Source organism: Myotis myotis, unplaced genomic scaffold (assembly GCF_014108235.1).
Source record: "Myotis myotis isolate mMyoMyo1 unplaced genomic scaffold, mMyoMyo1.p scaffold_m19_p_7, whole genome shotgun sequence".
NCBI lineage: Eukaryota > Metazoa > Chordata > Mammalia > Chiroptera > Vespertilionidae > Myotis > Myotis myotis.
The window spans coordinates 76,963,209-77,035,297 of NW_023416379.1; the positions used below are offsets into that span (position 1 = coordinate 76,963,209).

General features: G+C 41.2%; 2 protein-coding genes across 2 annotated transcripts; both read left to right on the plus strand.

The window, feature by feature from the left end:
* Positions 1 to 11,490: 11,490 nt before the first annotated feature.
* KLHL31 (kelch like family member 31) lies at positions 11,491 to 30,757 on the plus strand. Its single transcript, XM_036318136.1, has 3 exons — positions 11,491 to 11,595; positions 23,217 to 24,421; positions 26,106 to 30,757. Exons 2-3 carry the CDS (start codon positions 23,250 to 23,252, stop codon positions 26,836 to 26,838), a joined length of 1,905 nt encoding a protein of 634 aa, XP_036174029.1. The 5' UTR covers positions 11,491 to 11,595; positions 23,217 to 23,249; the 3' UTR covers positions 26,839 to 30,757.
* A 25,962-nt stretch (positions 30,758 to 56,719) lies between these two features.
* On the plus strand, positions 56,720 to 58,634 carry LOC118660704 (mini-chromosome maintenance complex-binding protein-like). Its single transcript, XM_036318396.1, is given in 3 exon segments — positions 56,720 to 57,011; positions 57,014 to 58,372; positions 58,375 to 58,634. Coding segments are annotated over 3 exon segments (1,911 nt in total).
* The last annotated feature ends 13,455 nt before the right edge of the window (positions 58,635 to 72,089 follow it).

Below are 72,089 nucleotides of genomic sequence, written 5' to 3' on the forward strand. Positions count from 1 at the left end.
TGCTATCTTCCATGAACACAGTTGAGATTATCCTTGAAACATCTGTCAGAACTAGTCTGGATAGATTGGTAAGGGAGCCAGGCTGATGGTCGTATTAGTGTAGAGATTGACTTTGAATGTCCATATTCACTCAAATTATGTTATCATGTCTGTTAAAACTTGGTCTGGCAGACATCAAAAAGACATAAGAATGGAGTAATCTTAATGTTTCTTACTGCTCTATCTTTAGAAAAATTGTTTAAGAAGTGTCCGGCCAAATATTTACTAATCTGTGTCATGCAATAGCTCTGAACTCCATCAGAGGAGCATGGCCCTTAAACCACCTAGGATGTGGCAAGAGCCATTTTTAATCTTATAAATCCTGTCTGTTCTCTTGCGTAAGTCACCTCATTGCTGATTGGAATCTGTGTCTCCCTCTTCAGGTGATCCTATATCATATTTAAAAAATGCTTTTGATGAGAAATAAAACAAATAGTAACTTCTTCATTCAGAGTAGGGAAAATAAAAGATGACATATCACCTGCTCAACTATTATTTTTGAAAATCCCACACTGGAGAAAATTTTGGTGCTATTGTTCTGCTGTAGGTTTTGGGGAGTGACTAGTTAATTTCCTTTGAAGTTTCATACTGATTCTTGATTTAACATATAAATAGATAAAATTATCAGCACCATTAAATTTTTTTAAAAAAATGAGTTTTTCTCTTCCCCTTAAATGACTTAGTCACACAATGCACTTAGCTGCAATAGAAGCTGGGAAATAGATACTTTATTCTAGGTGGCAGTGGGCCTAGCTAAAAATTGCTTAATGCTACCTATTAAGGGAAAGCAGGAAAGCACGTTAAGGGAGGTAAGTATATGCCTTTGCTACAATCCCGGTTCTTTCTCTTTAGTCCTCTCTTCATCCAAACTCCCAGATTTTCCAAATCAAAAGGGTTTTATCACACATGAAGGCATCATTCCTACAAACTGGCAGAGAAAACGAGAAATTCCAAAGTCTCCATTACCATCATTGCTTTGGTCTTGGTCATATGACGACATGCTGCACCTCCTTGCTGGAGCCATGAGGAGGTTGCTCTCCAGGTCCATGCTCCCAGGCTCAGCAACATTTCCCAAGGCTGACACCGCACCAGCATGGCTGGGTCCTGGTGGGTGTCAGCCCAATTCCACGCTTCTCCAGAGCCAGGCTCCCCCTGTATGATCTCTGGCCGGTGGCCAGACCACCTCTTCTTCCTGTTGAGTTCCCCTTGGTCCCTTGTTGTCCTGTTCGGTCAGCTTTTTATATTAGGGTTAGCACTGCAAGAAGCAAATTTCCTTCAAGCCTTTCCAACTGCAGTGAATCTGTGTGGCCATTAAATAGATAGCAAAGCTTTCCTTAATGGCCTGGAGGTCCTAAGATACTAGAGAGTAGGAATTGCAAATTCTTCTGTTTAGAAATAACTTGTGCAACTGAAAACTATTTAAGACAACACATAATTGACCTCAACTTGCTACTATGTTTTGTGATTTGCAGGTCTTCTTTATATATATAAAAAAGGAATAAAAAATGATTGCTAAAACTTTTTTTTAAAAGGTTCACATCTTTCCTTTGAGCTTCTATACATTTTTTATAATAATAATAGCTTTTGATTATGGTGACAAGGGAGAAATATTTTAATGCAGTTGAAGCTCAGACAAATAGCTGGGTGAGTGAAAAGGGAAAGTTGGCAGGCAACATAGAATGGCACCATCACTTGTCTGGAGCAATGAGGGAAAGCAAATTTTTATTCTTTCAATGAACTTTTTAAGGTAACAGGACAATGCAACTAAGGAGAAAGATGAAAATCTAATCTTTAGGATCTTGTTTAGTCTTGTTTCAATCTTGTTAAATTCCAGAGTTAGTCATTAATGCAAACAAACGGGTCATTCCTAGAGTGACAAGCTTTCTTGAGCACTGCCATATACCAGGCACCATTTTTTAAATGGACATTACAAGAACCTTATTTTCCAGGATCTCACAGCAAGGGAGGAGAAAGGCACATTATCATGTGTTATGTGTCATGAGAGACAGCTATACCCATGGCATTATAGGAACATGAGCACCTAACACAGTCTGGGAGGTGGGTCAGAAAGGGGAGGAGGGAGGTTAGGAAAGTCTACAAGAAGCAGATAATTGCCGAAACCGGTTTGGCTCAGTGGATAGAGCGTCGGCCTGCGGACTGAAAGGTCCCGGGTTCGATTCCGGTCAAGGGCATGTATCTGGGTTGCGGGCACATCTCCAGTGGGAGTTGTGCAGGAGGCAGCTGATCGATGTTTCTCTCTCATCGATGTTTCTAACTTTCTATCTCTTTCCCTTCCTCTCTGTGAAAAATCAATAAAATATATTTAAAAAAAAAAAAAAAGAAGCAGATAATTGATGGAAAAGATGCACCATTCAAAACCTGTCAGTAAAGAAAGTTATATTACTTTAACTCAGTATGGTCACAGGAGCCAGTCGCTAACATTTATTAAACCAACTACTTTGCAGGAAAGCAAGTTCTCCACATAACAGGCTTCTGCATTTTAGGAGCGTTGACTCTTCAATGGTGCCTCAGCAAATGAGAGTGAGTCCTCAGTTTCACTTGTGGATTGTTCTTATTTGATACCTAACAGCAGCCCTCAGTGACTATACACTTACAATCCATCGGAGAACTGTGCTGTTTTTTGAAAATTACGTCATACTTTTAGAAGTGATTGCAATGAGCCCAGCTGGTGTGGCTCAGTGGTTGAGTGTTGACCTATGAACCAGGAGGTCTTGGTTTGATTTCCGATCAGGGCACATGCCCAGGCTGTGGGCTTGATCCCCAGTAAGAGGCTGTGCCAGTCAGTGATTTTCTTTCATCATTGATGTTTCTCTTTCTCACTCTCCATTCCTCTCTAAAATCAATATAGAGAAGCAAAAATATAGAGAAGCTTAAAAAAAAAAAAAAACAACCCACAAGGCTTCTCAAGTTCCTCTGTTTAAAAAAAGAAGAAATGTCGAAACCGGTTTGGCTCAGTGGATAGAGCATTGGCCTGCGGACTGAAGGGTCCCAGGTTTGATTCCGGTCAAGGGCATGTACCTGAGTTGCGGGCACATCCCCAGTGGGAGATGTGCAGGAGGCAGCTGATCGGTGTTTCTCTCTCATTGATGTTTCTAACTCTCTCTCCCTTCCTCTCTGTAAAAAATCAATAAAAAATATATATTAAAAAAAAGATGAAGAATTTTATAAAAAATAAAAATAAAAAAAGAAGAAAAAAGAGAAATGCTTGCAATGAACATGTTTTCTTCTTTACAAGTGTCTTATCTAACAATACTGCTACCTTTAAAATGTCACAACAGAGCATGTGGCTTGCAACTATCCTCTTACGTCAAGAACCTCTTAACTATATTGAGCACAGCCCAAGCACAACTGGCATTTCTAGATGCTATTGGCATAGGCTGTCTAAATTCAGTGAATTAACTGCAGTTTCCATAAAGGATTTACTTCATTGATTGACCTCATTGTTTATTTTCCAAAAGTAAGAGTTGAGTGGGACCTTTGAACATATCTGTGCTTTTGGGTTGGTCTTATTGTAATCAATACTTCCTGCTTAAAATCTATGTTTGAATAACAAAACATATCCCCTTGTGTCTCCTTGAAAAGGCAATGCTTCCAGCCTATGATCTAAACGTTCTTGGCATGAGCTCTCCTAGCTCTGCCTGTCCCATTCGTTTTGTGGAGTCACTAAGAGCTCCTCTTGCAGGCAAAGACTACTACTCCCCCAGGAAAGATGGAAACAGCATGTGTTGTTCCCTGTGACCGATCCCTGAGCCAGTCCTTCTGAGTGAAGACAAATAGATTAATATTGGTATGACCCAGTAGTCAGCTGAGGTCTCGAAGCCTTTTTGATATTTAAAGAAAATTGGCTTGACCTTTCTAAGTCATAGTCATTGGGAAGTTCCATGCCCTCACCAGGATTTCAGGAAATTGCCCAGGGTAATTCCTTGGGCAATTACCTGTGACTCCAAGTTACTGCTCTGTTGAACTCTCCCTCGTAGCCCATCTCCACAGCTCTCCTGTCATCTCTATTCTGTGCCAACCTGGGTGACTTCATTGATTTCCATTCAAAATACCTATGGAGGGCACTTAAGTATGACAGACTCGACTGAAACTTTTGTGCCATGGGGTGGATTTACAGTGCAGAAATGCAAGCGGGTGAATATGGATCATTAGGCACCTTTGTCGTTACAGGTCCTTCAGCCACCCTGCCATCAGAAATTCCTCACTTTCCAGACTACAGCTTTGTTTCATGTAACGTAGCCCCCATCTTTCTCAGGAATCCCACCATCTCTATCCTTCCCTGTCTTCCAGGCTGCCTCCTCACAGCATCTCTCCCTTAGTTCCCCTCCTTTTATTATGCAGAAGAGCTGAGCTCCTGAGCTAGTCTACTGAGTAACTAAAGAAGAAAGGAACCTTTGAAAGGATACTGGCAGCTCACAGAACTAATGCTGGAGGGGAGTGAATGAAAAGCACCTGTAATTTTCAGTGGACTAGCATGCCTGGAGAACCCATACCACAAAATGAAAAGAAGCCTGTGAGACCAAAGAGGCACAGTCGTACTGAGAATACTTTATAAAATTCGCTTACATAAACAACAGAAATGCTATTCATCATTCATTGAGCAATTTTCTAAAATTTAGAATCTAAATGAAGTAATCAATTAATTAATCAATCAGATATTGAGCCTTACTATGTGCCAAACACTGTTGATTGGGACTACAGCTATGAACTCAGACAAAGTCACTGCCATCATGCAATTGAGTAATTTAGAGCACAGGCTCTGGAACCTGACAATGTGGGTGCAAATTTTGGCTCCATCTCTGATCAGCATGTGTTCTAGAATAAGTGAAAGCTGCTCCAGTTTTCTTGTAAAACAGGAATCCTGTCTGTTAAAGATGTTATGAGGATTACATTAGTTGATACATGAAAAGCTCATAGAAGGGTACTGTATTAGTTACCAACTGCTGCAAAACATGTATTGCTGCTACATAACATGTTTTAAGCTGTTATAGCTTAAAACAACATCCATTTATTATATCACTAGAGGCCTGGTGCACAAAAATTTGTGCACTCGCAGGGGGAGGGGTCCCTCAGCCTGGCCTGTGCCCTTTAGCAGTATGGGACCCCTCGGGGAATGTCCACCTGCTGGCTTAGGCCCGATCCCCTGGGGAGCTGGCAGTCAGACATCCCTCTGGCAGCCCAGGAGCCCTTGGGGGATGTCCACTTGCCAGAGGGGAGCAGGCCTAAGCTGCAGTTGGACATCCTTAGTGCTGCTGAAGAGGCGGGAGAGGCTCCTGCCACCACCACTCTGCTGGAAGCTGTCAGCCTGGCTTGGCTGAGCAGATCTACTCCTGTGGGAGCGCACTGACCACCAGGGGGCAGCTCTTGCATTGAGCGTCTGCCCCCTAGTGGTCAGTGTGTGTCATAGTGACCAGTCATTCCCAGTCATTCTGCTGTTAGGGTCAATTTGCATATTACCCTTTTATTATATAGGATAGTTTCTATGGGCCAGGGATCCAGGCAGAGCTTGACTAAGTCTCTGCTTTAGGGCCTTTCACAAGGCTGCAACCAAGATGCTGGCCACTAACGTCTCATCTGAAGGCTCATCTGAGGAACGATCCACTTGCAAGTTAATACAGTGGTAGTTGGCAGGATTCAGATCTTTGGGGGATTTGAGACTAAGGGCTTCATTTTTATTTATTTATTTTTTTAGCTGGCTATTTCTGGCCTGGTCATCTCCAGCATGGCACTAGGCTTCATCAAAGCCAGCAAGAGAGGAAGACTGCTATTAAGATGGAAGTCAGGATCTTTTGGAGTCTAACCCAGAAGTCACATCCCCTCAACTTTGAGGTATTTTATTATGGAGAAAAAAGTTACTGAATGTGAGGAGATCACATAAGGCTATGAATCCCAAGAGGCAAAGATCACTTGGGGTCATCTTAGAAGCTACCTACCACAGAGACCTCGTACAGAATAAGTACCAATACATGCTAGCTTTTGTTATTTATGTCACTTATTGTCCATTGAGGAGTTGTTGAATTGTGACATGGAAGAGGAAATAGAAGGCATTGTGGAAGCATAGAATGTGGGGTAAAAATTCAAGCAAGGACTTCTTGAGTAAGTGATATGTAAGCTAAGATGCAAACGATGAGTTAGGAGACCTTAAACAGATTGAGGAGAAAGACCTCTCAGGTAGTTGGGAAAGCAAGTATGAAGACCTTAGGCAGGACAGTGAGTGTATATTTGAAGCACTTGGAGGGGACTGGTTTTGCTAGAGCATGAAGAGATTGCAGATGCAGAAGGATCAGGTGGCTGAAAGTCACTGCAAGCCAGAGAAGGATTTGGGATCTTATCCTGAGGAAATGCAAAGCTGTTGAATTTTCTGCAGGGGAATTACATGATCACATTTGAAAATATCACTTCAGTTACAGTGTGTGGAAAATGGATGGCAGGGAAGCAAGAGTGGACACAGAAAGGCCATTTAGGGGGATTTTGCACTGTTCCAGGTGAGAGGTGGTGATGTCTTAGACCACAACGATAGCATGGGGGCGGGGATTACAGATGTAATAACAGGATGTGGTGATTAAGCAGATGTGGCTATGCAAGTGCAGGGTGGTGAGGAAGAGGTAAATGATAACACAGATTTACCCTTTAAGGAACTGGGTTGTTTACTATCAAAGCGACTTATAGGAGGAACATATTTGAGGGGAAAGGATGACTTTCATCTTGGAAATAATGAGTTTAAGGAGCCTGTGAGACATTTAAGAGTGTATGAGCTCATCTGCCGGATGCAGTTTTGAGGATCAAAGAGAGTCTAGGATAGCTCCCAAGTATTTTAATCTTCAAGAGTTGGGTAGAAGACCTTCCACTAGGAAAGGAGACTGAGAAGAAATAACCAGAGCATTTGAAGAAAACAAAAACCAATGGGAAAAGAGCATTTTTAGTAGGAATGATTAGTTAACTGTGTGGAATACTTCTGAAAGGTCAAGTATTGGCAAATGTCCAAAAAAACTTAGTGACTCCATGTTATTTATGACTTTGGCCAACCCACTTTGGTAGAGGGTAAACAGGGAAGCCTGCTTGGATTGAGTTGAGGGGGAAACGGGAAGCAACATGATAGGGGCAGCAGGTGTAGATACATATAATATAGCTGAGAATTTTGCCTATGAAGAAGTAGAGAGGAATATGGCATTACCTGGAGGGGAAGGAATGTAGACTAAATTAAAAATTGTGTTTATTGTATTTGTTTTAAATAGGAAAGTTTGAGTACCACTAGTGGTAGAAATTGGCTGGCAGATATGGAGGGTTGAGTACAGGTGAGTGGGGAGAACTGAACAGGTTGTATCTGTAATCAAAAGCAATAGTAGAGGGGCTGGGTTTAGAAAGAGGGCTGTTCCATTTTAACAAATTAAAGGAGGAAAGATTGTGGACTTCTTCCAGGTAGATGTGAAGATTTGGTGTCGGAATGGTGAGTGCATTCTGACGGAATGGCTTCTATTGCCTGTTTGACAAACTCTTTCCCTTCAAATATTTAGTAGCCAACTACTCTAAATCCTTGTTACTCTAAGTTTGGTCTTTAGACCAGCAATATCAACATTACCTGTGAGTTTATTAGAAAAGCAGATATTGGGCCCCCTCCAGACATACCTTATCAGAATTGATATTTAACAAGGTCCACAAGTAATTCCTGAGTACATTAAAGTTTGAGAAGCAGCATACAAATTGACTTCCTATTAGTAGTATAAGTTGAGAAATTATCAGAGCTATAATCTACAGCAGACAGGTATATTTTGATGACCACGGGTTATTGTCCCACTGTTCTTTCTTTTCTTTTTGAAAAAAACATTTGTGAATTGTTTTCCCTGTGAATTGCTATAAGAAGCAACTAGAATAAGTACAAAGCAAAATATCACAATACTTTTCGTCTTTGTATTTTACTCTGTTGTCAGTATTATTTTTTTATTCAACAAATATTTATCGAGGACCTACTATATGCTAAGCATTCTCTTGGTTCTGGGGTTATAGTCGTTAACAAGAAGAAGTCCTTGCCTTTGGGACTTCATTTTCCTCATTTAGCTCACTTTTATACCTGCCATTATAATAGTTCCTGGTTTACATCCTCAACTCTCTTGTCCTCTCACTTCATCTTATTCATCTTATTCAATATTCATTAATTCATTCATCCTTTTATCCAGTAATAAACAATTATTTATCATCTACTATGTGACAGGCACTGTTTTAGGCATTTGAGATTCATCAGTTTTATCAAAATAGATAAAGATCTCTGCCCTCATGGAGCTTATATTTAAGTTTATCTGTGGCAGAGAGTAGCAGGAAGTTGCTGAAGGAGAGATAGGCACTAACAATGAAAACAAATAAATTGCCCACCTTGAAAAATTCCTTTTCCAGTTAAATTCAACTGTCCTGTTTGTCTGCAGCTGAATTTGGCTTAAGAAAAACATACAGGCAAGCTGGCAGGTCTCAGACCAACAGTCATGGCTGTTACCCTCAAGTTGGTCTCCTATCCTGCCTGGTTATTCTGGCCCATGTTCTCCCTCACTCTTCTAGATAATTTGATACCTTCTCCTCCTCAAACCACTGATACCACCTACTCTATCCCAGTAACTTACCTAATATTTTAATACTAGAGGCCCAGTGTGCAAAATTGCACGAGACCCAGTGTCCCACCACGCTGCAAGACCCATCAGTGCACCTCCCGGTGACCGGTCATTTGGTCATTATGGTGTTACGGCGTTACGGTCACTGGCCTTTTATAATATAGATTTTCATAAAACTAAATTCTGCTGAGGTTATACTCCCCAAATGCCACAACATTCTTTCTAATGTTGTGGGGAGAACTATGGCATTATGGCACACTTTTCAAAAACATAAACATTAATAAGTAGGCCCCCGTTGCTTTAAGGATAAAAATCAAATTTCAAATACATTGTAGTTGTCCAGGCTCCTTATCTACCCATCTTTCATGTCCCCAATATTTCCAGCATATCAACTACAGCAGTAATTGAATGCTTGCATGTGGTAGCTACTCTGTAAATGTGTTTTTGATTGAAATATTTTTTTAGACTTTCCATTTTTGCCATTTACTCTTCCAATTGTGTTCATAACACTGCCTCAAATAATATTCTATTAAAACGAGTATCTCAGTGTTGTTCCAGTAAAACTGAAAGTAATCATCTTGAACCCTTGAAGGCAATAGTGTTGGTTCCAGCACCTACTTCTTTGAAGGCCTTTTCCATCACTATTCAGCATTATTATAAATACCGATATAAGGCTGATTTTTATCATAGTCAGAGTATAGTTGAATGCTCTGGGCCTTTACTGGAGTTGAAGAGGTGGAAACAAGAAGGATCACTTGAAAATCATTCTTTATTAGCTTGATATAAACCATGAATTAAGTACTCCTGATTTACTTCTGATTCATTCTGAGCTAGAGATCTATGGGTGGAAGCAAAGAACGAAAAACACATCCAAAATAATTATCCCTACTAAAGAGCTGGCTGTAATTCAAATAGAACTGGTAACTAAGATACTATCCAATGAGTTGAGAGGTGTCAGGAGAACTGGAACCCAACACATAGAGTCTTAGAGTTTTGGAAAATATCAGCAATGATCCAGTGCAAGTGCCCAGCCAGAGCGAGAGTCCCCTCTATATCACCCCAGTCCCATAGCTTCTTTTACTTCCATCCTTTTAGTCACTGGAAACGGGCTCCTTTTCTTCATTAGAACCCAGTTGTCATCAGAGTTTTCTTTCCTTACTTTTAAATCAGTTCCCTGGAATTTCTACCATTGGGCCTAATTTTTTAATTTTAATTTTCTTTTTTCTTTTTTTTCAATCTTTAATTTCTTTATTGATTAAGGTATTACATATGTGACCTCATGCCCCTATAAATCCCCCCTTGGGCCTAATTTTTGACACCTTAAGCTACAAAAATTGTAAATGAATGTCCTTGCTGTACAACACCCCCTGAAACACTAGCACTCAGAAGTCTCATGTTCCTAGTCCTCTCTTAGTCCTACCTTTTTGCAGATGGTCCCAGTATGCACATCTCTGAAGTTCTCTTCATTCCAGCTATCTCCTTCAGGGTGCAGAATAATTTCTCAGTGTGCCAAGGCATTAAGGCAATACTTAACACATGATCTGACTAGTGAAGAATAAACAGAACATTTATTTTTTTGTGACTTTTATTAATTTTTTTAAAATTTATTTTTTAGAGGGAGAAGGTAGGGAGAGGAAAAGAGAGAAACATCCATGTGAGAGGGAAGCAAGGTCGGCTGCCTCCTACACCCCCCCTACCAGGGGTGGAGCCTGCAACACAGGCATGTGCCCTGATGGCGAATCAAACCAGCAACCCTTTGGTGCACAGGGTGACACCCAACCAACTGAGCCACATGGGCCTGGGCCTGAACATTTATTTTCCATGACCTATTTTTCTATTGTTGCAGCCTAATATCAGGCTAACTTTTTTAGCATCCACTTCACACTCTTGGTGCCTATTAAAAGCTTGTGGTCAATTATAATCCTCTGAATTTTCTTTTTCACATGAAGTGTTGCCAAAGTAGATATTTTTTCCATCCTGCGTGGGTACCAGAGTATGCGTTAATCCTAGACCTCCCCATGAATCACTGGATAATCAAGGACTGGTCGTGAACTTCACTCTATGAACTAGACATCGACTCTAATAATGCAAGTGCCATGTGTCAGGTACCAGAGACAGCACCTGGCCCTCCTAAACATGTGCTCTTCTTCTAACGAGCAGTCCATTTATAAATGCAGTCTTTTCCAAGGACCTGAGGTCACCAGGTGATTTACCTTTCTAGAAGCTAATTTTTATCCACAACCTTCCCTTTCTCTTATAAAGTACATACTCTAATCCCTGCTCCCACCAATTAAATACACACCTGATTAATTTTCTTTCCTCACACCAAGATTGATTGAGCTCCTGATTTTAAAAAAAAAAAAACACATACACACACAAAATCAAACCTCCCCCTGCCTTCCACTGCCCCTGGCTGGTGTGGCTTAATGTTTGAGCATCGACCTACCAACAGGAGGTAACAGTTCGATTATGTCAAAGCACATGCCCGGTTGCAGGCTCAATCCCCAGTGGGGGGTGTGCAGGAGGCAGCGAATCAATGATTCTCTCTCATCATTGAGGTTTCTATCTCTCTCTCTCTCTCTCTTTTCCTCTCTGAAATCAATTAAAACACACACCAACGAAACAAAAAACAACTGGGGAGGTCAAGAAACCCAACTCCCCTCCTCCAACCAGAGCTCCGCCCCCTGCCCGGGGTAGCCTGAAGTTGAAGGCCAAAGAGGGAGAGGAGGACTCACACTGCTGCTGGGGCGACAGTGCAGGCTCAGCTGCTTCAGCCAGTGGGACTGCAAAGGGTCACTCTAAAAATTGCTGCTGGGACTTGTCAGGTGGCTGCTGGTGGATCCCCTTCTCCCTTCTCTCCCCACAGATTGCTTCCCAAGAGGAGTCTGCTGCTGACACTTCATCATCACAAGTCGGGGACGCCACTCAACACAGGAGGGTAAGGAGCTGGGGCCACACTCTCCAATTCCTGTCTTCCCGATTCTGGGGGTGTGTGGCCCTGTGGGTGGGAGAGGGTGGCATGTCTGTTTGCAGAGCGATTTCACTGAAGGCGCCTGCAGCTGGGTCAAATTGCCCAGGTCCCTGATTTGAATTGGGGAACCAGAAGCCATTTTCTTGAAATAGAAGGAATGTGATACATTAGGCAAAGGTCCTACATAGTCATAGAAATTCATGAGAGGATGCTTTAGAATAGCAACATTACTTGTAATTTCTAACAATCATTTTAAGTCTCTGAAGTCCGATGTATGTTTTTCTTCCTCTATTTTATAGAAAAAAAAAAAGATGGGGAAATTAAATTTTTTAGTTTTGTTCACAGAGCTTAACATTTCTTCTCCATTTTTTTAAAATCAGAAACCAGGTACACATTTGGTACCCAATAATTGTAGGTAAAATTAATTCATTGTAATGATATTGGTAGCAAAAAAAAAAAAAAAATTAGGAAACTTTTCAAATTCCCAGAAATATAACCTATTGACAAAATAGAAACCCCCCCTGCAAAAACGAACAAATTTGTAATTTAACTGTAAAACAAGTTTTTGTTCTAAATGTGCACATACGGTTATACGGACATAGGTTTTAGATGAGAAATCATGTTGGCAATGAAACGGTAAAGTGGAAACCCCCACCCCCCTTTATGCTGGACTTAACTTAAAATGGCAAACAGCAGGGCCTGAGCCCAGCGTTTCTATTCCGGGAGTCGGTGCTGATGAGCCGGGACAGATGCAGCGCTTGGAATGTGGCTGGGACCGGGAGCTGGGGCAGCTGATTCGCCCCTTTGGCTGGGAGACATGCTGGGATCCCAGCTCGCTCTGGCATGGGAGTGACAGTGACACTTTAGCACACATGGCTTTTCCGCCTGCCCTGGGTAGTCGCTCCCTGGAGGCCAGGGTGGAGGGCAGCAGGGAAAAAGAATGTTCTTAAATATAAAGTGACAATTCTTTTCTATAATCAGTCTAGGAGCTTTTCATCTGAGATCTCTTTCAGGCCAGGAGGAACTTGATTTCAAGGGTGATACGTTCACATGGACTTGCCCACTCGTAGAAGAGGGTAGAATTATGTTACCTGTTTCAAGGCAGCATCGTGGTTCTGGGTCTGTTTGGGGTTGTGGGCCTTTTTGAGAACCTCGTGAAAGCTTTGGGCCCACGCTACAGAAAAATGCATATAAACACACACGCACAACCTGTTTCATAGTATTCCCGAAGATGTCACGGAATGCACGGACTCACCAACCCAGATAAGGTTGCTAGATAAAATACAGGACACCCAGGTACATTTGAATTTCAGATAAATTATAAACCAGTTGTTAGTATAAGTATGTCCCAAATATTGTGTGGGACATACATATACTAAAATGTGATTTGTGGTTTATCTGAAATTCAGGTTTAACTGGAAATCAAGTATTTTTATTCGCTAAATCTGGCTACCCAGATGCGTATGTGTGACTTCCAGGTGAAGAATCCCTTGTCTAGGTTGGATTACCTATGTGTGAGTCTATTCCTACATTCTAGAAGGCCATATCGGGGGAGGGAGGAGAGGTCATACAGGACCAGACTTTGGCAATTCTGACAGCAAAAGCCAGCGTTTATTCTTAACTCCGTGTAAAATTTTAGAACTGGGAGGTACCCATCTCCGCATTAGGCAGGTGGCTAGCCTGAAATCCTAAAAGGTTGGGTGTTTTGCTGTAGGTCCATCGGCTGGTTAGAGCAAAGTGAACACTAAAACCCAATTTTCAGTTCTATGAGAACCAAAGAGATATTAGTCTTAGAAACTATATTTCCAATTCTCCCTCCCACCCAACAATCTCCTCTCCCCAACCTTAGACACACACAGCAGACTAGGAAAGAGAAAGAGCTATTTTAGTAAATTTTCAATTAAACCAAAACCAAAACCTTTAGCACTGGCTCCTTGCATCGTGTATCCATGGTTGGAAAATAGAAGTTCACTTGATGTGTAAAGTCTGTATATTTTATCAGTAAAAGTTAGGCACAGGCCTCTACCTAAGTTGAACCATAAAAAATTGACACTATTTGTCTTTAAACAAAAATTGATAATTTTATATTCAACCTAACACAAGGAAGTATTTATTCTCTGGTCAACAAATTTATAGAACCTGTTTCTATTTTTGGCTTATCCACCTACTGGAGGTCCATATCTTTTTTTTTTTTAATATATTTTTATTAATTTTTTTAGAGAGAGGAAGGGAGAGGGTTAGAGAGTTAGAAACATCGATGAGAGAGAAACATTGATCAGCTGCCTCCTGCACACTCCCTTCTGAGGATGTGCCTGCAACCAAGGTACATGCCCTTGACCGGAATCGAACCTGGGACCCTATAGTCCGCAGGCCGATGCTCTATCCACTGAGCCAAACCGGTTAGGGCGGTTCATATCTTTTTAAAAAATTATTATTAATTTCAGAGAGGAAGGAAGAGGGAGAGATAGAAACATCAATGATGAAAGAGAATCATTGATCAGCTGCCTCCTGCATGCCTCCCACTGGGAATTGAGCCTGACCAGAATCAAATCCGGGACCCTTCAGTCCGCAGGCCAACGTTCTATCCACTGAGCCAAACCAGCCAGAGCTGCAGTTTCATATCTTTACCACCCCTAATAGTGGAACTAAATCCACAGACTCTCTTTGTCCGAAAATAAATGTATCTTACATTTAAAAGGGCAATGCATCCCTAACCGGTTTGGCTCAGTGGATAGAGCATCAGCCTGCAGACATAAGGGTCCCAGGTTCGATTCCGGTCAAGGGCATGTACCTTGGTTGCGGGCACATCCCCAGTAGGGAGTGTGCAGGAGGCAGCTGATCGATGTTTCTCTCTCATCGATGTTTCTAACTCTCTATTCCTTTCTCTTCCTCTCTGTAAAAAATCAATAAAATGTATTTTAAAAAAAATAAAAGGGCAATGCATTTATTTCAATGTTTGGAGCTACAAAGAACCATTTCATGTTCTCTGTATTCAAATTTTGAATTGATAAATCTCAGTCCTACCTCACCCAGTCTCTATCTTCTCCTATTGGAAAGAGCTAACTTTTTAAACTGCTACAGATTTTAACCTGCCCTGGATTTAAAGGAGGCAATAGAGGGGGTCAGGGTTCAATCTGGGGTTGATTGTCACCTTGTGTGACCTTGAGTACATTTTTAAAACTCTCTCTGAACCTTAATTTCTTCATTTGTAAAATGAATTTAATATAACCTACATTTTTAGAATTTTAGTGAGACTTAAATTAAAAAAAACAACAACACTCAGGGCTCAGCACACAGTAAGCCCTCAATTAATAAATGCTAGCTATATAATTATTATTCTAGGTAGAAATGGAGGTAACAATTTACATTTGATTCATCATACAGATTCATGCTTGGTAATTTATATATAGGAATTATTTATTAACATACTTAAAGTTGAAAAATACATAAGATGTTGAAAATTATGATGGCTCACATAACTGCCCAGCTGTTTATTGGGTGTTGAATATATGACATGTTCGTCATAGAAATGACACAAGAGCCAAGATCTGCAGTGGGCAGTGGCAGGAGAGCATAGAGTTGCATCTCTGTTACCCTTCTGCCCAGTTTCTAATGGAGGAGACCCAAGAAGCTGCTCTGGGTGATAGTGGATGGAGCAGAGAGGGGAGGAGGCTGTGGTGTCCATGACCAGAGAAAGAGAATTCTCTGGGTGCCCTCCACAGAATGAAGGGATGGCCCTGTAGCATGGGGAGCCTTCTACAGCCCTCTGCACCCTGTGTAAGGCTCTTCTTTCACTCAAAAAAAGAGAAGGGACAGGAAGGGACTGTTAATGCCTCCAAATGGATGCTTGTCCCATTTCACAACCTCAGCGGCTGTGGCCAGACCAATTCTTTCCACCATGACAGGGGCCATGTGAAAAGTGCAAGCCACTAGTAGTCCGGGGAGGGGTGGAAGGTGGAGGAGGGCTCTGTATTGATCTTCCTCTCTTTGACTCCAAAGGGCAGCTCATTACAGTCCGCTGTGTTGGGAAGAATCAAACCCTTTGTGCTTTGGAGAAAACAGAGAACCAGTCTTAAAACTCTCCCAGCCACGGGCAACTCAGCAAGGCTTTCCTCCTCACCATCCAGATCATAACCCCAGTCAAATCCATCCCTTGGGTATGGTAACCATGGTGATTGCCCTGGCTACCAAGCCTGGAGATTCCCTGAGCAGATGGCCACAAAGCAGTCACTTGTTAAAAAAAAGAAAATAAATAAAAAAACAACAATGATAATAAAAACCCCTTCTAATTCTTAGTTAATATATAATTGAATCAGTAAGAATGAAATGCTTTCAGAATTTATTACTCAATATCTAGGCTATGCTCTAGTCTAGGTTATATATGAATATAGACATCATTTTTGTAACCTTTTCTTTGCAGCCACATCTTTACTATCATTGTGACCATCATTGGTGACCAATAATAATATGACCCAAGGGTGCAGAGTTAACATTTATATAATTGTAGGAAAAACAGTGAGAGTTACTGTACAAATTGCTTTTTGACTACATGCTCACATATGACCTAGTGACTGAATAAAACTTTTTTGTAAATATTCAGGTATTTTTCTATTCAGCCTCTATTAGCCCATAATATCAGCCTCAAAGCCCAGCACCATCACCAAATGAGTAAATAGAAGTGAATTAAATTATTCCACTTGACTTTCACACATCTCCTCCTAGGCTGTCTTTCATAATTTCTTCTTTTTAAGCTTGGCCTTGCTCTTCATTTAAATGCTGGTTGATCAAGTGGCATGGTGAATATGTGTGTGTGTGTGTGTGTGTGTGTGTGTGTGTGTGTGTGTACCCAGTGTGACACACCTTGTGTCTGTACTTTCCAGAAAGGCCCCCATATGAGGGGCCTACAGAATCTTGAAGGCTTCTCTGTCTGCTAGTGAGAACAGAGCCTCTTGGGTTTGGTCCCCCATAATGAGGAAGCCAGTCTTCTCTGCTGTAGGGCCCGGAGCACACAGTGCAGCTGCCCTTACCATTCTTACTGGCTTGCAATCCTCCTTCAATTGAGAAAAGCGGTGGCCGGAGCCCAAGCAGGCTGGGGGAAATGGAAGAGCAGGGCCGGTGGAAGAGCATTTATCAGGCTATCGCAGCCAGTGAACATCTCTGCAGCCTGGAGGACATCAGAGCTTTGTCCAGCTTCAAAGAAGTGGCCCTGATCCTCAGACTCCTCTGAGGGGTCTGCAGTGACCTTACTGGAGGGACCTGGCACAGACTGAGAACACCTGGGCAGGTAGATGGACAGCTTCACCCTCAAGGTGCGAACGTAGGACTAGAATGTCATGGTAGCCTAACCGGTGTGGCTCCGTGGTTGAGCATCGACCTATGAACCATGAGATCATGGTTCAATTCCCAGTCAGGGCACATGCCTAGGTTGCAGGCTCAGTCCCCAGTGTGGGGCTTGTAGGACGCAGCCAATCAATTCTCTTTCATCATTGATGCTTCTATCTCTCTCTCCCTCTCCCTTCCTCTCTGAAATCAATAAAAATGTTTTTTTAAATAAATAATGTCATGACAGGTCTAGTAAAGACAGATAATTTATTAGCATATCTGGGAAAATACTTCCACCAGGAAAGGAAGTTGTCCACTGGCTGTGATTTTAATACTCTTTTTTTCATATTTACAAAAATTTTATTTTACTAAGTATATGAGATTATAGGTCACCTCTACTTAATGTGATTAATTAAAAATTCGTCAAAAATCTGAAGATAGTTAGGTTAGAACCTCACATCCTACTCACTACTATTTTCTTAAATTTGTATGATAATAGAGTTTTTCATTAAATTTATTGGGGTTACATTAGTTGATAAAGTTATATAGGTTTCAAGTGTACAATTCTATAATATATCATATTGTACTGTGTGTTCACCATCCAAGGTCTAGTCTTCCATCACATTTGTCTCCTGCCAGCTTCTCTCTCTACCACCCCTAGAGAGAGCTAAAGAAGCCAGTTATTTGTACAGAGTGATTTTGAGGACTCTAAAAGCCCTTTCTTATTTTAAAAAAATAGATAATAAAAATACTATTAAAATATTAATTAATAATATTATTAAAATTAAGTATCATTTAAAGCAGAAAATATATATACAGGGGTGGGCAAAAGTAGGTTTACAATTTTGAGTATGCAAAATTATTATTCTTGTATTATTTATTAATTATTGTATTATTTACCATACAAACAACTGTAAACCTACTTTTGCCAGTGTGTGTGTGTGTGTGTGTGTGTGTGTGTGTGTATGTGTATTCCACAGTGGAAACTCTTGGAAATTTGTATGTGAGTCATGGAAGGACACTGATAAAATATAAATTAATTTAAAAATCCACCAAAAAGCATGCATACCTGGGAGGAAGTGTATATGTGCTCATTAATTGATTGGCTTGAATCACTTGCCAGACTAGTTAATGTATTACTGAGTAGGGCCCTGGAGAAATGGGACACAGGCAAGAACATTCAGATAGAGAAGGGCATGAGGGTTTCATGGCAATGCCAAGGTCAGCGTGAAGGCCAGACAATGGGAGGAAGAGAGGTGGCAACAGGAAATAAGAGAAGGAAGGCCATGGAAGAACTTTCACTGATTTCATCAGGTTGACCTCTTCCTTCATGGAGATTTCTGAATCCTTCTCCATTACATACTAACATCACGTTCCAGCCCTTCCTGGCATACAAGAGCCTGTATGTCTTGGCCTAATATTATCTGCCCAACCATCTCCCTCATGACTTCAGGCATCTTCGTCTGCGCATCCTATGCTGAGTCATGCCTTCCTGCTTCAGGTATCTCCTCCATTCTAACGGCCTTCTGCCTCCTGTACCCATTCCTCTTAAAAACACTTTGGTATCAGGATTGGCAAGATTCTTATCTGCAAACCTAACCATCCTAACACCACCCCATCAAAATAGTTCCTTTAATTTGAATCTTTAAATCCATAGATTCAGTCTATTCCATGTAATTTGTTGTTTTGCTTATACAACCTATAACCAAATGTCACAGGTTTTCCAAACTTCCAGGATTATCCTTATCATTTATATAAAATAAAAATAATCTGTTCCCCAGCCTATATAATTGCACAAATTCCATTTCTCCCGCTGGTATTTTCAAAAATCCCTTGGAAATGTTTACATATTCCAGACATTCCCCTGGTTGCCATTTGCCCGTTCTCAAGCTGGGTCACTCTGGACACTTGTCCCATGTCGCCTACTGCTCCTCACGATTGCTTCTCCATGATGCGGCAGCTTTCTCTGATTTGCTTCACCCCAAAGCTTAAACTTGCTTTACTCCCAAAGAAACAACAAACAAGGGCTGTTGATGTTAATGAAAATGATTCAAATTTTTTTGAACACTCACTTTTTGCCAGATTCTCTTCCAAATGCTGTATGCATATTTGTTCACTGAGTTTTCACTGACAGCCCTATAGGCAGACACTATTATTATCTTCACTTTAAAGATAGGTCAATGGAGACTCTAAGAGGTTAATTTATCTATGGCAACTCACACTTCAGGTAAGTAGTGGGGCTGGTATTTATATTATATTGTATTTTCATTTTTATTCACTTTGAAATATTTAATTTCCTTTGTGATTTCTTCTTTGATTCATGGATTATTTAGAAGTATATTATTTAATTTGCAAATAGTGGTAGCTTTTCTAGATAGTTCATTGTTATTAATTTCTAATTTAATTACAGTATGATCAGAGAACATACTCTCTATGACGTCAATGCTTTTAAATTTACTAAGACATGTTTTGAGACCCAACACAGAATCTGCATTGGTGAATGTACTATATACACGTGAGAAGAATTGTTAGGTAAGGTTATTCTAGAAACATCAATTAAATCTGGGTGATTATAATGTTCAGATAATCTATACCTTTACTGATATTTTTTTCTAGTTATTCTATCAGTTGCTGAGAGAGTTAATTAACATTTTAAAATATGACTGAGGCCGAAACCGGTTTGGCTCAGTGGATAGAGCGTCGGCCTGCAGACTGAAAGGTCCCAGGTTCGATTCCGGTCAAGGGCATGTACCTGGGTTGTGGGCACATCCCCAGGGGGTGTGCAGGAGGCAGCTGATCGATGTTTCTCTCTCATTGATGTTTCTAACTCTCTATCTCTCTCCCTTCCTCTCTGTAAGAAATCAATAAAATATATTTTAAAAAATAAAAAAATAAAATATGACTGAGGAAATGCCCATTTCTCCCTTCACAAATATTGAAACTCTATTATTTGCATATATACATTATGATGGCTTTATCTTCATGATGATATATTATTGTAAAGTTCCCTTTTTATCACCTCTAATTGTTTTTTTTCCTTGAAGTGTATTTTATCTGATATTAATATAGCCACTCCAGTCTTCTTATGCCTACTATTTCTGTGGTAAATCTTTTTTCTAGCCATTTTTTTTCCTACCTGTGTCTCTGTGTTTATAGTAAGTCTCTTGTAGATAGCATGTATTTTTGGGTCTTGCTTTTTCCTTTTAATTAAAATGCTTCATCTATTAACATTTAAAATAATTATTAATATAATTGGATTTGGATTACATTAAGTTATTTTTCTGTTTGTCCCCTCTAATTTTTATTCCTCTGTTTCAACTTTCCTGCCCTCTTTTGAATTTCATCTAAACTTACCTATTGGTTTTTCAGATGTACTTTGCATTCTTTAGAAGGTTGTTCTAGGGCTCTGCTGTCCAATACATGGTTGTCAGTCCCCTGTGGCTATTAAACACTTGAAGTGTGGCTAGTCCCAAATGAGCTGTGTTGTAAGTATAACACACACTCTGGATTTTGAAGAGTTAGTAGGAAAACAAGTAAAATATCACATTAATAATTGTCTGGCAATTACATTTTGAAATGGTATTTTGTGTATAGTAAGTTGAATAAAATGGTTCTAGGTTGTTTCACTGTGAGTATCTTTGCCACAAACATTTTGCCACATAACTAATTGACCATAAGGCAATTTTACAGTAAAAGATAAAAGAATGAAATATAAAAGAGGCACAGTTAAAAAGACATGAATAAAAAGTTGGCCAAAGGGATTCTTCCAGCAGATCAGACAGGGCTTCCTCAAAGATACGTTTCGGCTTCTACTCTAGATGGTGGAAACTGCTGTTTGGAGAAAAGAATCACTGTGCTTTGCTTACCTAGTTTTTTGTTGTCATTTTGTACTTGTCATTTTTGTCTCTCGAACATAAATTACTCCATCAGCCCCAGCACAGTGCTGCCCACACACAGGAGGTGTTGATGATAACCGCTTGCTGACCCTCACCACATAAGTCACATACATTTGAAGGCTAAAATGTCAGTGGGTTAAAAATCTGTTTCACAAGGTAAGGATGCATTTGGTGTTACCTGCAAGAAAGAATGAGTAAGGACAAACGTGCTCCAGTCTTATAAACAAACTAGAGGCCCGGTGCAGAAGATTTGTGCACTGGGGGTGGGGGAGCGGGGCTTAGCTTGGTCTGCACCCTCTCGCAGTCAGGGAGCCCTTAGGGGATGTCTGCCTGCCAGCTTAGGCCCGTTCCCTGCCCTTCAGTCGGACATACTTAGTTCTACCACGGAGGTGGGAGAGGCTCACGCCACTGCCACTGTGCTCGCCAGCCGTGAGCCCAGCTTCTGGCTGAGCTGCGCTTTCCCTGTGGGAGTGCACTGACCACTACGGGGCAACTCCTGCATTGAGTATCTGCCCCCTGGTGGTTAGTGCACATCATAGCGACCGGTCATTCTGCCGTTCAGTTGATTTGCATGTTACCCTTTTATTATATAGGATATAAGTGTGAATTTGACAATTTGAGGTTAATGAGAAAGATAAAAGCCCTTATATCTCTAAAAGGTGCATTCCTAGATTTAGAATTTTGGTGTCAAAGTATAAATATAGTTTTTATTTATAATAGACTGCCAAATTATCATTCAAAAGACTGTATGAATTATATTCCCATCAACTGTGTATAGAGAGCACCACATCAATATTTGATGTTATGGATATTTTAAAATATTTTAACCATCAAACAAAATTTGATCACAAAAAATAAAAGGGTTTCAGTTGACAATTTCCTAATAATTATTAGTTCACTTTTAAAAAATATTTATTAACTATTTGTGTTTTATTTTCTTTAAATGACCTAGTTACCTAATCATAGTTTTTGTCTGTTTTTTAATTGATTTGTAGGAACTCTTTAAATATTGTGTCTATGGCCTTTTTTCTGGTAGAAATGTTACCAACGTTTGTTTTCACAGTCTGTTGCTTGTCTTTTAAACAGTTGGTGTTGTTTTGTAGAAGTTTTCATTGTTTTTCTATATTCAGATATTTCAGTCTTTTCTTTTATGGCTTCTGAATTTTGTGTTATACTTAATAGGGCCTTTCTCACTCTAAGATTAAGGGGGGGAAACTACTTTGCCCTAGTTCATGTGTAAATTTTGTGTGTGAGAGAAAGAGAGATTTAGATATCTAACTTATTTGGAAATTATCTCAGTGAATATGTAGAGTAGAAATAACTGAACTAATGCTATCATTACAAGTCCTTCATCATTGATTTTTAAGTGCTACATTTATTTATTTACATATATATTCTACATTTTATATGGGTTCCTGAATTTTAGTATTTATTGAGGAAAACTTCAAAATAACTCACTATTTCATGAGAGTAAACCAAGACCTTCAAATGATGTTTAACTACTATTCCATAATTATTGTACAGCTAGATAAGAGAATATTTGGTCCTTTCTGTTATATAAAATTACTTGGCAATATGGCTATGGAGTGGTCTTATTTAATAAGATAAATATTGTCTTGATGCTGAAGTAAATTGTCAATAAAATATGCATCTAGTATAATGTAAGTTCTTAAATCTATTTTTTAGAATTAAAAAAATTTAATTTATTAAAAAACACATGCTTCATAATGTAGCAATTCAAAATTCAAAGAACAATTAAAATAAACTAACAAAGTGGAGACAGATTTGAGGAGACAGAGAACAGAGTGGCAGGTGTCAGAGGGGAGAGGGTGGGGGACGGGTGAGAAGGGTGAAGGTGTTAAGCAAAGAAAAAGAAAAGAATGACTCATGGAACTGTATGGTGATTACTAGAGGGAAGAGGGTGTGGGGGAGGTAGAAGAAGCGAAAGGGGGTATAAATAGTGATGGAGGGAGACTTGATTGGAGGTGGTAAACACACAATACAATATACAGATGATGTATTGTAGAATTGTATACCTGAAATCTGTATAGTTTTATTAACCAACTAGAGGCCTGATGCATGAAAATTTGTGCAAGAGTAGGCCTTCCTTCCCCCGGCAGCTGGCACCGGCTTCCCTCTGGCACCCAGGACCCGGGCTGCTTCCCTCCTCTGGCCACCCACAGGCACCCGGGGCCTGGCTGGCTTCCCTCCACCCCAGCTTCGTCAGGAAGGGACGTCCGGTCCAGAATGACGTCAGGAAGACATCCGCTCTAATTAGCATATTACCCTTTTATTATTATAGACATCATCTCAATAAATTAAATAAAAAATAAATGAAATAAAATACTATTCCTTTTTTTCTTTTTCTAGCAAGCTCTTGACTGTGATCGTGTGCTTGCCAACATGGCCCCCAAAAAGAAGACTGTCAGAAAGAACAAAGGAGAAATCAATGAGATGACCATAATTGTGGAAGACAGCCCCCTAAGCAAACTAAATGCTTTGAATGGGATCCTAGAGGGAGGCAATGGCCTTAGCTGCATTTCTTCTGAATTAACAGATGCTTCTTATGGCCCCAACCTCCTGGAAGGTTTAAGCAAAATGCGCCAAGAGAGCTTCCTTTGCGACTTAGTCATTGGCACCAAAACCAAATCCTTTGATGTTCACAAGTCAGTGATGGCTTCATGCAGTGAGTACTTTTACAACATCCTAAAAAAAGACCCATCTACTCAAAGGGTAGATCTCAACGATATCTCACCGCTGGGCCTGGCCACTGTCATTGCATATGCCTACACCGGAAAGCTGACTCTCTCCTTGTACACAATAGGAAGCATTGTTTCTGCTGCTGTTTATCTTCAGATCCACACCCTTGTAAAGATGTGCAGTGATTTTCTGATACGAGAGATGAATGTTGAGAATTGTATGTACATTGCTAACATTGCTGAGACGTACTCTCTGAAAACTGCAAAAGCAGCAGCCCAAAAATTTATCCGGGATAACTTCCTTGAATTTGCAGAGTCAGATCAGTTTATGAAACTTACATTTGAGCAAATTAACGAACTTCTTATAGATGACGACTTACAGTTGCCTTCTGAAATAGTAGCATTCCAGACTGCTATAAAATGGTTAGAATTTGACCAAAAGAGAATGAAATATGCTGCAGATCTTTTGAGCAATATTCGCTTTGGTACCATCTCTGCACAAGACCTGGTCAATTATGTTCAGTCTGTACCAAGAATGATGCAAGATGCTGATTGTCACAAACTTCTTGTGGATGCTATGAATTACCACTTACTTCCGTATCATCAAAACACATTGCAGTCTAGGCGCACGAGGATCCGCGGGGGCTGTCGCGTCCTCATCACTGTTGGGGGACGCCCAAGCCTTACTGAGAAGTCCCTTAGTAGAGACGTCTTGTATAGAGACCCTGAAAATGGATGGAGCAAGCTCACAGAGATGCCCGCCAAGAGTTTTAATCAGTGCGTGGCTGTGATGGATGGATTTCTCTATGTGGCTGGTGGTGAAGACCAGAATGATGCAAGAAATCAAGCCAAACATGCAGTCAGCAATTTCTGCAGGTACTTGATCCTTTGCTAGGAACTGAAATGGTCCAATATGATGAGGAAATTGCCCTGACATAGAAGTAAATTAGTCATGTCTGTTAGCTTCATTCATTAGCTCAGTAAATTAATATTAATCAGGTGACATTTTATATATAACACTTCACATTATGTTAAGTGCATTCATGTACTGTAGATTTCTGAATAAGCCTGTGAAGTGAGCCGAGAAGAGAGGATTATTCTGATTTTCCTTGTGAGAAATCTGATGCCCAGAGAGGTTATACCCCTAGTAAGTGGCAATTCACATTTTCCCATTGCTAGTCTGGGGCTCTTCACAATATCCTGCTTTTCTGAAAGACACTGGGTACAAATTTAGTTTTTAACACTAATGTGGTAAGAAAGATTAAAATAATACATTTATTTTAAGTGACTTATTGATGACTGTCAGATTTATAATTGGCAAATAGAATGAGCTCATTAAAAAAGTGGCAGCTAATTAATTTAAAATACTTATTTGAAGACTAATCCCAGAGAAAATGTATTTGTGAAGCATGAAGAGTAAAAAACATAGTAAATCCTTCAGAAAAGCCTCAAGTGCCATATTACTTTTGTATACGTATGATAAAAAATTAAACTTCCACATGTATGAAATGTTCAGGAAGTCATGCTTACAAAGTCGAATATAACTAATGAGCAAGATCTGAAAATGTGTACAGTATATGATGAAACAATTCTTCATTTCATTGTGTTACTTTAATGAATTCAAACAATCAATGGATTTTTAGCCTTTAATTTACAACTTTAGTTAAGTTTCGATTTAGGGGTTAAAAGGGACAGAGATGAAAGAACATCAAACTGATGGAGTGAATTCTGTGTTTACAATACTTAAGGAAAGCATATTTTACTATAACTACTTATTTCCCTCCCCTGATAATTCAACTATTGGTACTTAAATCACTGTTTTTGCAATATTGATTTTAATGCTTATGGTATATGTACTGTAACACTGAACACTGAAAAAAATATATCCCTCAACTAAAATAATATTACCTACTAAAAAGTGGTAGAAAATAGACAAGTATCAAAAGTTAAGGCTTTGTTGATGCTTTTGGACACGAGTCCCATTGATCTCATTCTAAACAGATGATAGAAGACTTGGTTGAGTAATTCAGTTTACTGCTGCAGTGGCCAGGACAGATGTATGAGGGGGACTGTGAGACAGGGAGAAATCCAATTCGTCAACTCCTATCTTAAGCAATGAGAATGCGCTAGGGATGTTGGTGTCTGAAGATATGTGGAGTTGACTTCAATGTGGCAGTGTTCCCTTTTCTGATTGCCACAAATACCCAGTTTCCACCCCCTAACCCCACCCATAGATCCTACCGGATGAGAGATATTCGAATATAGTGGAAAGGGGAGTGGCAGACCTGTCTCTGTAGGGTCTTCTCCAAGGGGCCCAATAAAGGAAGTAAATTTATCAACAGGAGGAGGGGGGTCACCAATGCCTGCCTTGCTTTCCCCCAAGTGTCACACTTTATACCCTTGGTTGAAAGAGAAACACCGGCCTCTGGGCGAGGTGCTGCGCATAGTCAGTAGCCTCCTCGCATGAATGGTGTCACAGTTCCCCCGTGGTGGTTCGTGGAGTAACAGGGGTTCCCCGGCTGCCACCACAAGGCCGTCACATTCCCTCTGCCCTTCCCAGATACGATCCCCGCTTCAACTCCTGGATCCACCTGGCCAGCATGACCCAGAAGCGCACGCACTTCAGCCTGAGCGTGTTCAACGGGCTCCTTTACGCCGTGGGCGGCCGCAACATAGAGGGCAGCCTGGCCTCCATGGAGTGCTACGTGCCCTCCACCAACCAGTGGCAGCCGAAGGCGCCCCTGGAGGTGGCGCGCTGCTGCCACGCCAGCGCGGTGGCCGACGGCCGGGTGCTGGTGACCGGCGGCTACATCGGCAACGCGTATTCGCGCTCCGCGTGCGCCTACGACCCGGCCGGCGACTCGTGGCAGGAGCTGCCGAGCATGAGCACGCCCCGCGGCTGGCACTGCGCGGTCACGCTGGGCGACAGGGTGTATGTGATGGGGGGCAGCCACGTCGATGCGCGCGGGGAGCGCGTGGACGTGCTGGCCGTGGAGTGCTACAGCCCCGCCACCCGCCAGTGGAGCCACGCGGCGCCGCTGCCGGTGGGAGTGAGCACCGCGGGCGCCTCGGCGCTGCTCGGCCGCGCCTACCTGGTGGGCGGCTGGAACGAGGGCCAGAAGAAGTACAAGAAGTGCATCCAGTGCTTCCACCCCGAGCTCAACGAGTGGACGGAGGACGACGAGCTGCCCGAGGCCACCGTGGGCGTGTCCTGCTGCACCCTCTCGATGCCCAACCACGTGACCCGGGAATCCCGAGCCAGCTCGGTGTCCTCCGTGCCAGTCAGTATCTGACGCCGGGTAGATGCGGAGGCGCGGCAAGAACAACTCTTTATTCGTGGTTAACCTTTGAGTTAGCGCAAAGGAAAATATGTAACATTTACTGCAACGATCGTATTTTAAGATATATCGAGGCATACGTCTTGATGGTTTTAATTCCTGGTATGACATGATCTACCTCCTTTTTTTTTTTCTTTAAAGCAAAATTCTGGGCCATTGCCAACAAAGAAAAATAGAATTTACTTCAACGGCCACTAGGGGGCAGACAGAGTCGTTGTAGGCACTCTTCCCCGTGGCATGTTTCCCAAACGTAAAGCGGTTACACCCACATTTGAGAAGTTCCCTCTTTGCTTAAGTATTTATTACTTATGATGACACTTATGTGAGTAAGTGACTTCATGTACAAGTTTATTTCCCCCTCTCTTTCTGTAGGAATCGGAAAATAGTCTTTGGTAGGTTTTATTGTAAAATAGAACTCTATAAAGACTTAAGGTTTAATTCCATATTTCAGTGCAGTTTCTTTTCCTGTCCATGACTGTGTGAAGGATGTTGAAAGGCATCCCACGACAACGTCCTAAAGCTTATAGCAGAGTCTGACTGGAAAGTAAGGGGATTCCACCCCGGGTTGCCAAGGTGATGCCTTTGGTTTATCCCTGAGCTCCTTCTTCCTGCATGCCTCAAGCCCCAGTGCATTTCCACCATATAAGTCTGCTCTGGAAGAAGGAACTGATGCTAGTCATTTAGTTTCTAGCGTAAATTTGAATCACCTGTCCTTTCACCTAGAAGTATTTGCACTTTAAGCCATGCTCCCTATTAAAGGAATTGCAAGTATCTTGGAAGCCTTACTCTCACCCTAAAACCTATACCAAGATGACTAAATGCAACCTTGACCCTAATGTATGTTCCAGGAAGAACACCAAATAAAACTATGTCCTTAAGAATCATTAACTTCAAGTTTATATAGCCTGAAGGTTATATAAGCCAATAACAATAATTTGATTTCGCTCACTCTTTTACATAGATGAAAATGGAAACATCTGGAATTCTTGGATTTGGCCAAAACAGGAGGAGTGTGTTGTCCTGTTGGTAAATGCCATTGTTTCTCATTAATGCCATTGTTTCTGATTTTTTAATTAAAAATATAATACATTTATTTCACATGGAAATATTAAAATAACATATACCTATTCTTGTATATATTGTTAACCCCATCTGCTCCAAATTAGCTTCACAAATTAAAGTGTATCCACTTGATATCATTTTTTCTTACATATTTGCCAAGTTTTGGAGCCAGGGAACGAATGTAGTAAATGATACATATTTTCCTTTCTTATAATTTATCACTTTATTCTTTGATAGTTTATTTGTTTTGGAGAGGAAGTAGCCTATCAATTATGGGCTATATGCAACTGGATTTTGAAAAAGAAAACAAACTACTGAAATGGTAAAACATGAGCTGTACGGAAATATAACTGGGTTTTCATTAATCCCATCCTCTCCCACCTTGTGTAGATAGGCTGTTGCAAGAGTTACAATATTTATATTTAAAATATTTTATTCGAACTGTGAAAAGTGGTTCATATAGTACACTTTGTGGAACAATTTTATATCCTTGCCCCTTATGAAAAGTTCAGTCTCTGTGTATTTAATGGTAACACTCTGGTAAAAGCTAAAACACTAAGTTAAGTACAAGACATTATTCATAATTTAAAAACATTGGGCTGTTTCTTCACCCCACACAGAGCACGAGGAGCTTCCCCAAGTGCAGAGCAGGTCCCTTGACTTCTTATCCACCCAGGCCGGAAAGCAAAGCTGTGTGAGAAGCTAGTGTGTGGAGCCAGTTAAATCGCTGAGCTCTTAAATCCCAATGCACAAACATAGAGCATCTTTTATCCTTGCAGCATCATTGGTAAAATAAATTTTTATTTTGGATTACAGATCATAAGTGGCAAATAGACATTTCATCAATTATTTTGGCCACAACATACAAAGCTTATGTGAGGTGACTGTAACATCTTTTAGTTTGGTATAAATGTATGTTCTCATGCAGTTGAGGAGCCTGTAGTGTATTGTTAATTTAGGAAGAAAAAAAAGAGGGGATTTATTATGGATTATAGATCATAAGTGGCAAATAGACATAATTCCTTCATGCACACTAGTAGATCTATCTCCCATTGAAATCCCAGAAGTATTGTAACATGGAGGACCTAAGGTGTAAAATGAAATGAGAATCAATCACTTGTGACAATTTATCACAGAGAATGAAGAGAGATACTGAACATAGAGGATTTTTCATCTACTGGATCTTAATAAGCGAGGTGGTGCAAAAACTTGGCAGTGGCTTTCTAGAAATAAAACTGGAGACATGTTAGAGCTGGAAAAATCATTTCAAATGACTATTTGATGTATTTTCTACATTGTTTATCTGAAGACTCAGAAAAAATACACATACCTGGGCTTACCAGGTGCCTGGGTACATTGCAGTTCTATCTTTTGCTTCAACAATTACTAGTATGTCAATAACTAAAGACCACTATGAATTTGGCATGCCAGAATTTCTGACAGAGCAATTTGGAACATAAGGAGCATGGAACATAAGGATTGGTGAAAGTTTTATATCCTGGAACCTCCTGCACTGACAACTGGAAGAGGTGAAAATATACAGAATCAAAATATTATGCATCACCTTTTATATGTAAGTGAAATATACTCTTTAACTACTGAAGCAATTGCTCCTAAAAATCTTGCCAGTTTCTTCATGTTGCCCAACTGGAAAATTATTTCATTTTTATTGTGTTTTAAGCTTACATTCAATTACTCTCCCCAGTTTTAGGATCTAACCCTGAGGCTCCCTTTATTTTTCTGTAAGAAAAGGAGTTGTTGTTTTTGTAATGCCAGAGCCCTGTGATTAAATAAAAGCATCAGGTCAGTGTATCGGAGAAATAGCCTGTGACCCAGCTGCTGACATAATGAAACTCAAGTTCTCCTTTTCTGAATGGGCCAGAGACCTGGTGTGAGAGTCTCCAGGAAGCCAGATTTAATTAGTCTGTCCATTTTTAGGTAGGCTCTTGGTGCCCAGGTGTCATCCCTGACGCCCTAGTTGCTTTCAGTGGCATTGAATGAGTTTTCGTTTTACTTCCTATGTTGTAAGAATGGTTATGAGTAGAAAGTCAGTGGTGGCACAGATTCATATAATTCTACGCGAGGATTAGATGGTAGTGGAATGTTATGAGTGAGGAGGGGTAACTGAGATAATAAGGAAGTGAGATGTACTGAATGACTCTATGATTGAAGGCAGAGCAGCGAGCATAGTAAGTGTGTTTCATAAGCATGCATATAAATAGAGGTTTACCTGAAAATAGATATTAAAATGTCAATTTTTTGCTGGTTATCCTGACCAAATATCTTCAGAATATATCCAAGTTGCTAGATAAAAGAAACTGAAATCACTTCATTAATTTTTTTCCCTGCATTTCAAAGAAATGAATTTCTAGAATCTTCTCTGAATTCTTCTCTGAACAAATGTGCTCTGAGTAGTGAGTTCGATGCCCATCCCAGCCACTGATGACTGTTGTCTAGCACAGCGCAGCATTAAAAGGAATTATTTTTCAGTATCTCTTTTCATACCAGTAGGAAATATAGTGTAGTTTCCTAAACACTCCTCCATGGTAATTATGAGAACTGAAGGTTCTAAATAATAAAGAATTACTCTCATGCACATTAAGAGGGTAAAGATCATTTACATTTCCCTCTCAGGGAATTTGAAATAAAATACTTGCCTTAGACACTCTTGAAAAACTTATTTATTCAGCAAATTTTTTGGAATTATTTTTTTTGTTTGCTTAAAACATTCTGGTACTATATAAGGAACAACAAATTATAATGTATGTAGTGTTTATAACCTCATCACTATCAATAAAGCTGCATTCAAAAAGAGCTTGTCAGTGGTCAAATGGGGAAGGTTGTGAAGTGTATTTTTGTCATGCTTGGGGTGGGTTTTCCCCCTCTATTTAGTTTTCATGATGATTTACCCCAACAATCACTACAACAACAAAAGAAAAAATGATATCCAGAGACAGAAAAGCATCAAACAAACCGTCAAACCTCAGCGGGAAGGCAGGGGTGGGTAGAGGTGGGGGTAAGAGATCAACCAAATGACTTGTATACATGCATATAAGCATAACCAATGGACACAGACACTGGGGAGGTGCGGGGTGGTGAGGGCATGTGCTGGGAGGTGGGAGTAGCCAGGGAGAGGCCAATGGTGGGAAAAAGAGACATATGTAATATTTTAATCAATAAAGAAAAAAAAAGAAGGAATGAAAAATATTGAAAAGCTGCTCCAATAGCTTGAAGACAAATGAAAGAAAAAGGTATAAAACATCATTAATGACTTGGCTTATAAACTCACACAAAAGCCAATTCAGACAAAAGTTCAAGTCTGGTCTACCTCAGTCTGACCACTTAGAAGTCATAGGTCAAGTGTGGTTTCTCGTCTAATTTCCACCCTGACCACAGCCACCCTGGCACAGACTCGGGCCCATCATCATTTGCAAGGAGACTACTTTCTAGGAGATGAAACGGTCCAGACAAATCCTCGTGGCTTTTCTCTGCCACCTCACCTTCCAAATGAGCAAATGACATGTAACCAAGATAAAATTCCAGCCTTTGATCCAATTTAGTAGCTAAGTAACAAAACTTAGTTGAGGCCAGCTTTGTCATTTCTAGAATATCCTAAATGGTAGCCACACTTTTTCTTACATTTCTCCAAGTCTTGTAACCATTGCAGGGGTAGGGAACATCAGCCCGCAGGCCGTGAAGAGTCTGGCCCTTCCAAGGCATTAGGGGTGAGTTAATAAAATGTTTGACCGAATATAGCAGGCTAACTTTTAAGTTGGTAATTTTGTATGGCCCTCGAATGATGTTATAATATCCAATAGCCCTTGGTAGCAAAAAGGTTCCCCACCCCTTACTTAAAGAGACAAGGTCATCTCCAAACAGAAACCAGTGGGCGCCGCATTCCCAGTTTTGAGCAGTCCCCAGAGTTCCTTTGAGTTTTCTTTGAACTCCCACATAGCTCTAAGCTTCACTACAGGTTTGAACTCCCTTCCACACGTGCACAAAATCCATCCAATCCAATTCATGGCACATGTGAAATTACCTATTGACACTAATTACATCTATGGCACCCTAGCACATATCAAAGGAATAACCATTTTGCACCCTCTGTATTTGGCAAGCTTGGTAAAGGCTGTCCCAAAATTCACGCGAGAAGTAATTTTGATAGAAAACACAGGTTTATAATTAAAAATTGTAAATTTTTTATTGATTCTTAAAGTATACCGTATAGGGTTATGTATGGAATAGCACATTGGTTAAATAGCCTCCACGGCTTTGCTGACACATACGCAAAGCTGTGGTCTTCATTGGTCTTCATTGTCCCTGCTCCTAGGTCATAATCGGTACTTGGTAATGCTTATCAAATTTGAAGGGATTGAAATCAAAGGGCAGCAGATATTAGAATCTGATTCAATAAACCAAGTAAAATTAGGCTTTTATTTTTTGTTGTTGTTGTTGTTAATGCTCACGCAAAATTCAAATCTTGGGTGAATTTTGGGACACCCTTTAGATAGGCTAGACTAGAGACTAAAAGATATTCAAACCCACCTCTAGGCTTTCCTCTCTTCAGGGGGTGAGGAAGTGCATTGGAAGGCCCATTTTTGGAGAGATAGGCCTTGAAGGAAAGAGGAATTCCAACACATGTTGCCTAGAAACACCCAACTCGGCCCCTCTGTTTTCCTGGCTAGCCACAGCCACAGGTTGGTTTATGAACCCAGGTGCAAGCAGCATTACTCCTCTGCCAGCACCAGTCTCCCACCAGACATGCTCCTTAGGGAGTGGTGAGGAAGGGAAGCACTTTCCCCCAACCTTTGGAGAGATGAATTAGCCTCTGATTAGCCTAAAGAACCTATATGGCTCCTTTCTTTATCTTGTCCAAGGAAGTGTCTTATGAAGTCAGGCTGACTCATCCTGGAGAAACTACCAGTCAGACTTTGCCTTGATATTCATCATAGCTAGGGAAGTGATTTGCAATCTTCAAAAAGGAAAGCCTTTGAAAATTACCGTTATTTAGCCTAGAGGGGCTGATATATTAAAATGGAAGAAGCAAGACCTTGATTATAGTAACGAACATTTCTCTTCATTCCACCCTCATCCCCACCATTGGGAGGGAAATGTCCAGTGATATGAATGGAGACCTTATGCCTTTTCATCTGGCGGTTTTTGCTTTGTGCTCACATCTAGGTTATCACCATAGGCTCAACATTCAGAAATTCTGTCTCTTTCAATCTTGGGGCTCTCTCTACCCTCAATTAGAGGGGGGAAGCCAAGCAGAATCTGTTTTGGGTGGGCCAGGTATGGAAGCAGTCGATGTCAATGTCACCCACAACATGTGGGCCAACACTAGGCATATGGCCTTACCTAGATGCAAAGAAGCTGGGGAAAAAGAAAAGTTTTCTTTTAGCATTTTCTCTGCATAAGGAAATGATTACATTTTGGAAACCATGGCTCTCATCTGTCCAGGGAGCAAGGGGCTTCCCAGGCAAACTGCCTCCCTCAACTTCACCCTCTGAATTGCCTCAAACCATAGCAAGTGCCTCCCCTTCCCCACTTTTGTTGAGTCATATTGTATCTTGCCTTTTCCCTTCTGAAGGACAAGTCCAGACAACGCTTGAAGCCTTTCTCAATTCAGAGCCCTTACAGGTCTTCAACATACATTAAATTTATTCTGTAAACCTTGAGTGTTTGCATAAATCTGGTTCAACAAACCACTAAGGAGATTCATCTAATCCCAGAATCACCTCCTGATCCCACCCTTCCTGAGTCTCTTGTCCCTCTACATCTAAAATACTCTAAACTCTCCTCGATTTTGCCTCATCTAAACAATATTGACCGGACATTCCTCTCCAGCCTTAAGAGGAGGTCCCAGTACATGATGGTTTTGGGAGAAGAGAACATGATATAGAGTTTGGTTTTTCAAAGAGGAAATACATGCATATGTTCTCAGTCACTATAAGAAGAGAAGCTTCCTCTGGGAGAGAGGGAGAAGGAAATTGAAATGGCTGTAATCTGTCCCCCAAGTCTTCTTCCCCAACCTTTATGAAGTCTTTCCAAGTGGAGAAATGTTTTAATCTATCACAATTCTGCATATGAGGAACAAAGGAAATTCTGCCTGCAAAAAGAATCCTCTCCCTGTTTAGCAAATGGTCATTGGACATGACCATGCACCAGGCACCCTGCTGGAATACCCTGGGACAGTGAAGAACCAGAATCTCCCCCCACCTCCTGGGGAGACTCTGATGTCTGAAGCACACACATTTTTCATTTAGATCTGGCAGAGCCAACTCTACAAACTGCAATTAAATTATCAAGCATTTTGTTTTTGCCAAGTTTTGGCTCCTTGGGTCCTGTGGGGCAGAGAAAGGTAAACCCAACTTAGAGCTTGCCCTCAAGGAGCTCAGAGGTGGTAGAAGTTTTCCACTTGACTATAATTAGATTCCTGGGAGCAGGGCACCTGCAGCTCAAACCTGGTACCCTTCAGAACCCCCAGACCTGCCTCCAACAGTGGTTCTTTCATTTTCCTTGTGGGTGAAGATACTGAGGACAAGTCACTTGAGGCAGAGTCCTGGGTAATGAACAGTAAGGATCTGGGTCTGAGTCTTCCAGAGATACTGAGAGAGTGAGATATAAAAAATAAATAAAAGATGGGAAATTCAGCTGAAAGAAGGACCTGCTGCCACACTGCAGAGGCACTCCGCAGAGGCATACTTCTGAAGGTAACGTGGCGGGCTGGAGGCCTACCCTAGGCAACGTTGGGAGCCGTGTGCCAGGTGACAAGGCCATTGGAGGAATGTCTCCCCTCAAGGTATGCTTGGAGTGAATGGGGAAAACTGGCTTCACTGAAAATCCATGAAATGTTAAGATATTGCCATTTCCCCTTGATTTCTCCTGAATTCTTCCAGCTGAAATAAGTTAGTGCCTTTGGAGAAGCCCTTCAGTCTCCTATCCCTGCCCGGAGGGAGGTTCAAGAGCTTCAACGGAATCTTTAGATACTACCTGAACTGTACCAAGGATATGTGAGGAGCAGTAGATGAGTGGACAAAAGAGCTGTGGTACATTTACACTACGGAATACTATGCAGTAGTTAAAAAGAAGGATCCCTTACCCTTTGAGATAGCATGGAGGGACCTGGAGAGCATTATGCTAAGTAAAATAAGCCAGTCAGAGAAAGACAACTATCACATGCTCTCACTCATATGTGGAATCTAATGAACAAAATAAACCGATGAACAAAATAGATCCAGACACATAGAAGCATAGAACAGACTGTGGAATCTCAGAGGGAAGGCAGAGGAGGGAGGGTGGGTGGGAAGAGATCAACCAAAGAACTTGTATGCATATATGCATAGTCTATGGGCACAGACAATAGGGTGGTGAAGGCCTGGGGCAGGGGGCTGGGGTGGGTTAGAAGGAGGGATCAATGGGGGTAAAAGGGGGACGTATGTAATACTTTCAACAGCAAAGATTTCATTTTAAAAAATAAGAATATGTGAGGAGGAGAACCAAGATGGCGGCATAGGTTAACGCCGGAGTTTGCTGCTTTGAACAACTACTTCAAAAGTGAAACCAAAAAACGGAAGGGACATCACCCAGAACCACAGGAACGCTGGCTGAGTGGAAGTCCTACAACTAGGAGGAAAGAGAAACGCATACGGACACTCAGAGGAGGCGCAGTGCTGAAGTCAAATTCTAAGGTGCGGAGTGCGCAGAGCGGGCTGGCGGCAGAGGGCGCGGTTGGCGTTTTCAATCGGGAGGGAGTCGCAGAATCTGAGCTCCAGATCCAGGCGAGTCTTTAGGGACCCAGACTCAAACGGGAGAAGCGGGACTGTCTGGCTTCGGTCAGAGCGAGTGCAGCTTTCTCTCTGAGCTTTGCAGTGGGTGCTGGGACTCAGAGAGGCAGAGCCCCTGGGGACAGGACTGAGAGCCGCCATAACTGCTCTCTCTGGCCCACCCTGTTGATCCTGTGCGACCCGCCCCGCCCAAGCCCTGCACACAGGCATTTGCCGGATAGCCTCAGGCAAAGGCTAGATTAGCACCTCCCTAGAGGACAGAAGTTCTCTCACTGCTGACACAGCTGATTCTCATAGCCACTTGGCCTGGAGGTCAAACCCTCCCTGGAATTAGCTACAACAATCAAGATTTAACTATAAGACTGCGAACAAAGACCACTAGGGGGTGCACCAAGGAAGCATAACAAAATGCGGAGACAAAGAAACAGGACAAAATTGTCAATGGAAGATATAGAGTTCAGAACCACACTTTTAAGGTCTCTCAAGAACTGTTTAGAAGCCGCCGATAAACTTAATGAGATCTACAAAAAAACTAATGAGACCCTCAATCTTATATTGGGGAACCAACTAGAAATTAAGCATACACGGACTGAAATAACGAATATTATACAGACTCCCGACAGCAGACCAGAGGAGCGCAAGAATCAAGTCAATGATTTGAAATGCGAGGAAGCAAAAAACACCCAACTGGAAAAGCAAAATGAAAAAAGAATCCAAAAATGCGAGGATAGTGTAAGGAGCCTCTGGGACAGCTTCAAGCGTACCAACATCAGAATTATAGGGGTGCCAGAGGATGAGAGAGAGCAAGATATTGAAAACCTATTTGAAGAAATAATGACAGAAAACTTCCCCCACCTGGTGAAAGAAATGGACTTACAGGTCCAAGAAGCGCGGAGAACCCCAAATAAAAGGAATCCAAAGAGGACCACACCAAGACACATCATAATTAAAATGCCAAGAGCAAAAGATAAAGAGAGAATCTTAAAAACAGCAAGAGAAAGAAACTCAGTTACCTACAAGGGAATACCCATACGACTGTCAGCTGATTTCTCAACAGAAACTTTGCAGGCCAGAAGGGAGTGGCAAGAAATATTCAAAGTGATGAATACCAAGAACCTACAACCAAGATTACTTTATCCAGCAAAGCTATCATTCAGAATTGAAGGTCAGATAAAGAGCTTCACAGATAAGGAAAAGCTAAAGGAGTTCATCACCACCAAGCCAGGATTATATGAAATGCTGAAAGGTATCCTTTAAGAAGAGGAAGAGGAAGAAAAAGGTAAAGATACAATTTATGAACAACAAATATGCATCTATCAACAAGTGAATCTAAGAATCAAGTGAATAAATAATCTGATGAACAGAATGAACTGTCAATTATAATAGAATCAGGGACATAGAAAGGGAATGGACTGACTATTCTTGGGGGGGAAAGGGGTGTGGGAGATGCGGGAAGAGACTGGACAAAAATCGTGCACCTATGGATGAGGACAGTGGGTGGGGAGTGAGGGCGGAGGGTGGGGCGGGAACTGGGAGGAGGGGAGTTATGGGGTGAAAAAAAAAGAGGAACAAATGTAATAATCTGAACAATAAAGATTTAATTAAAAAAAAAGAAATAAAAGAAAAAAAAAAGATAACCACAAAAAAAAAAAAAAAGAATATGTGAGGAAACTATAGAAAACCAGTCGAGGAGGTAATTTAGAAAAAGAGGGAAAACTTCTGAAAATGCAGGAAAGCATCAGCAGTATAAATCAAAAGCACAACTCCACCAGGACGATGGCTGAAGACCTAGAGAAAGAATTGAAGGAATAACTTCCCGCTGCGAAAGCTGGATTGATCATCTCCGTGGGGGAAAAAGCTCAAGGAAACTCGTCTGGCAGCTTTGTCAACTGAGAGAAAGGTCAACAAGCTAAGAAGAGGAAGGAAAAAATGGCCACAACAGGCAAAAATTGGCTGCAGCAGAGTTTAAATTCCAGTTTTCACAAGTGGCCCTATAATAGGCTGATTAATGTCCACACCCCAATGCCTGGATTCTGTGCACATATTATGTTACATGGCAAAAGGGATTTCACAGGTGTAATGAAGGTTATGGATCTTGAGGTGAGGAGTGGCCTGGATTAACCACGTGAACCCAGTCTAATCACTTGAGCCTTTAAAAGCAAATAAATGTCTCCTGCTGGAGACAGAGTAGAAGATGAAGTCAATGAGTTTCCAAGTGTGAGAAGGATTCACTGCACTATTGCTGGCTCTGGGATGCAGGTGTCCATGTGCAAAAACAGAGAAAGGCCTCTAGAAGCGACAGCCCAGTTGACAGTTAGCAAGGAAACATAGACCTCAGTCCTACAACTGCAAGGAGCTGGATTTTGCTAACGACAACCTAAAGGCGTGTGGAATGAGCCTCCCCTTGCTTATCCAGTTCAAACTTGGATGACAGCCTTATGAAACCTGGAACACAGGCACCAGCCAAGGTTGCCCAGACTTCCACAGAACTATAAGACTGTAAATGTGTGTTGTTTTAAGGCACTGAGTCAGGGGAGTTTGTCCAACAGCACTAGGAAGTTAATACCCTCGCTATTCAACAAGCAGCCCTAGTCTCACGCCCCAGAGAATCAGAGCATTCCTGTTTCATCAGGTCCCCAGGACAGGGGAGGGCTGAGCTGTGAGGACTCTGCAGTCCAGGGTCACAGGCAGTTCTGATTCAGCTTTCAAAGCACCTGAGCCCTACATATCTGGTTGCAGGAGATTTGCCTTCTCCTGCTTTGTCATTTTGATTTCTCTCTCTCTCTCTTTTTTTAGTTTAGCTGCTATTATTTAATTGATGCTACATTTGCTCTGATAGAATTATAATTCCTAAGGCAGTGTTTTTCAAATACAGGAGTGGAAAAATGAGGTTTACAGTTGTCATAGTCATGCAATAACTAATAAATAATAATACAAGGATGTTTCACGTACTCACAATTGTAAACCAACTTTGCCCACCCTGTATGATGTTTGTTATAATTCTTATGCATACATTATTTCCACTTCAGTGAACCCTGTATATTGATCACATAAATATTATATTTTAATTAAAATCAAAGGTGGAGACATTCGCAAGAATAAAGACCATTTCTCTATGCTAAGAAGTGTTATTAGAAATTATAAAAGTAGGTCAATATTTACTTCAAAATTTTTTTATTGGTTTTTAAAACAACACACCTGTGTTTTTGTGCATGCACACACAAATAATACTACCACCAGCTAAACTTAGTAATATTTTTGTTATTACTAATTTGTAGATTACAGTAGAAGAGTTGATGTTTTGTAAACATTTATTTCTTCTTTTTTTTTTTTTTTGCAATTTCTTTTATTTATTTATTTATGCTGCAAAAAGCTTTATTGTTTCCATTTGGTCCACTGCATGGGAGAGGGCTTCAGGGTGGTTAAAAGAATGGCTAGTGGTTTCGGGGAGAGGCTCAGGTAAAAGCCAGACACCAGGGAAATGCAGAGGGGCCCCTCAAAGGCCTGTGGGCTCCAAAGGCTCCTAGTCGAGCTTGAGGGTGAGCCTTTCGAAGAGATACTCCAGATACTCGCCCAGCCCAGCCTGGGGGCGAGACAGCCTGCGGGATGAGCCAGGTGTCGCCCATCTTCTTGATGAGTTTCACTTGCTCACCCAGGACGTGGTTCTCCAGGAAGTCAGAGCTGAGGGCCTGTGTGGGTAGAACCCAGGGCCTGCAGCTCCCAAAGGGCCTGGCTCAGGTTCCTCCCCAGGGCCAGGGCGGCTGCCATGGCGTCCTGAGTTTTACCCACTCATCTCAGGAAGCTTCAGCACGTCCTGGAGGAGAATGCGGCCACCATGCTGGTTTTGCAACTTTAAGAGATGCTCAGCGCCCTCAGCTTCTTCTCCCCTGGAAAAAGAGGCCCACGCCCTCGGGAGCCACATCTTCATGGTGGAAACAGAAGCCCGGAGAGAGGTAGGTGTTGGGCCCGCAGAGGCAGGTTGGCCAGGCGGTTGGCCGCAGCCTCCACCTCAGTGGGGTAATTCTGATGAATTTGGGAGCCATGGTTGTGCGGCAATGAGGAGATAAGGTAGAAAAAATCACGGTGTGTTGGCTGGTCTCAGAGGTGTTCTGAAGGTGGCCACTGGATAAGACGCAGGAGAGTGGCCAGAGGCTGGAAGAAGGGGATTCCCTGGGTCTGTTCTATCCAAACACTGTTGAAGCAAGAAGTAGATCCGGAACCGTCAAGAGCACTATCTGTAATTTCTTTTTAACCTTTATTTTGTTGAGAACATGTTTTCCTCTTTAAATATTGCTAAATTTTATGGACTCAAAATAAGTTCTTTTATGAAAAACCTTCGTGAGCTTTTGTTACATCTAGCCACCTGCTAGGTGCTGCAGACCCAAGGTGACCATGGGTGAGTGGGTTGGGGGAGAGAAAAGAGGCTGGGGAGACAGACGGGTAAACAAATTATTGCTGGACGATGCAATACATGTGATCACAGGGTATGCGCAGAGCCTTGTGGGATTGCTGCAGGAGTGACAAATCCTCTCTGGAGGACTCAAAGCAAAAGAGGCAAGCTTTCAACTCAATTTTTAAAAAGATTTAGAAATTCAGTGTTACTGTGGAATATGCGCTATGTTCAAAGAGCATTATAAAGTCTATACGTTTGCCTCTCGGGGATTTTGCCCAGATATTTAGCTAGCTATCAACTAATTGCCTCTCCTATGGTCTTGGGAAAGTACAGTCTAACCCGAGAGTTTGGAAGACTGAGATTTTATACGTTGGTCCAGCATTTTCTAAACAAATGGTTTGGGTCTCAGTTTCTGTAAAATGGCAATTAATCATAACCACTCTGCTTACTTCATGGGGCGACTGTGAAGATTAAATTAGATCAGGTATGTGAAAACTATAAGTTAATCTAGGCTGCAACATTTCTGTACTGAATTGCCTGTGGCCAATAATAATTAATAACTACCATGTATTAAACGAGCAGATGAATCAGAGTAGTAAAAATATGTGATTCCTGGGAGTTCCATAGCACCTTTCTTCTGAAGTTTTTTGCATCTGTTTCCTCTTTGGCCTCCTAATGTCTTCCCAGGGTAAGCTGGGGCTTGTGCTCTGACTGGCGGAAGGATGAGGAACATGAGGTAACAAAGCCCAGGACCCACAGGGTGGAATCAGGACAAGCTCCAGCTCCTAATTCAGACCATTCCTTACACACGTAGTACACACAGAGCCAAGTGGGAATGACACTGGGACTTTTTATTTAAGTTCTCTCTTAAAAACATAATTTTAAAAATTGATTTCAGAGCAGAAGGGAGAGGGAGGTAGAGAGAGAAATATCAGTGATGAGAGAGAATCATCGACCAGCTGCCTCCTGTATGCCCCCCCGACTGGGGACCGAGTTGGCAACCCAGGCATGTGCCCCAACCACCAGGAATAGAACTGTGACCTCTTGGCTCATAGGTCGACTCCCAACCACTTAGCCATGCTGGCCTGGTGACACAGGAACTTTTTAACAAATTATTTTAGTAGCCGTCCAGAACAGCTAAAGATATATTTATTCCAATTACAAATGCTGAAAGGTAAAGGTCATTCTCTTTAATATTCAACTGGGGGAATAAATCAGGCCTCTGAAGTTTAAAAGCAGAAAGCACTGTGGACTGACCACCTCTCCGTGTGCCCCAGGCTCCATCTCCCTCCCAATGGTCAGCACACCTTTGGGGGCGTTCCTGCTGCTGTTCTGCTCCTGCCATTCCAGGCACAGAACACCCTCCCCATCTCCACCTTTGGGGATTCCTCCCCTCCATCAGCTCAGCTCCAATGCCAATTCTCCCTGACCTCAACTGCCAGCAATACCTCCCTCTCTTGAAGTTCCTGGGCTTGGACTAGTGGCTAAGAAGCCAGGCCCCAGGGCAGTCTGCCTGCCTCTGAACCTCAGCCCTGCTACTTCCTAGCAACCTCTCTCTGCCTCTTGTCCCTTATCTGTAAGTGGGAGGCTGTGTTAGCAATGCTAATAATAGCAGAATCATTATAGGGTTATTAAAAAGACTAATAAGATAATGCATTAAAGCACACCTGAGGACACATGGCTATAAATATTAGCTGTCAAATTTTCTCCTATTCCTGTGCAGGTGTTTTATCCTGTACTAGGCCGCCAGTTTCCTGAGGATGGGAACTGGTCCCTAGTGCCCTTGCCTAGTGAGTAAGACTGTAGTCCAGCTCTGTCATTTATGAGCTCTGTGAGCGTGGCTCTTCCTAAGCCTTAGGAGTACCCTAATTAAGTTAATAACAATGTACCTACCTATATAGTTTAAGTTTAAAAAATTTGGCTCTCAAAAGAAATTTCAGTTGTTGTACTGTTGATATTTGGCTCTGTTGACTAATGAGTTTGCCGAGTCGTTTGGAGTACTTCAGCCTATACAGGATATTATGAAAACAATGAAGGGAGGATCTGGTAAATACTGTGGAATGCATGGGATGGTCCCACAACTCAAAGAATAGTCCCACATCCTGCCTACTGTAGAATGAATTCAAGTAGGTGACAATTCCAGGACCCAACTCTATTTTTCACACCAACACAGTATATTTTGCTTGGTTATCATATAGGCTGAATATCCCAGTAATGACACTAGAGTGAAAATTATGTGTTGATTTGTTGATGACTTTTTTTCTAATTAGGGGACGATTATACATTGTTTTGCTAGTAACTTTACTTAGATTATTCGCTACAAGGAAAACTCCTCTCCTGTGGTGAGGCCCCTCGTGGTATGTGAGTCACACACACTCTTGACTCAGTGCATATTTACAGATGTTGCATTTGCCAAGTTCGCCTGTGTGTGCAAGCATTTGACTCGCCGTACGATTTTAACTGTAGTCAACCCTGAGCAGTAAATATCAAACGACTTAAAATCCATGTTCTCTCCTTTTATTTTGTTTCCTTATGTTTCAGTTGGGACATTATATTGGCTTTTTAAAATTGATTTCAGAGACGAAGGAAGAGAGAGAGAAAGATAGAAACATCAATGATGAGAGAGAATCATTGATGGGCTGCCTCCTGCACGCCCCCTACTGGGGATCGAGGCCTGACCTCTTGATTCATAGGTGGATGCTCAACCACTGAGCCACACCAGAGGGCTATATTGAATTTTTATTGCATGTTATATTACCTATGAAAATCATTTTAGGATAGTTTAAAAAGTTTAAAATATTTTTGTTAGATTGGAGGGATTGGGTGATGGGATTGAACCGCTGCCCTAGGAGCAGTTCTGACCCATCTTTAATCATTTTCCCTCTTGACCACCTAAACCGTAAGAGCTGCTGGCCTGCAGGAGCTCCCAGAACAGGCGCTGGCCTCTAGCCCTCTCTTTCCTGGGTCTCTAACACCATTCTCCAAAATGTGTGTCCTGTAAATATGTAAGCAGACATAGAAATGGTCACGGTCACTGATTTTATTGTATAATAACATGATAAAAAAGAAAACATTACATTTTGAGAAAGTTGTGATCTTTTCAGTGAGTGGACCTAGGTGGAGAAAATGAAACTGCTTTACAATGGTGCCCATGTGGCTTTGATCATTCAGAAATCAAAAGCTCTATAACATACTCCAATCAAAAATCCCCTAGAACTGGACCCCAGAGCCCATCCTAATTCAGTCCCCTTCTGGCAAAGGTGGTCCTGCAACCTTGGGCAAGTACATAGTTCTAATTTTTGCATTTGCTGAAAAGGACATAAAGACCACTGATTTTCAGTGAGGAAAATATTATAACACTTAGATCCAAGATGGGGGTGTTTCGCAGGTAGAAAGCCACCAGAATAATGATTAAAGACTTTGTAGTCAGACCACCTGGGTTCATCTTAGCCCTGGCCCTCACCAGCCTTGTGACCTTGGGCCAGTTTTACTTATCCCTGCCATTCAGGTTTCTTAGCTGTAAAGTGAGGACAGCAATAGGGAGGTTCCTGGTGAGAATGAAAAGAATTAGCTTCTGTCAAGCATCTAGAAGAGTGTTTGGTACACAAGAATCAATAAATGCTGGCTATTCTTCTTCTTCCTGGGAAATGTCCATCCTTTGACTCCCCAGTGGGCCCATTGTAGCAGTGGAAGGTTGCAGGGTGACTTGGGCAGCGCTTATGTGCGAGTCTGCTATACCAGGTACCTGATGTTCTTTATAACCATGTCATCAAGTACAGAACAAATTAGAGGGGAAAGCTCTAGAGGAAAACAAAGGCAGCAGAGAAGTGCCCTTTGAGAGGCACAGGCTAAGACAAAAGCAGTTATGTGAACACGAGCCGTATATTCAGAAGACTTCAGACAAAACTGTGCTTTGTTTTATTTCATGAGTTCATAGCACCCGAAGAAGGGAATACAGAAGAACAATAGCTGACATATCAGGTTTTTCAGTCATATTATCGGGTGCTGACAGTTTGCCAAACTGCCCTCTGAATTCACATGACAAAACAAGGGAAAGTATTAAAGTGTTCACTTCCCTTTGAGTTTAAGAGTCCAGATTATCTGAAAAATGAACCAAAATAAAGCCAGAAGCTAGGCTGTGCATATGATGACAGGATGATTAAGTTGATTCCGTTGTTGAGGTATCTAAATAGAAGGGGAAGATGCTTAACAAACATGAGCACAGGGGAACACATTACAGAATTTGAGTTACCATTTTATGCCAGCCCAAGGGTGGTGTATTTGTTTTCTAGAGCTGCCATAACAAATTACCACCAACTGGGTGGCTTAAAACTATAGAAGTTTATTCTTTTACATTTCTGCAGGCTGTAAGTCCAAAGTCCAAGTGCCAGCAAGGTTGGTTCCTTCTGGAGGTGTCTGAGGGAGTCTGTCTCCTAGCTTCTGGAAGTTACCAGCTATCCTTGGCATTTCTTGGCTTGTAGCTACACCACTCCAACCTGTGTCTGTGTTTTCACCTGGTGTGCTCCTCTGTGTGTGTCTCTGTGTCCAAAGTTCCTTCTGATAAAAACGCTAGTCGTATTAGATGAGGACCTACCCTAATGACCTCAACTTACTTGATTACATATGCCAAGATCCTATTTCCGAGTAAGGTGACATTCACAGGTTCCAGGAGTTAGGATTTCAACGTATCTTTTGGGAGGCCACAACTCAACCAATAACAGGTGGTGAACTGGCTAATTGCTGAAAAGAATTAGGGTTAAGTTCTTCCCATTGGTCTGAACATGTTTATTCCTTAGATAAGGAGGGCAAACGTGTTTCACCTTTGGACTTGACTCGTGGAGGGGTTTTTCACTCAACTTCTGTTTTGGTGCTTTTTGGGGTTTTAGAAGAAAGGGCGTCTGCCTTGTCTTTATAGCTATTAACTCTTTATGTAGGCAAGTCACTCTAGGGAAGGTAAAATTACAAAGGTGGTTTAGTTGCTCATTGGTGCCAAAGAAGTAGGAAAGAGAAAGAACCCAGGCCACCTGAGAGAAGTTTCTCAACTCTCACCAGGGGCCTCTGTATGCAAAGAGCTTCACTAGATGGGAGGGGGAAAGAGCAAATGGGGTCCCTCTCTTTGAAGAAAACCTGGAGCAACACATTCCAGCCCTCTGTGTCTTCCAAGCAGACAGGAAGTTTGGCTTAAGGCTATTAGCTTCCACAGTTACAAATGTAAGACAGGAGGGAAATGGCAGTGATGCAGAGTTCCGTGCAGGCAAAATGGCCCCTCCTTTCCCCTATCCTTTAGGAAAAGACAATTAAAAAGAAAAAATCGCTCATGGAAACCATGAAATTTATTTGTTTTTTATCTACTCATTTACTTATATCCTGGGTCAGCCACTGTGGTCCCCATGCCAAATCTGATTGCTGCCTGTTTGATAATAAAGTTTTATTGGAACACAGCCACACCTATTTACTTTATTGTCTATCACTGCTCCCCACTACAATGGCAGAAATGAGCGTTGCCAGCAAAGCCTAAAATATTTACCATCTGGCCCTTGAAAGAAAAAGTTTGCCAACCCTTTATTTACATGTAGGGAGTGAGGAACAGAAAATGCCACAAGGCACCAAACAGACTACACATGGATTATAAGTAGCAATTTACAGTGGTAAAAGCTCGGCATTAGCACCTATTGGTACAAACCAGATAGGGTTTAAACAACTGCAAGCCCCTAGTCATCATAAGAATAGGGTTGCCAAATAGTACTATCCCAGAACTGATATGTTAGTAAAGGACTGAGCGATAGTCGAGTGTATCCTCCAGCTTGAAGCAGGAGGTAAAATCCTGACATCTGACAGGACTGCTATTGTGGTTCTTGCACTTTGTCCCCTTCTTTGCCGAGTCACCAAACCATGGGAACAAATACCCAAATACTGCTGGAGACTTCTTCCCAGGGCCCTCCCAGGGCACCCCAGACACCAGTGCTCTTTAAAAAGCACCTGCCAGCCCAGCTGTATGAATCAGGAGGTCACAGTTCAATTCCCAGTCAGGGCACATGCCTGGGTTGTTGGCTCTATCCCCAGTAGGGGGCATGCAGGAAGCAGCCGTTCAATAATTCTCTCTCTCTCTCTCTCTCTCTCTCTCTCTCTCTCTCTCTCTCTCTCTCCCTCCCTCCCCCTCCCTCCCTCCCTCCCTCTCTCCCTTCCTTTCTGAAGTCAAGAAAAATATAGCAAAAAAGTAAATAAAACACCCGTCATGTCCCTAGGGCTGAGGCCTCTCTGCAGGCTTCTGCACCCTGTTCCCAGCCTCTGGCTTTGCTCTGGTATGCCCATATTCTCATCTCAAACTGCCTTTCTGGCCAGTCCTATGGATGAATGCCTCGGTCAAACTGACTGCCTGGCTTCCCATCAGATCATCTTTACATAATCCAGGCTCTGTGGCAACAGTGCCAGACCCATCAGTCCCAGTCTGTTCTGACCTCGTCATTTTCCCTTAAGGGCACCATGTCCAGTCTCCACTTCTAAAACACACGACTTCTACGTAATATGTTGGCTGTTCCCTTTTTGCCGAATCTGTCTTTCCATGAACATAACAGAAACTGAAAGGGTCTACTAATCCTTTATATTCTAAGGAAATAAATAAATTAGCAAATACATAGCACTTGGAAGTGTACCAGACTATAATAAGCACCTAATACATGTTAGCTATTATTTTATCAAGGTCTAAGCCAGTGATTACAGTTTCTTCAGTACCATGTGGTGTTCAGAAAGCAACCATTTCTTTTCTTTTTCATCTCTTAACAGTGTGCCTTTTATAATTTGGCATGCAGGGAGAACTATTTCCCCCCAAATACTAGTGCAGAAAGAACTGCTAACAGAGATTGCATATTTATCCAGCATAACTGCAGTCCTTCACAGCAAGGATCATCCATTTTCCTGTGCTGCTAACTTACCCATGGTTAATATGCACTGACTGTTTGCTGATTTCTTGACCTCAGGTCTCTCCATTATCTGTGTCTTGCCCTTTGAGTTCTTCAACCAACTGGCCCTGGGAGACAGGGCTGCAGGGAGTGTGATAGAAATCAGGAAGCAAAGATGCCGGTTCCCCAGCAACAGCCAAACTGGGAACTGGCCTGTTTCAAAGATCATCTGGAACAAACACATGCTGTACTGTTCCTGACACCACCTGCCAGGTGTCTGCTCCGGAAGTAGCAATGGATGCATAATAACGAATGAGCCTGCGGGGACCAGACCAATAACTTGGGAGCCACTGGGACATTTCAGACAGTGGGCATGATTCCAGATATGAGATCATCTGTGATGCTTAGAGTCAGGTCTCATTCAGAATTACTGGAGCTGGGCCCCTACTGGCCTGCAGGGAAAGGGCGCCCAGAGACATTTTGTCTGACACAAAGCCCAGAAGATTCCTTATGTCTCTACTTGCTTTATTTTTGCCCTTATCACACAACATCATAAATATCTATCCACATTCCCCATTAAACTCTGAGCTTAAGATTTATGATTATGTAATTTTCATGTTTAATTCCTCAGTGTTCATCAATCAATCAATCAATTCATTAATCAATTAATTAATGTTAGGTTAAAAAGAACACTGTACTTTACAGTGTTAGACCAAACAGGTGAGACATTAGGGAGTTCTTCAGGGTGGATTAAAAGTGATGTCTTGCCCTAGCTAGTTTGGCTCAGTGGATAGAGCATTGGCCTGTGGACTGAAGGATCACAGGTTCGATTCCACTCAAGGGCACATGCCTGGGTTGCGGGCTTGATCCCCAGTAGGGGGTGTGCAGGAAGCAGCTGATCAATGACTCTCTCATCATTGATGTTTCTGTCTGTCTCTCCCTCTCTCTTCCTCTCGGAAATCAATAAAAATACATACATTTTAAAAAGTGATTTTTCCCTTCCCCTGCCTCATTCTCTGAGATCTCTCACAAATGTACTGGGAATGTTGGTCCCACTCTTGCCTTACAACTAACAGGCTCGAGGTGCAGGGCCCTGGAAGGACAGTTAGGACTAATGAAACCTCCCACCCACCTGCCACTGGCATGAACTTCCTCTAAGCCTAGATAGAGGGGTTCACCCAAATGCTTGTTGTCATCTATTGTGTCATCCTTTCCTAGAAAAGGAGAAAAGTGCTAAAATATCTCTGTGTCCCTGAATGTTCTTTATCTAATCTGACCAAAGTATGGACCATGTAGTACTTCCCATGTCCCCTTGAACAAACACCCGGGAAGTATGCCCAACTCAAGTTCCACCTTGCAAGTTACAACAGTAATACAGACAGGGTGATAAGGCCAGAGTCTTTGCAATAGAAGTGACCATTTGCCAGAAATCCAAGACCACTGCCAGTTGTTTCCATCATCCATCCCCTTGAATACTCTTTTTATGTTTTTATTTCTTTTAAGTGAAATCAAATGTGCCTTTCTTTTCCCTTCATCTTAGCCTCTCACTCTAGATATCTTTAGATTCGATGCCCTTCATGTAGCTATTTACAACCCACTGGTTGGTTTACCATCTGAGCTTGACGTTCTGGACTCTGCCCTCTGGTCTAATATTTGATACAAGATGAAGAGCAGACTCGATAAGAACCAGAACAGCACACCCAACCCTTACGAGTCACCATGTATGTCAGAAGTAACTATTTGGATGTTATAAGGGTAAACAGAAAAACCTTACACACCACAATCCCCTGGTTAAATTGAGACAGGATAAAAAGGGGGCAGGAAATAGAGGATGGGATAGAAGGGAACGAATTATGAGGTATGCTGGCTCCATGCCACATGCCTTGTGGAGAAACAAATTCTTTGACCACCCCTTAATGATGACTGCCAATTCTCTGGAATCCCAACACCCTATCATTATCCACTTGACTATCAAGTCCTGATATGACTGCCTCCACCCTTGCACTTACATAAAAAACATACAGCATGAATTCATTTCTTTCTTTTAAATGAATGTGAATTAACATGACTTTTATTGCAAATATTTTACAGCATCCCTTGAAACAACTTGCAAGACCTTGGCTAAAAGGAACCCCATTTTAAAAAACAAACTCGAGCCCTAGCTGGCTTGGCGCAGTGGATAGAGCATCAGCCTCAGTGGACTGAAGGGTCCCAGGTTTGATTCTGGTCAAGGGCACATGCCCGGGTTGCAGGCTTGATCCCCAGTAGGGGGTGTGCAGGAGGCAGGTGATCAATGTTCTCTTTCATCATTGATGTTTTTATCTCTCCCTCTCTGAAATCAATAAAAATATATTTAAAAAACAAAATAAGCCGAAACCGGTTTGGCTCAGTGGATAGAGCGTCGGCCTGCGGACTGAGAGGTCCCGGGTTCGATTCCGGTTAGGGGCATGTACCTGGGTTGCGGGCACATCCCCGGTGGGGGATGTGCAAGAGGCAGCTGATCGATGTTTCTCTCTCATCGATGTTTCTAACTCTCTCTATCTCTCTCCTTTCCTCTCTGTGAAAAATCAATAAAATATATTTAAAAATAAAAAATAAAATAAAATCAACTCAAGCAGTCGTGAGCTGTTGCAGCACAGTAGTAGTCACTACGGTAGCATTACTGCAACAGTCCTAGGAAATAGCAGCCAGCAGGTATAACTGTCACTGGACAACCAATGGGTCTGGGCTTCCTGTCACTACTGGAGCCAATGAAACAGAGACAGGGTTGAGTCATATATGAGCGTTTATTGCAATAATATCATCAATATGGGAGAGCAGCAGTTCAGCCACAAGAATCTGCTCTCCAGCCCCCCATAAGCCAGCCGCTTATATTGGGTAGGACAAAGATTATACTGGGAAGTAGGAATTTTAGGCTTGGGGAAGTAGGCAAGGGGGGCTGGGGTAGGACTCCAGGTTGTTCATCTTTCCATGGTAGTAGGCAGTTCTTGAATGGGGATGCACCTCATTCCAAGGTTGACTTTCAGGGGCAAGGTTGACTCCTAGGTCCCGGGGGCATACAACTCCCAGCCAGGTTACAATGCGCTTTCTTTAATCAGAACAAAACCATCAGGGTTAACAGAGCACGGGTAATATTGCTTATTTTGTTTCTTAGTCCCCAAAATTCTATTTCTGCCCCTACCATAACCTCCATCTGGGAGACAATGTGCAAGAGAGAGAGTCCCTGGGAGGTCCAGAAGCACTACCTCCAAAGGTATTCCAGGAGTAATCCTTCCAGTAAACCCCCTTTCATAGGAGCTAGTTTCAATCCTTGCAAACAAATGATTGTTGTCTAGATCCTGCCGAACTGGCACTCAAAAAAAGGGTACATGGAGACCAGTGAGCAGCTTGGCAGGCCCATCGCCTGCCTCCTCTCTGACCATCAGAGCACCCTGTGGGGAGAAGAGTGAAGGAGAGCAGTTACCTCAGTGTCTGGAATCACTGATGTGCTGCCTCGTTTTATCATAACCGGATCTTACACTCGCCTACCTAATAGAGCCATCTACCCGTATTTGCAGACTTACACTCTGGATAAGAGAAGCTATTTTACCTGGCTTCTTTGACTGGTGTCCTTGGATGGAGCAAAGGAAAAAGAGACATTAAATAACAAGGAGAGGAAAAATAAAGCCATGCATGGAGACATGCAGCAATATATTCCCAGACACGTATGCTCCATTCGACAGAGCCCACAAAAGACCCCTGATTTGGGAAAAGACTCTGTTTCATGAGAGTAATTCTTCCCTGGGCTTTTCAATAAAAACATTGTTACTCTCTTGGACAGTCTGGCACCTAATTTCTACTATAAAACAAGCTCCAACTTGGTCTGGCAGTACAGGGGAAAGTTGAAGTTTGAAAACATAATTTTCCATGCCCCACACCCCACTTCATTGTGGTACCATCCTTGACTCCCCCTCCAGGAGCCTGTAACTGCTTTATGTCCCTCGTGCCTAAGGCCTGGTCAAAGCACAGTGGTGGTGGCCCTGTCCTCAAAGCTCTGCTTTCTGCCATGTGATGTGGGTGGTGCTAGTTCCTACTGTTCGTGGTGTAGACAAACGCTTTGGGTTAGACAGGCTGACAGCACACAGCTCTGTAGCCCAGTGGCTTCTCGGGTCTCAGTTTCCTAATGTATAAAACGGGTATTTCTTCCCTAGTAAGGTTGTTGACAGGATCCAATGAGACAACAAATGCAAAGCTCCAGGCTGGGCACAGGCACACGGAAGGCTCCACCCTGAGGATCCTGGGCTCCTCCCCCACCTCCCCGGGGTAACAAAGTACTTGTCTCCTTAGGGTTAATGTAGTGGCACCAAAGGAGCATGGAATTTAAGGACGAGTTTAAAGGCTGTGACAAGTGGGCAGAGGATGAGGACTTGCTAAGTGCCCCCACCCGACCCTCCACTCCCCCACCCCCCACCCGGCCACTGATTGGCCGAATGTGCTTTCATACACCCACGGTGGACTCAGACCCTCAGAGAGTGTTCAGGAAGCCATGCAGCAGAAAGGCTGGAGGAAGGGGACCAGTAGAAAGCACAATTCTACATAAGGATCGAAACTGAAATTCTACTGATAACATTTTTTTGCTAATCCTCACCTGAGGATATTTTTCCCATTGATTTTTAGAGAGTGAAAAGGGGGAGGGATGGGGAGAGAGAGCTAGAGATAGAGAGAAAGAAAGAAACATCAATGTGAGAGAGACACATGGATTGTTGCCTCCCGCACACACACCCCAACTGGCGCTGGGGATTGAACCTGGAACGGTTCAGTGTACAGGCCGACACTCTAACCACTGAGCAACCGGCCAGGGCTCTACAGATAAAATTTTACTGTGAAAGAAAGATGGGTGCATTAATGGGAGTTACGATTTGATGAAGTTAGGATTAACTGCTGTCTTAGCTGATTTTTAATATCCTGAGTTGAAAGAAAGTTTAAAGTCATTCTTATTATTAAATGCTTAGCCAATTCAGAGTTCTTTGGGTGAACTAAAATATCTTTTAACATGTCAGGGAAATTAAATTACTTTTTTTTAGAGCTTACGATAAATCTATTTGACTCTTTGTTAGCAAAAGCTTTACATTCATCATTCATTGAAATTAATCTTGCTCATTCAATAACTTTTAATTCCAAGAAATAGCATACTTATTAGATTTTAACCATACAGACTTAAACAACCAAATCCAGGTGCTGAATTTGAGTAAATTTAGCTGATGATGGGGCTGGGAATTCCATTCCCTGAAATATCTTAGAAAATAAAACCTATGATTGTTAATGTGAGGATAGCAATACATGTGTACATTATTATGTCAATCTTTAGTTTGTTATAGTTTTTAAATTTCACTCGTTAGTTATTCCCACACCATTTTGCATAAAGAAAAGACCACTTAGAAGATTTTATGAAATATAGCTTGATAACATTACACATAGGCGAAAAGAATGGAAAACAAAGATAAGCACGTGAAATAGATTCCAACAAAAATGTGTTCTATATTTAGTCGCTTCAGTACCAATTTTTTAACCAGATGAGGAAAAAATAGTATGACTTTTTATAAGTATAAAATGTTTAACTTCTTCCTATTTCCAGTTTAAGCTTTGCCTACTTGAAGGACATTCTGAAAGTATCCCAGTATACATCTCAGAATTTCTAAGGAATCTTCTTAGAATCAAAATCAAATCTTATTGTAAAGTTAAATTACTATTTTTCTGCCCGATCACTTGAAAATAAGGACTATCATATCATTAGAAACTCCTGCAAGAACACAAATCTCCTCATAGTGTAAACTCCTGGTAAGTGATAGGATTTTCTATTTTAGGGACTAGTGTAGACATACATCTACATCCATATTTTTAAAGATGGAAAATTTCTGTATTTTTTAATATGGAAAATCGCTTGCAGGTTTATGTTTCTAGGCTTCTAAGACTTCACCCATGTCCTAATCCTTCACTTAATAAACTATCTTTGTACTTAAAAGATTTTCCCAATTAAAGCTTTATTTTTATCAGCAAAAATAGTCACCTTGCAAATTGCAGAAACACCTAGCGCTTCAGGGGATTTAGCATTCACAATCTTAGGTTTTCTAAGTCTTAATTTTAAGTATTCTGTCCTATATTCTGTGCCACTGAATCACCAAAATCTCCCGAAAATGCCAGTGTTTTGGCAAAAATAAATATTATACCAGTGGATAACTGAAGCTTAATTCTTTTAGGAAAAAGGTACACACACACACACACCTCAGAATTAACCCCCTGAGGGCTGAAGAAGCTTTATTTAGCCAGTGATGAAGGGCTGCTTCTGCAGCAGTAATTGCCTGGCGCTTCTGTCCTTCCAACCTTGCAAAATGAGGAGAGCAGCCTCCCATGGTTGGGGGGAGGGGGGGGAACGGGGAGGGGACTCCTTGGCACAGACGGGCAGCTACTGACACTGGAAGTCAGGCTAAACGCGATGAAGGCACAAAAGATAAGGTGGGCGCCAATGGCATCTGCTACATACACTCTTTCTCTCCTTGCATTTATATGGTGAAGAAGCTGGGTCCCTTTGTCCTGTAGACTTTCCGACATTCTGGACTTTGTTGATTGCATCCACACAGTGTCTTAATATGTTTGTTGTCCCCTGCATTTCCTGCGCTCTAGCGCTCTAATGGACAGGTTGCTGTAGACTTGATCAGGTAGCAGTTTGGATACTTTAGCAAGAAGACATCATTGATGATAATGGCAGGACTTTTCATTAGTGGATATATATTGTCCAGCTGTCTCTCTTTGTGTGATGTTAGACATTTAGCCAAAGTCCATTATTTCATTAGTGTACAAGTGTTCTAATTCTCATTCCTTATTCATTTATTAGCAGAAATACTTCTATGACAGAGAAACTTCCCTGGCCAACTATTTGGTTATTCTGTGGTACTCTTAGTGCAATAAAGGTAGAATAAATGCTTGATCCTTACCTTGCATTTACCAATTCTCACAATCCTCTATAGGTAACCACGAGTTCTTTATTTCTTATGAGCTCATAGATTAAACATATCTGCTGTTTCAATCTATTGCTCAAATTGTTCCATTTTTGACCAGTGAAAATGCATTCAAACTGGCTTCTGAGTTCTTTTTTTGTTACTACTTTGGTGATCATTGAAAAGTTCTTGCTTTATTATTTCACACTATGTTCCAGGACCTTCTTGAATTTTTCCTGCCCCAGTCTTGAAATTAGCTGTTTTGCATTGTTTTTCAAGAATCTGGGTTCCTCTTAGTAGGAAATAGTAATAGAGACCACAGTTTGGGTGCCATGAGAGCTCAGTGCTGCTAGACTGGTCATTGTTTCTAGGCCTTGTAGATGGGCGAAGCTAAGAAACATGTGGTTGTTGGGGTTTTTTTGTCCTTTGTTTTGTGTTTTTAAGAGAAATACATCCTGAGCTCATGCTGATGTTTTCAATTCAAGTTAGGACTATAGGGTTTTCATTTCTTTTATTTTACATCTTTTTTCCCCACATACTAACACCTTGATTCTTAATAATATAAATATAATTATTTATTTGCCATATCTTATGTCATATGCCCTAGTTTCAGAACAGCAGTGCTAATATTACTACAAAAGCATGATAACTGAAAGTAGATTAAAGTGTATGTCCAATTCTTTTTCTTCTTAGGTTATATCCCACTAGTTTATACATTAAATTAGTCAGTAGAAATAATTCTTCTCTGTGTAGTTAAGTCACTAACTCAATACAGTAATCCAATTTTGCTTTCTGTTCTTAGGAATTATTTTTAAAGTTTAATTTGATTATGTAATTATGAAAGATCTTTACATGGTTCCAAAGTCCAACTTATAAAACAAAGTATGCCGAAACCGGTTTGGCTCAGTGGATGGAGCGTTGGCTTGCGGACTGAGGGGTCCCAGGTTCGATTCCGGTCAGGGGCATGTACCTGGGTTGCGGGCGCATCCCCGGAGGGAGATGTGCAGGAGGCGGCTGATTGATGTTTCTCTCTCATCAATGTTTCTCTCTATCTCTCTCCCTTTCTCTCTGTAAAAAATCAATAAAATACATTTAAAAAAAAAAAAAAAAAAAAAAGTATAATCAGAAAGTACAGTTTCTATGTTTCCATGTTTCCTCCATGCTCTTCCCAATATAGGTAACCGAGTTTTAAGTATTTTTTTTCAGTTTTTAAAATTATGCTCTGCCCTGGCCCATGTGGCTCAGTTGGTTGATCATTATCCCACGCACAGAGAGGTCACCAGTCAGGGCACATGCCCAGATGCCCAGTAGGGGGCGTGCAGGAGGCAGTAGATGCATGCTTCTCTATTTCCCTCACCCTCTTTCTCTAAAAAATAAATGAAAACATATTTTTAAAATAACTAAATAAATAATAAATTATGCTGTTTTTTCACTGTTGTGATTTTATATATTCCTATCCCTGCCACCTTTTTAAAAAATAAATGGAAGCATATATTTTTCTCCATCTATTTTTTTTCCAGATAATAATGTATCCTGCACAGTATATTGAGGTAACAGCGTAGAGACATTCCTAGTTTACAGCTGCATGGTTATCCATTGGTGGTGTCACAGTCCCCTGTTGGGTTATTTCCAGCATCTTGTTGTTATGAACAGCGTTGCAATAAATATCCTCTAAGTTATAAATGGAGTTTGAAGTTTCAAAAACATAAATATTCTAAGACCTTATTTTGGAATTGGTCAGATAATTAGCGGGTTGAAGAGTTTTGTTTGTTTAAACTGTTCATAATATATTCTAGTTATAATCTTATAAATGTGGTTTCTACACTTTCTCATTTTTATTAGGCAGTGAAATTCCCTTGTGTTTTAGCATAGGACCAGCTGCTGCAAACGGTCCATGGATGCATGAAAAAGGTATAGTCTCTGCTGTGAGACTCAAGCTTAATATCTACCTACCGACTCAATTCTATTTTTCAGCATCCACCAAATGTTGTGAAAGATACGTTAGTGCCTCTTACAACAATTATATTTCTGTCCATTTCTCCCTAATTTTTCAGAAACTATTTTCCTTTTTTAAATCGATATTACTATAATGGCTCATGCATCTTCATTGTGAATTATATCTTTTATCAATATAAAATGATCCTTGTTTTTCTGACAAATTTTGCTTTGAATGACAGTAATATTAGTCACTGGCTTCTTTTTTCCCTTCTTTCTTCTATCTTCCTTTTTTAAAATTTTTTATTATTTACCACTTTATTTTTAACCTTCACAGCAGAACAGCTGCCTTTTTTTTTCTTTCTGGCTGATAATGGTCTCAAGATACATGTTTCTCTCTCTCCCTCTTCCTCTCCCTTTAAAAGGGAAGTAGGCAGGGGACTCTCTCAACCTCCAGCAATGCTTTCTGTGTCTGGGCAAAGCTTTGATGGCTCCTGACAGGGCTTCCCAGTCAAGCTCCATAAAAATTTCCACTTAATGGTGTTTCCTCTCAGAATCTGGCTGTCGCTCAAGCTGCACTTCCAGGGTCAGGGTTGGGCAGGTGCACCGTTTTTCAGTGTCTGGAGGAGACCATGGATGTATAAAGTTAGAAAAGGGCGTGGCGAAGTGGAGGTTGGGGGCCCGGTCGCGCCGCAGCTCCCGGGCGGCCGCCGCGGTCCCCACGCGTGTCGCCCTGCGTGGAGGGCGAGGAGCGGCCGAGGCCCTGAGGAGGCGCCGCTCGGTGAGATGCTGTGCGGGGAGGACTGGCTCAGCCACCCGCTCGGGATCCTGCAGGGCTTCTTCGCCCAAAATGGAGTTAATCCTGACCGGGAGAAGAAAGTAATGGAATATTTTAAGGAAAAGCTGGAAGAAAATAATGCTCCTAAATGGGTCCCATCATTGAATGAGGTTCCTCTTCATTATTGGAAACCTAACAGTTTTGTGAAGTTGCGCCGCATGATTCAGGACATGTTTGACCCTGGGTTTTACATGGGAGTTCATGAAACGGTGAACCGAAACACTAAAGCACGTGTCCTTCATTTGGAAAATATGGAGATATAGCAGAATGTGGGCCTCAACAGGAAGTTGATTTAAACTCTCCACGAACTACCGCTTTGGAAAGACAGAATTTCTATTGTGTTCCAGTGCCTGGGGAATCTGTGTGGGTAAAAGAAGCCTATATTAATGCAAACCAAGCTCGAGTCAGTCCTTCAACATCTCACACTCCCAGTCGTCACAAGAGGGGTTATGAAGATGGTGAAGACATGGACCTACAGCCTAATAAACAGAAAGAGCAGCATGCGGGTGCCAAACGAACAGGGAGTGTTGGCGGTCTTCAGGGGTGTGGCAAGCCAAAACGTCCAGAAACTGAAGCTTCTACTGGACCACAGCTGAGCTCCCTGAACCTCTCTTCTCCTTTTGACCTGAGCTTCCCACAGCCAGGAGAGAAGGGCCCTGCATGCCTTGTGAAGGTCTGTGAAGATGGGGATTGTTTCAAAGTAAATGATGTTCTTGAGTTGTATGGCATCCTCTCTGCGGATCCTGTGCTAAGTACACCGAACAATGATGAAAGGGACGCCGCGTCACTCCTGGAGCCGATGGAATGCACAGACACAACCAAAGAACAGAGAGTGCACAGTCCTCCTGCTTCGCTAGTGCCAAGAATTCATGTGGTTTTAGCCCAGAAGTTGCAACACATCAACTCACTGTTGCCGGCCTCCCTTAACAAAGAGGAGAGCAAAACCTTTGTTTCAAGTTTCATGTCCGAATTGTCTCCAGTCAGAGCAGAATTGCTTGGGTTCCTCACACATGCCCTTTTGGGAGATAGTTTGGCTGCTGAATACCTTATATTACATCTCATCTCTACGGTATATACAAGAAGAGACGTGCTTCCACCGGGAAAATTTACGGTTAACTTGAGTGGTTGCCCACGGGATAGTACCTTCACAGAACACTTGTATCGAATTATTCAACATCTTGTTCCAGCATCTTTTCGTCTGCAGATAGAGAACATGAACCGTTTGAAATTCATCCCCCACAAAGACTATACAGCCAATCGCTCGGTCAGTGGGCTCCTCCAGCTACCCAGCAACACTTCCCTTGTAATCGATGAAACTCTCCTGGAGCAAGGCCAGCCTGACACCCCAGGTGTTCATAATGTGACGGCCCTGAGCAACCTAATAACTCGGCAGAAGGTGGATTATGATTTCAGTTACCACCAAATGGAATTCCCCTGCAATATTCATGTTTTGATTACTTCGGAAGGGAGATCACTCCTACCCGCAGATTGCCAGATCCACTTACCGCCACAGCTAATTCCCCCAAACATGGAGGAGAACATGAACAGCCTTCTCTCAGCCGTGCTGCCTTCTGTGCTAAACAAGTTCCGCATTTACCTGACCCTTTGAGGTTCCTGGATTATAGCCTATCTGATGAAACAACCAAGGCAGTTGAAGATGACTTTGTGGAAATGCGCAAGAGTGACCCTCAGAGCATCACTGCCGGCGATCTCCACCAGCTGCCCATTGTCGCTCGGTTTCTGCCTCTCAGTGCTGGGCAGACAACCCTGTCGAGAGAACGATGGCTAAGAGCAAAGCAGCTGGAGCCTTTGAGAAGAGCGAGGCTTCAGCAGCAGCAGTGTGTGAATGGAAAGGAACTTTAAACATCTGAGACCTATCGAAGAGTAATGGGCAAATTACAGCCACATTCTTGTAAAATGCAAGTATCATTTATACCATTGTTTTGTAGATACTTTGTATTAAAAACCAAGGACTTCTCCTGAAATCAAGCCTGGTAACATCTGAAGTTTATATAATATTCAGTAAGGGCTTTTACCTTACCGATTTTAGGGAGCTTTTGGAGTTTGTTTTATAATTATATAAATTAGTAATGTACAAAACTGTATTTGATATTAAAAGTTTAATATTGATAACAAAAAAGAAAGAAAGAAAGAAAGAAGGAAAGAAAGAAAGAAAAGTGCATTAGAACACATTCCATTTTAAACTGGAAGTCATGTTTTGAACATTCCCTGCTGCTTGATAATATAATTTTAATTAACTTTGCTTTATAAAAGCTTATCTTAAAAAGAACTTAAAACTGAATATGACACACACACACACAAATTATACATATCACAGGTGATAAAATTTACTTATAGATTTTTATTCTATGAATATGACTATTTCAGAAGTAAAGAAAATACATGACTTTGTCCTTTTACTTTTAGGTATTTTTATATTAAGAGCGTATTTTTAATAACATTTACATTTTTATATTAAGACTTCAGATGAATTGGAAATTTCAACAATAACTTCATCCCATTACTCTGATATTTGCAAAAAAATGGGGGGAAAGCTAGTTATTAAACAAACTGACTTCTTCAAACAATACAAGTGGATCTCTAGCCATTTTAAATGACTTTATAATAGACAAATGAGAATTCAGCTCTTCTATTAACTGGTAAATGTAGTTTATTAAACTTTTCTTCTCATACATGTATATATTTAAATATATTTTATTGATTTTTTACAGAGAGGAAGGGAGAGGGATAGAGAGTTAGAAATATCGATGAAAGAGAAACATCGATCAGCGGCCTCCTGCACACTCCCCACTGGGTATGTGCCCGCAACAAAGGTACATGCCCTTGACCGGAATGGAACCTGGGACCCTTGAGTCCACAGGCCGACACTCTATCCACCAAGCCAAATCGGTTAGGGCATTCTCATATATTTTTATTCTTTTCAAAAGAACTATTTTACTAATGTCCCTTAACTTGTCATCTTTAGAGATTCTTATATTAAAAACACTAAGAGAGATCTCTCAGACAAAATTTTCTAATTTGCAGCTCAGAAAATATTGTTATCATTCCTAAAGACCATAAATTGAAATTCATCCATATTTCAAATTGGAAAACTGAGTCTCCAAATCACAGGACTATTTTTTCCCCCACTTTTTATTTTTGAAGGAATTTCAAATTTATAGAAAAGTTGAAAAAATAAGAGAAAGAAAATAATAGGGGAAAGAAGCCTGTATAACCCACATTCATCAAATGTAAACATGTTTTCACATTGACTTTCCCAATCTTACTTCATCACTCTCTTTTTCTCTCTCTCCATGTGTACACACATTTACACATACACACATCACAAGAATAAGAACATTCCCTTACACAATCCCATTTCAGTTATCACAATTAGAAATTTAACATTGATCTAATAATCATTATTATATCAGTCAGTATTCCAATTCTTCCCACTTTTCTAATGTGTGTTATAGCAAGCCAGGAGCCATCACAGGACCATGAATTGCACTAAGTTGCCATGCCTCTTCAGTCTCCTCTGACCTGGAGTAGCTCCTCAGCCTTTCTTTGTCTTGACATCAACAGCTTTGAAGAGTGCAGAGTGTTGTAGAATAGGAACTAGTGTTCATTCTTCGCCACCCATTCTGGAGTTGGCTTTGCCTGCACCGTTAGAACTTGCTGTGTGCTATTTTAACCTTCCAGAACCTATTCCTTAAAGGTGCATAAACATAACTTGTGGTCATGAATCTTTATGTGTTGCATCTGAATGGACATGCACATGCAAAGACTTGAGGCAAATGTAAAAAGAGTGTGGCTGAGGCAGCGAGTCCTCGCATCGGCTTACTCTGTTACGTACGGTGCATTCCATCCTCATAGCAGTGCTAGGAGAGCAACACAATTATCATTGCCCCCATGCTACAGCAGAGGAAACTGAGGAACAGAGCAGTTAAGCAAGTTCGCCAAAATCACACAGCCAGAGTATGGCGAAACCTGAACTTCAACCCCAGCAATCTGGCATGAGAGGCGGCTGTGGGCTCCGTCTCGCCCAAATAAATCTCATCCCCTTTTACAAGCATGCAGCCCGGCGAGTACTTGGTCTTTACGATAGATTGGCATGTGTTGTAGGTAACAAATGCATGAGAACAATATCCTGCTCTACTGTGCAAGCCCCGGGCTCCACATCTGAGCCAGGCAGGACAAGACCAGAGCAGCAACAAGTTAGCCACGGAAACAAGTGAGCTCCCTGAAAGCAGGAAATGGCAGTGTCTGGACAAATGGTCAGAGTCATACTAAGAAAGTTAAATATTTACTCAGCTGGCAGGAGCAAATATTCCATTTTTAATTGTTATCCACTTTAGTCCATATTTAACTAGTGTCCACTGTGTAGGGAAGACCGTATAATGCATTCTAGAAAATACCCAAATAGAAGACAGGGTCTCAGAGAGCAATAAGAATTCATGAAAAAAAGCAAAAGCTTGAAAATACTTACAAAGATGTATACGGGTGTTGATAAATTAGTGTGCTACAAGGAAAGCTCTGTTCACACAACCCTAAGAAAGCTATTAGAGTAGGAAAAGTTAAAGAAGATAAGTTTTTCCTTGAAGATGTAATTCATAAATGGGTTTAGGAAACCAAGGGGCCATGTGGCGTTAAGAGTGTCCAGAGCGGGTACTGATCCAGAGCTGGGAGTGGATAGGGAATGGGGTGTTGTGGGCCTGCAGGGAGAAGAGCGCTCTGGGCTCACCTCAAAAACTGAGGGACAGGAACAGCCAGCGTGACAATGAAAAGTCAGCATTAACGCATTCGCCAGATGGGTGAGAACATGCAGGTGAGCTCAGGGTGAGAACATGCAGATGCTCCCAGGCTCACAGATGTCAGGAAGCAGAGGATCCCCCATAGGAGGGAAAGCTTTGGGTTTGGGTTTTGTTGTTTTGGTTTTTGTTGGTTTTTTTTTGAAAGAATGTTAAAACAAGCAAGAAAGAGGGCTATGCAAATAGCCCACTGGATCAAGGTCAGAAGAAAAACACCAAGGGTTTAAGAAAAAGCCCCGTGTTCTGATAAGTGATGATGCTGAAGACAGGAGGCAGCGAGTTAAGGTGGAAGAGGGTGGGGAGAATGAGGTGGACATGAGGAAGTCCCCCCTCTGTGCATTTTGTTACAGATAGCTGTGGAATGAGATGGTAATTGGATGTTGAAGCGAGGTGGTCAAGAGAGGGATATTTTTTTTTTTTTAAGTCGTGTATTTATTTTTTTTTTTCTATTTTCTTTTTTTTTTCTTTTTTTTTTTTTATTATTAGTTAAGGTATTACAAATGTGTCCTCATCCCCCCCATTAACCCCCAACCTCCCCCCCACACACACTCATGCTACCATCCCCCTGTTGTCCATGTCCATTGGTATGGCTTATATACATGTATACAAGTCCTTTGGTTGATCTCTTCCCCTTACCCCCGCCCTCCCCTACTTTCCTTCTGGGGATTGATAGCCTGATTGCTGTTTCTCAGTCTTTGAGTCTGTCCCTTTTCATCAGTCTATGTTGTTCTCTATAATCCACAAATGAGTGAGATCATGTGGTATTTATCTTTCTCTGACTGGCTTATTTCACTTAGCATAATGCTCTCCAGTTCCATCCATGCTGTTGCAAAAGGCAAGAGTTCCTTTTTTTTTACCGCAGCATAGTATTCCATTGTGTATATGTACCACAGTTTTCTAATCCACTCATCTGCTGATGGGCACTTAAGCTGTTTCCAAATCTTAGCTATGGTGAATTGTGCTGCTATGAACATAGGGGTGCATATATCCTTTCTGATTGGCGTTTCTGGTTTCTTGGGATATATTCCTAGTAGTGGGATCACTGGGTCAAATGGGAGTTCCATTTTTAGTCTTCTGAGGTAGCTCCATACTGTTCTCCACAGTGGCTGCACCAGTCTGCATTCCCACCAGCAGTGCAGAAGGGTTCCTTTTTCTCCACATCCTCTCCAACACTTGTTGTTTGTTGATTTGTTGATGATAGCCATTCTGACAGGTGTGAGATGATAACGCATTGTCGTTTTGATTTGCATCTCTCGTATAATTAGTGACTTTGAGCAGGTTTTCATATGTCTTTCGGCCTTCTGTATGTCCTCTTTCGAAAAGTGTCTATCTAGGTCCGTTGCCCATTTTTTTATTGGATTGTTTATCTTCCTTTTGTTAAGTTTCATGAAATCCCTGTAAATGTTGGAAATTAAACCCTTATCGGTGGTATCATTGGCAAATATGTTCTCCCATGTAGTGGGTCTTCTTGTTGTTTTGTTGATGGTTTCCTTTGCTGTGCAAAAGCTTTTTATTTTGATGTAGTCCCATTTGTTTATTTTCTCTTTAGTTTCCATTGCCCTAGGAGCATTATCAGAGAAGAAATTTCTTCGGCATATGTTTGCGATTTCGCTGCCTGTGGATTCCTCTAGTATTTTTATGGTTTCCCGTCTTACGTTTAAGTCTTTTATCCATTTTGAGTTTATTTTTGTGTATGGTGTGAGTTGGTGATCTAGTTTCATCCTTTTGCATGTATCTGTCCAATTTTCCCAACACCCTTTATTGAAAAGACTGTCTTGACTCCATTGTATGCTCTTGCCTCCTTTGTCAAATATTAATTGGGCATAGTGGTTTGGGTTGATTTCTGGGGTCTCTATTCTATTCCATTGATCTATATGTCTGTTCTTGTGCCAGTACCAAGCTGTTTTAAGAACAGTGGCTTTGTAATACAGTTTGATATCTGGTATTGAGATCCCACCTACTTTGTTCTTTCTCAGAAGAGAGGGATATTTTTTAAAAGGGAGCATACAGACTGGCTACAAGGTCCCTGTCTGTCTGAGATTGTGCCTACAGAGCTGTAAATGAAAAATCAGCTCCCAAGTACTGCTTGTCATGACTTCAGTTATTGGGAGACTGTTCAGGTGAAACATGAACATTTGTGCAGAAAATAGAGGGGATCATAGAAATAAAATTCCAAACTGTTGTACAAACTGACTGGGAGTCGAACCGTCACTTCCTGGTTCATAGGTCGACACACAACCACTGAGTCACACTGGCTGGGCAACCTTGAGTCAATTTCTTAATCAGCAGTGAAATTAACACAGCTTCTCCCTCTCTCTCTCTCTCTCTCTCTCTCTCTCTCTCTCTCTCTCTCCCCTACTCCCTCCCTCCCTCCTTGGTTCATTTACCCAAAACTCAGTGTCCTGATACCTGAGCATCAATCCCAGCTCCTCCACATGACCCCTGCCTGAGGCTCCAGGCAAATCCAGTCCAGAGCCTTGGAGGCAGCCAGGCAGGTTCAGTTTACATGAGGTGTTCAGCCTGCCTTGTGCTTTGTGTTTGTTATGTCGGAGGGAAAACAGCCTAAATGTGAGCTTTAGTGAAGGGAAGGTGATCATGTGGCAGCGTCTCCAGGATTAGTTCAGCAAAAGAAAGGAATTGAAAGTCAAACTCTGCACGCATGCTTTAGAGAATCACCAAATCACAGTGACTCAGCACATTGAACTTTTTTTTGTCATTGGTACCTGATATTATGCCACAATGACTCTAACATTGCTCCAAACTTGTTGCCTTGTCACAACTCACCATGTGGCCAGGAAAACCTACTCAATGCAGGTAAACATGTTTGTTACACCAAAAGCAAAGGTAGAGATTGCATGGCGGAAGCAGGCAGTGATCTGGTAAAGATCAAAGGTCCCTTTTAAAAGGAATCTGTCATTGGCTCCCTCTCTCACAGTTAAGCTCCTGCTGACTTATTGTACACTACTCAAAGCTGCACCGAGCTAATGTTTAGAAATTCATTGGGAGCAAAGTCCAATATCCAATATTTTTAAAGTATGTGACTTGCCCTACTCATGCCTAGGAATATATTCCTAGGTATGTACTTAGTAACGAGTACACCCACCCACACACAGCATGATTGTAGAAAAACAGAATGATAACTGAACACCAAAATGAGGCATAGGGATTCAGAACAAGTCACCCCAAGATGTGCTTTTGTGGTATGCAGATTATTTTTGAACTAAAGGCAACCAAAACCCTTTGGACTCAAGAGAAACTTTGCCACTCCTCTCATCCCCAATTATCTAGAAGAATTTAAATTAGGGTCTTGCTCATAATGAAATTATCAGAGATAACTTTATGGCCTATCTATATGATAGAGACAACTACTAATTACTATCTGCTCTTCTTATCATCCCACAGTGACCTTTCCCCCCTGAAACCCCTGGGAGCCTTACCTCATCCTTAGCTCAGAGTGCCATGTAACTTCATTTTAACTTCCTGTCCTATATACTTCTTGTGTGTGGGGTTTCTGCCTGGTTCCCATATCTATGTACATAATTAAATTTGGTTATTAATCTATGTCATGCAGGTTTAATTATTAGACCTGCCAAGAGAACTTGGAGTGGTAGAGAAAAGTTTCTCTCCTCCACATAGATCAATAAAGGATTATTTTTTAATAAGAAATAAGAAAAAACAGTAGAGATTGGCCACAACTGCCCTCTGCAGTGATGTTCATATGTATACATACACATTCTCACAGGGAAACTCTTTTTCAAAAGCTTTAAACCAAATGAAGGGTAACAGTTAAAACTTTAAGACTATAAGGAGTTTATAAAATATTACTATTTTACACTGTCTCACGCAGTATAAAATTATTACTACTATGCAGTATATTATTACTGTTTAGTTGTATACAGTAGACCCCTTTATCCATGGCTTCACTTTCCTTAGCCTCAGTTACCAGTGGTCCACTGCAGTCTGAAGATATTCAGTGGAAAATTCCAGAAATGAGCAACTCATACATTTTAAATCGTATGCTATGAATAGCATAATGAAATCTCACGCTGTTCCTCACCGTCCTGCTCCTTCCCGCCCTGCCCGTGAATAACCCCTTTGTCCAGGCTAGTCATGCTGTATGGGGACCCGTCCCAAAGGCCATGGTATCACAGGCTTGTGCTCAAGTAACCTTTATTTCACTTAATGATGGCCCCAAAGCCATGCTCATTACTTTTATTACAGCGGATTGTTGTAAGTGTTCTATTTGATTATTGGTTATTGTTAACCTCTTACTGTGCATAATTTACTAATTGAACCTTATCAGAGGTGATAACCTAAAAATAAAAGGCCAAAGCGAGAGGCAACGCATTTATCTGAGCTCCAAAAGAACAGCCATTAGGAAAGCACTGTTTTGGGCAGAAAGCCAGGTAATGTTCCGATTAGAAGGTGAAGGCAAGGGGAGTTCATGAGAAAGGGAAGCGGAACAATTGCATGAATAGAAGGAAGGACTTTCCATGGGTGCAGATAAGCGAACATAGTGATGTTAATTAGAAAGAATGTCATTAATTTTAAGTCTTAGTCATAACAGACAGTTGTTTGAAATACTGTGCTGCTTCAGGCCCAGACCAAAGGTTAATTTGCCCATTTTAACATTCCAAAGGTCTGACGAGTAAGACATGCAAGGCAGTTTTTCAAGAATGGCAGCTCTGACTCTATTTTAAAGTGACTCCATTTTCATTATTTTTTACATAGGTATGTATGTATGTATGTATGTATGTATAGGAGAAAACAATGTTTCTAGGGTTTACTACTATCTGCGGTTTCAGGCATCCACTGGGGGTCTTGGAATATATCCCCACAGATAAGGGAGGACTACTGTATATCAATTTCCTTTCTCATTATTCAAAGTATATACTTTCTAAAATGTATTGAGGTGCAATATACATACGGTAACATGCACAGATGTTAAATGTGGAGCCGCTGAACTTCTCCATGTGCATTTACCTGTATAACCACCATCTAATTCATTCAAAATAGAGGACATCTCTGCTCTCTTCCAAGAACGCCTGCCCCTTCCCGGTAAATATCTCTCCATAGAAGTCATATTGTGACCTGTATCACCACAATTTGTCTGTTCTTGAAATTTGTATTAGTTAAGTCTATAAGAAACATACTTTTAAATTAATTATTTTAAATACAATATATTCAAAAGGTAGAAAGTCTTTTTTCTCTCCCACCTCTGACCTCTAGCCACTTAGTTTTTCTACCTAAAGGCAACCAAAGCTTCTTGTGCTTCTCTAAGAAATATTTACTCATATCCATGCATATGCATATGCATATGTGTATACATAGTATTTCCTTCTCACACAAGTTCTATAGAATGCAATATACACATCCTATATACACAGTGCTTCATACCTTGCATTTTACACACACACACACACACACACACACACACACACACACAATGAACATTGTTTCCTATTCAAGACTTTCCCTATTTTTACTCTGTTGCTGAGAATTCCATTACTGACCCAATCCCCTGTTGATAAACATTTAGGTTATTTTTGTTTGCTATGATATACCTTTTAGATACGTTATTCCACACATGGAAGTAAATCTATGGGGAAAAATTCTTAAAACTGGAATTGCTGGTCAAAGGACACAGACATTTGCAATTTTTATAGATTTACTAAATTATCCCAATGACATAGAAGTTGTTCCATTTAAATTCCAATACAAACTCCACGGGCCTGTTTTCTCATGTCTTTGCCAACATAGGGTATTATTAAACTTTTGGATCTTTGCCAATCTGATAAAGAAAAATGGTTTCTCTCAGTATATCTAATTTGCATGTCTCTTATTGTGAGCAAAGTTGAGCATATTTTCATGGGTTTAGGAGCCATTTGTATTTCCTTTTCTGTGTTCTGTCTTTTTATATTTTTTGTTCGTTTTCTTATTTGATTGTTGGTTTATTACTTGAAGATGCTTCTTATATGTTAAGAAATTTAATTGTGAAATGTCTTACATTTTCCCTAGTTTATTGTTTATCCTTATGGTGGCATTTGCCATAAAGATTTATGTAATTGAATTTTATGGTATAGCTCCTGACCTTTCCACTAAAAGATTATTAAAGAAGATTCTCCCAGGGATTCTTTTGCTGTTTTAATAGTTTGGTGTGTTGTTGTTTTTTTTTCCTGTAATTTTAAATGTCTGCTTTATCTAGAATTTATTTGGGTAGAAGGTAGAAGGTATTGATATGACTTTATCTTTTTCCAGATGACCATTCAAGCTTACAAATGCCATTTATTAAACAACTGCCTTTTCTCTCTTGACTTGAAATGTCAAATTTATCATATCCTAAGTTCTATTTTTGGGGTCTCTTTCTAGAGTTTCGGTCTCCCATTGTAGACCTAGAGTTTCTACCTTCCAGAAGTTTCCAGTACAAAACTGTTTTAATTATTACCTTTTAAAATATTTTAGTAGCTGATAGAGATAGCACCTTTATTCTGCACCCTCTTTCATTGTCTTTTTTCAGAAATTTTCTGTTTATTTTTGCTAGTTGGCTCTTCCATATAAACTGTGGAATCAGCTCGTCTAGTTGGAATCTTTATTTGGATCTCATTAAATTTGTCAATTAATGTGGTATTCATGGTATCTGTCATTATCTAACAAACTACCCCAAAACTTAGTAGCTTACAAATTTATTATATTTTCTCATAATTATATTGGTTAAGTAGGCCCCTCAGGAAAATTCCCACTTACGTTGTCTCAGGGGTCTGCAGTTGGGTAAAGACTTCTTCCCTCACATACTTGGTGTCTGAGCTGAGACAGGTAGAACAACTGGGGGCTAGCCAAATAGCTCTCTCTCCACAGAGCCTGTGTACATGGTTAGCTTGGGCTTCCTCACAAAATGGCAGGATCGAGGTAGTCAGACTTCCTACATGGTTGCTAAGACTTCCCCCAGGCCAAGCATTCCAAGAAGCACAGGCAGAAGCTCCAGGGCTTCTCGTGACCTCCCCTCAGAAGTCACACAGTGCTGTCACCTCCACCACAATCTATATTCCAAAATAAGCTACAGGGATCCAAGTGGAGGGCACCTCACAAAAGTGTGAATAAGGGGCCATTTTTTTTAAAGATTAGCTTCCCTATTTAGGGAGAATGACAACATGAATGTTTTTAAAGGAAGTTGTCTGTAAGCTTTTATTTTATTTGGCTCATGCTCATAAGTAACTTTTAAGCAAAGAGAGTTTTCCATATAAAACGCAAGACAAATATTCATTCACAAGTACTAAGAAATAATTCTGAACTATAAAAAAAGGAACTTACGGAAATGAAAGTAAAACTATGCATAAAATGATACTAACACTTCAATAACACTTGATAGTCCCCAAAATGTTTTTCTCCCCAATCTCAGTTGATTTTCATTTCTATACTAGCAAGTTTATTGTTCTGGTTTCACAGATGATTAAACTGAGGTTTCTAACTTGCCCAGGCCCCCACAAGTTGCTCTGACTCTAGAACCTCTCTTTCCTGCAGCAGAAAAACTCAAGTGTCTGTAGGAGCCAGGCCGATAATTAAAATGAGTTAACTGGCCCACTTGTGTTCTTTCAAAAGAGATATATTTTGTCTGAATTTTATGTGAATGAGATATATTTTATTTCATCGAATAATTATTTTCCCATGCCTAGTTAAACATGCTGTTGTCTTCATCTACCTTTGGTTTCTCATTATTGATAAAGACAGGGTTGCAAGAGTTAGTTCACTTTCTCCTTAAGTCTACAAAAAAATAATAATAATACCACAAACATGGTGATAAGTGACAAAGGAAGGCTTTGGCATTGAAAGTCAAAAAGAGAGTAGAGAGACATGCCAACTGGAAAGGGCATCGGAGTCTAATGAATGCTGCTTCATCTCTCCAGGTTGCCATAGAGGACGATGGGCCCAGTGTTCAATGTCTTTTGGATTTCAAAAGCTGTTAGAAGTCCATGTTTCAAGTGAAGTAGTCTGAAGAGGTAGAAATATTGCCAATAAATTCAAAATTTTTTTAAGGACTGAGTGGGCTAACACTGGGTTAAACAGACAGAACATATCTGAGGGCTGAATAGCCTGCGACTGCTAACTTGCAAACTCTAATTGGATTTCCTATCCTTTATCACAGCACACGTAGGTACCTAAGTTCTCCCAATCTCTCTCCCCACAGTATGTAATCCTCAAACCAAGAGACAAAGGTAGAAATGTATGCAAAAACATTGAACACCGTGGAACCTAGCTTAGTCTGGTCAGGCTGCTAGAACAGAAAACCATAGATTGGGCGGCTTTAAAAGAACAGAAATTTGTTCCTCACATGGAGTCTGGGAAGCCCCAGATCAAGGCACCGACAGATTCAGTGTCTGGGGAGAGCCTTCTCCCTAGTTCATAGATGGCTCTCCTCTCACTATAACTCTACATGATGGGGTATTTGTTATAAGGGCACTAACCCATTCACGAGGTCTCTTTCGCCCTAATCACCCCCAAAAGTGCCACCTCCAAATACTATCACATTGGGGATTAGCATTTCAACATGTAAATTTTAGGCTGACAAAAATATTCAGTCTGTAGCAGAATTTCAACTAAGGCAACAAAAAATCCAACCCATAAAGGTTCTTCTAAATAGAGGTCACAATTACCTCTGAAGGTCTGCTCACAGGAAGTGAAAGGCCAAGGACAGAATCAGCGGACACACAGACGAGGAATCACATTCAATGAACAATATACAATAGAACAGTCTGAAAGGGACTTTAAAATACTTCAAATGTCAAAGAGATAGAGCAAGAGAATCTGTAAGGCAAGAACAAAACATTTTGAGAAAAAACCAAGCATATCTGAAAGGGACGCAAATGGAATGGATTGATTTGACCTGAGTTGAATACTAAACTGACCAATTATTAACTAGTTTTGTTGTTAATATTGCCTAAAAATAGAAAAAATAGAGAAAACAAATATAAATTTGCCAATTGAGCTTTTCTTAGTCTAAAGTTATTTGGAATTTTTTTAAAAAAATAATTCTAAACTTTTATCTCAGCTTCTAATTGTTTGATAGTGATTTATATTAGAAGAAAAGGGGCATCATTTTACCCGAGTAAACACATGTTTAAGATCAGAATGACACAAAAGATGAGAGAAGAAGCGCTGTGTAGTAATTCTTCTCTGTAGATTAAAGGTAACCTTGAAACTGACACAAATTGAAGGTATCTCTAATTGGTAAGGTAAGTAATAATGGGTATGGACATAATACTGAGCTATAATTATCATTCCTGGGAGTGCATGTGGGTAGGGTCAATTTTTGTATATAAGAATAAATGAGAGAAAAAAGGTAGTGACATAGTGTAGCGTTTAGGGATGTGTTTAGCTACAAATAACAGAAACTCAAAAACAATAGGTTACGTAATAAGCTTGCCCTGTGTAGTGGAATTCTGGGGCCGTCCAAGACTACTAAGGAGACTCAGCAGGCTTTTATGTTTTCTACTTCTGCCATCCGGAGAATGAGGCTTTTGTCTTCATGCTTCTCACCTTTTTGTTGCAAAATAGTTGCTGCACCTCCAGTTATTACATTTGCATTCCAGGCAGTGAGAATAAGGAAAAGGAGGGTGGGAAAGGGCTGAATCTGTGACAGGAAAACGAAGGCTTTCACAGAAAGCCTCCACATATACCTTGTGGGACACTACAGGGTCACCTGGTCCCTCTAGCTGCCTGACAGTCTGGTGAAGTTTTAGTTTGGCACATTGAATAATATTAGGCTCTTTTGGAAAGAGGCAATGAGAATTGGCATCAGCAGATAAAGTAGTGTCAGGCCCAGCCTCACATATTATGACTATGTTGATTAAATATTGAGTAAGTTATGGACTAAACCAGGGGTGGGCAAACGTTTTGACTTGAGGGCCACAATGGGTTCTTAAACTGGACCGGAGGGCCAGAACAAAAGCATGGATGGAGTGTTTGTGTGAACTAATATAAATTCAAAGTAAACATCATTACATAAAAGGGTACGGTCTTTTTTTCCCAATCGTTTTATTCATTTCAAACGGGCCGGATCTGGCCCGCGGGCCGTAGTTTGCCCACAGCTGGACTAAACATAGTGAAAAATCTTAGTTTAGAATAAACTCCTATTCACATTAATTTTTACTAAGTCCTTCATGCTTGCCGGAAAAAAGGTGAACCAAAGCTTTCCAAGATTTTCTTTTCATTTTGTTATTATTAACAAGTTTCCCATTTTTTAGCCGCAATTGCAAAATGTAAAAAATGACAAACAAAAACTGTGAAAACAAAAATATTTTTGTAACCAAGGCAATAAAAAGAAAGAAAAAGAAAAAAGTAATCGGGGCAAAAACTTGATCTAACTAGAAAAGAGGCTATTTAGAGTCTTTATTTATATGAGTTAGTATGAATGTTTATTTTATATGTGGCAGAAATATTAATGTTTGATTAAGGGGTGGTGCCCCAGGCCCTACTCAAAATATTACATAGTAAATAGTCTCTTTTAAATGTG

Excerpts from the sequence above, each read along its gene's own strand:
- KLHL31 (XM_036318136.1), top strand. The coding sequence starts at position 23,250 with ATGGCCCCCAAAAAGAAGACTGTCAGAAAGAACAAAGGAGAAATCAAT. Across the intron at positions 24,422-26,105 it reads GCAGTCAGCAATTTCTGCAG|ATACGATCCCCGCTTCAACT; the intron begins GTACTTGATCCT and ends TGCCCTTCCCAG.